Source organism: Durio zibethinus, chromosome 1, assembly GCF_047325235.1.
Source record: "Durio zibethinus cultivar Kanyao isolate XHJ-2024 chromosome 1, ASM4732523v1, whole genome shotgun sequence".
Taxonomy (NCBI): domain Eukaryota; kingdom Viridiplantae; phylum Streptophyta; class Magnoliopsida; order Malvales; family Malvaceae; genus Durio; species Durio zibethinus.
In genome coordinates this window covers 31,244,895-31,305,842 of record NC_143162.1, presented here as the reverse complement: position 1 = coordinate 31,305,842, position 60,948 = coordinate 31,244,895, and the positions used below count along the sequence as shown (strand labels likewise).

Sequence of the window (60,948 nt, the reverse complement as noted above, 5' to 3'; positions counted from 1 at the left end):
TTATGGCAAGACATAAAGAGCAATGTATAGGATTTAGAGAATGATATGATGGTTTTCATTTATTTGGATAATCAATTACAAATGATGGTGTGAAGGAAAAAGAATGTACAAGGGTGGTTATTTTAGGGTAACAGTGCCCCAAGACAAATAATTAGATAACCATGACAATAAATTTTGGATCTTCTTCAAAAACTCAATCAAAACTTGATGCTCCTACACTTCGAAGCTCTTCAGAATTTACCATCGTTGATATGCCAATTTCAATTACCTTTTAGAGTTTTGATCCTTTCTTTAGTTCGAAGTTACCCTTTCAGGTTTTCAACTTGAACCTTTTTTTTTCGTGGTTCAAACACACTTTCGGGTTTTTAATTTGACCTTTTTTTTTTTTTGAAAATCAAGCAAAATACTTCTTCACTACATCAGAGTTGACAAGACCAGAAAGTTTATCTCCATCCATCTCCGATAAGATCAAGGTTCTTCCAGAAAAAGCTATTTTTTACCATATAAGACCCCTTCTAATTTAGAGTCCATTTTCTTCTATCATCATGATGACTTGGAATAATTTTTTTCAGCATCAATTATTCTTCTCAAAACTATCGAGGTCTGACCTTTTTATCATAAACTCTCATTATTCTTCTTTGATATAACTGGTAATGGCATAAGGTCGTCAACCTCTTTTTCTTGATAAAGTTTAATTACTCATAGCATTCTCGAATCCATTCAGCTTCTTCTAATCTCATTTCTCTTAAAACCCTTACAGATGAGATTTTTACTTCTACTGGTAATACAACTTCCATCTTATAAACTAAGGAAAAGGGAGTTACCTCAATAAATATGCATACAAAAGTTTGATACGTATATAAAACGAAAGGTAATTTCTCGTGCCAATCTTTGTATGTTCCAGTCATCTTCTTTAGAATTTTTTTAATATTTTTGTTTGCCACTTCCATGATCATATTTATTTTTGGGTGATATGGGGCTGAATTGTGGTGCTTGATCTTGAACTGAGTACATCTGTAATTATTTGCATTGTCATATATGATTTTTTCTAAAAGCTTATATCTGTAATTATCTCTTTTGATGAATTTACAAACCACTGATCTAGTCACTACTATGAAAGAGGCTGTCTCGACCCATTTGGTGAAGTAGTCAATCATCACAAAAGTGAATCTGTTCTTATTGAAAGCCTTTAGTGTGATAGGGCCAATGACATCTATCCTCCATATAAAAAATGACAAAGGTGGTGCTATGACATGCAAAGCACTGGGTGGAGCATAAATTTTGTCAGCATAAATCTAGCATTTATGGTATTTTTTAGTATAATCGATGCAATCTTTTTCCATTGTCAACCAATAATATCTAGCTTACATAACATGTCTCACCATCATATGTCCATTTGTATGTGCCTCACATATACCATTATGCACTTCTTCAACAATTCTTTTGGCTTCAAATATATTTACACAATGGAGTAAAACTTGATCCTTGCCTCTTCTGTACAAAGTTTTCCCATCTAGAAAGAATCTCATGGCCAATCTTTGTAAGACTGTTATTATTTTCTATTGCTTAGTTTAGATACTGTTAATTTTTTAAGTACTGCATGATATCATAATACTAGAGGTAACCATCCTCCTCTTCTTTCAAGTTGGCATAATGTATTGGCATATCTTTGATATCCAACTCGATAGGCTAGATTTCAGTGGTATCACCGATCCGTAACATTACGACCAAGGTAGCCAAGGCATATACAATTTGATTTTCTTTTCAAGGTAAGTGTTCAAACCAAATTGTTTAAAACCATTTGCACAGCTCTAAAATGTATTTTTGCTAAGGGATGAGTTTGGAATTCCTTGTCTCCCATTCACCTTTTAATTAATAAATGACTAGAGTTGAGTTTTCAAATACTTTTAATATTTCAATCTTTTTGTCTAAAATCGCATGTAGCCCCTTGACACAAGTTTCATACTCCATGACATTATTGGTGCAGTTGAAATTTAATCTTACTGTAACATGATAGTAGTGTTTCATTAAAGATATTAAAACTACTCCAATCCCATGCCCCATGGTATTAGAGGCCCTATCGAAATACATCCACCATGTTTCTTCTTTAACATCATTTTCTTCTGATCTAATATGGCCATTAATTTTTCATTTGAAAAATCAAACTTCATGGGCTCACAATCTTCAACAACTCTTTCTGCTAAGAATTCAGTAATGATACTTCCTTGATGGCTTTTTTACTTACATATGCTATGTCATATTTAGAAAGTAACACTTGCCATCTTATGATTTTTTTTTATAGTGAAGGCTTCTCAAAGATATATTTGATGGGATCCAATTTAGCTATGAGCAAAGTAGTATAGTATAACATGTATTGCCTGAGCCTTTTAGCTATCCAACTCAAAGCACAACATATTTTCTCTAGTGATGAATACTTAGATTTATACTCTGTGAATTTCTTGTTCAAATAATAAATAACTTTTTCTCTTTTACTAGATTCATCTTGTTGGCCCAACACACATCCCATCAACCTTCCTATACCACTAGGTATAGAATTAATGATTTTCCTAAGATATGGGGTGTTAATATTGGAGGGTTAGATATGTACCGCTTGATCTTATCAAAAACTTTCTGACATTGTTCATTTCACTCCCCGAGATTATTCTTTCAAAGGGATTTGAAAATGAGGTCACATTTAAGGGTGAGTTGAGAAATGAACCGGGAAATATAATTCAATCTGTCTAAGAAATTATGAACCTCCTTCAGTGTACTTCATGGAGATAGATTTTGAATGGCTCAGATTTTGTTTGGATCTATTTCTATCCCTCTTTCGCTTACTATAAATCCTAGCAACTTCCCTGACCTAACTTCAAATGTACATTTAGCTTGATTCAACTTGAGTTGAAATTTTTGTAACCTTTCAAATAACTTTTTGAGGTTAATTACATGATCCTCTCCTTTTCAAGACTTGATAATCATGTCGTTCACATACACCTCAATTTTTTTATGCATCATATCATGAAAGAGTATCATCATAGCCTTTTGATAATTTGCCCCAACATCTTTAGCTCGAAAGGCATAACTTTGTAGTAATAGGTCCCTCACATGGTGATAAAAGTAGTCTTTTTCATATTATTCGAAGCTATTTTTATCTGATTGTACCTAAAAAATCCATCCATAAAGAGAATATTGAATGTTGAGCGATATTATCCACCAAAGTATCGATGTGTGATAAAAAAAATTATCCTTAGGGCTAGCTTTGTTTAAATTTCTATAGTCTACACATATATGTACCTTACCATCCTTTTTGGGAATAGGTATGATATTAACCACTCATTCAAGATACTTGGCCACTTGCAAGAAGCCTCCTGTATCAAATTACTTTTTAACTTTCTCTTTAATTTTCAATAGCATCTTCGATTTTATTCTTCTTAGTTTTTGCTGTATCAATTTGCATTATGGCTTCAATGGTAACTTATGCTTCACTATTTCAGTGCTGAGTCCATGCATATATTGGTAAGACCAAGCAAAGACATCCATAAATTTTTGAAGTAAATCTTCTAACCGCTGTCGATTAATAACCGAGAGTGAAGTATCAATCTTGATTTTTTTTTTTAATTTTTGAGATCACCCAAATTGATCGATTCAACCACTTCTTGATGAGACTCAATGGATTTATCTTCTTGTTCAATTAGCCTCATTAATTCGAAGATAAAGTATATTCTTCAGAATCTTTTTCAGTATCAAGTTTATCGATATTAATTAAATTTTTAAAGTTAAACCTTATATCGTTATCATGATTATCTTCACATTCATTTGTAGACCTAAAAGTTAATAGAACAAAAAATATTGGCAAGAGATTTTGATGGTGGAATGAATGGAATGAAAGAAATAAACAACATGCATGCTCCTACTTTTATTGAAATAATGAAAAATAAAAGGCCCAAACATGAGATTTCATCCTAATGTTTTTAGGCATAAGCGATTAGGATATGTGATTACATTAAAGAAAAATTAGAAACAATAGATATTTGGATGATCTTCCAATTCTGTAATTTATATCTCGACGAGCAAGGCTAAACCATGGCTTCCTCATTTTGGCTTTCATCATCCATAATGTGAATGGATAGCATGGCAAAAGCTTCTTCTCACTTTAGTTTCTCTTTTTCATCCTCTTCAACTTTTGAAAACATGTATCTTCTAAGAGTGAAAATCTCATTTAAGTGAGAAACAACCATCAATTCATTTTTTGTCCTACTGCTGAGGCTTGGTACTCCCTTCATCTTATAACCTAATCATGTTCTGCCACTATTATCTTCAAGCTTTGAGAATTTTCTCATCTCTTAAAAGTTTTTGCCCAAATCAAACTCAATACTTCAACCCTTGTTGACCATCTGATTAATCATAATTCAACTGAATTTAAGCCTTTTATCCAATGTATTAACAAGTTTAAAAGATATGTATGAATACTCCAATGATTCTTCTGTCGTTTTTACATATGGGACATTTATTAGTTGGGTTACCAGCAAATCTTTCTCTCCAGCCACTATCACCAATTGCTCTTCTACATTAAACTTAATTTTTTGATGCAATGAAAAAGGAATAATGCCTGCCTTATGGATCTATGTTCTTTCTAATAAGCAGCTGTATGACAAAGAGATATCCATAACTTAAAATTTTATGTTGAAAATGTATGGGCCAATCTATATGGGTAGCTCAACATCTCTCAATATTTTTCACCTAGTCTCATTGAATGTTTGGACTACCATTTAATTGTTCTGGATATACGACATATCAAAAGATAACTTTACCAAAATGGATATGGGTATAACATTAATAGCTGACCTATTATCAATAAAGACCTTAGCTACTATATGGCTTTACATTTAATAGTGATATGCAATACCTTGGTGCTTTTTTTACCTTTTGGTAGAATCATATCATCACTAGAGGAGATATGGTGTGGCACTACTAGATTATCTGCTAAATGATTCACATACTCCACAGAGACATTATGAGCCACATAAGTTTAATTCAATACCTTTAACAAGGTATTATGATACGGTTTAAAGTTTAAGAGAAGTGATAACAGAGAAATTCTGGCTGGCATCTTATTCAATTACTCAACCGCTAAGTACTTACTGTGTTTGACTAGCTTCAGGAACTCACAAGCCTCTTTTTCAAGGATAGGTTTCGATGTATCCTTTTCTGAGATTTCAATTTGCTTCCTCTTCTTTTTTTCTAACTTATTCAAGGTCTCTGGAATGTAACATCTCTTATTTCTAGTTATGCCCCCTACTCTTGTTATATGGGTAGTTTTAGCTTTCGACACATCTTTATACTGTCCTTGAGTTGTTACCTTATATTTATAATTCCAAGACACTACTTTGTTATCTTTATAAGGGAATGGGTGTGAAATCTTAAGGACTACTGATTTAGGAATAAACTTATTCCTAGCTAATGGTGACTTCTCTTTACAGTGTATAGTGATAGGTTTTGGCACCCACCTATCTATCATAGCCACCTCGATGTCTTTTAAGACTTTTGACTCTTCATACAGCTTTATTTGGTAAGAGTCCATCAGTTTTTAAACTTCATCATAAAATTGTTTGTAAACATCAATCGAATGACCAGACATCCCACTATGATATTTATACTTTTGATTTGAGATATGTTTCCCCATATAAACGTATAAAACCACTAGTTATAGCATTCCAACCATATATAAGGCTTCATATAGCTGGTTAAATGACATTTTAAGCTCTTTTACCCTCTTTCATATATTTCTCACTTGTGTCCAAAGCATTGACTATTTGGTTAGGCAAAGGGTTCCCACTGACGTTAGGTGCAAAACTCCTATTAGTATTAAATCTTACCAGCCCTTTCTTAATCAAATTTTGTACCTTATATTTAAAGAGGACATAATTTTTTGTAGAATATCTTATCACTCCAAAATAATAGTCGCAATAGGCATTGAAGTCATATCACTTAGGGTAAAAAGGTTCAAGTGGTTTTACGGGGATAGGAGCTATTAAATGGTTTTTATAGAGCTCTTGATATAACTTCATATAGCTCATGGGTATGGGTTTAAAAGTTGATCTTTCTCTAGTTTGTGATTCTTTAGTATTATTTATTATGTTGACTGGGTAAGCAGGAGATCTTAAAAAAGTTGGATAAGATGGTCAAGTAGTTGGCTAGTATGAAAATATGAAAGTATGGGTTACTGTGTGATGATATATGGGGTAGGTAGGTTGAGAGTAACTTTTGAATTGTTGCCCCTCAAGACTCACATCCTAAGTTTCATTTTCTTTTTTTTTTTTTGAGTGCTCTACTAAAAGACTCACTTCCTTCAAGCTTATCATTTTTTATGTAATTTTTAATTATCTCTCTCAAAATCACCATGTTTGTAAAATCTTAGTTGTATTCCTGATTATCTTCTCATAATAAGGTGACTTTAGAGTGCTCACAAATAGCACAGTAGTTTTTTTTTTATTAAAAAGGGTTGTACTTGGACAGTCACATTCCGTCACCTTTGAGCATATTGCTTGAAAGATTCAAACGCCTTCTTTTCCATGGCTTGTAAGAAAAGATGGTTGGGAGCTATGTCAATGATATGACGATACTGATTGATAAAAGATCTGATCAAATTTTTTCATGTCTTAATGTGAGTCTCATCTAGTTGAATATACCATCTGACCGTAAATCCAGTCAAACTATCTTGAAACTAGTGCATAAGCAGTTTTTCATTACTGACATGTGCCGTCATTTTGTGACAGTGCATGGTGATATATGTGATAAGACACTTAGTACCATTATACTTTTTAAACTCTGATATTTTAAATTTTGGTAGCATCACTACATCTAGTACTAGGTAAAGTCTCACTACATCCATGGATCCATAGAAGTCTATTCCCTCTATAGCCTTTAGTCTTTCTTCAAGTCTATTAATAGCTTGATCAATTTTAAAGTTCCCCAAGGGCATAGCTGCTAGTGGTTTTTTCTTCTTTTTTACTTCATCTGTAATGAAGAGTTGAATAGGCTCAGCTACTTTCTTAGTAAAGATAGGATTGCCATAGCTTTGGACATTCTCATGACCTGGTGCATAGGTCATTCTTAGGTAGTTGTACTTTAAAAGAACCATCTATTGAGACTGAAAAAATGGTGTAGTTTAATTTTATGGTGGGTCGAAGCCTGAAAGATATGCCAAATTAGTAACTTTCTGTGAAGTATCTTTTTCCACTGATTTTCTCTTATTTATCTTTTTTAGGGCCTCTAAAATTTGTTCAGTTTTCCTTCTAATGCTTTTTGGGCTTTTTCAATCTTTTCAAAGCGACTTGTATTATCCTATTCCATCTTTCTAGCTCGAGCCCAAGTGTTGTATTGATGAGAAGCTATTCTTGCACCTTAGTACCATAATTAAAGATTTAATGATAATGCTATGATAATGAATGCATGAGTGAATGTGATACAAATAAATGAAAGCATAAAAAAATATATATATTTACCCTTTCAAAAAGATCCAACAAAAAAAAACTTTCATTTATTTCATAGAAGTCTATTTTACATCAAACCTAATACTATTCCTTTATAAAAATGCCTAACTTGCTCATACTGATCTTTAGCTTCCTTAATGAAGTTCAACAATTTTTGTCCATGCTCTTCTACTAGTGTGATCAAAGCTTTCAAAGTCTCAACCTTTTTTTCCATCTCGCCTGCTTAGATCACAGCCTTACTTATCTAAGCAGTGAGGTGTTTTATGTATCTTTGTCTTTCTAACCCTTCTCTTTTACCATACCACACTTGAAGAGATAATTCTTTGTGCTTTTCTATAAGGATCTTGACATGATTTTTCTGTTCCTTTAGCTTCAATGTCAAAGTCAATATGTGGTCTGACAGTCATTGGTTCTCTTGCTCAACCTCTATGAAAGCATTTTTAATGCGGTCGCACTTCTCTTTCAACTCTTCATTTTTATGAGCTAACTCAGTATTGTTTATTTTTTTAGCTTGTACCTGTATGTGCAACCTCTTATGCTCTTGTTGTAACTCTTTTAGCTCTTTTAAGCTGCCATCCTATTCTCTAACAATTTTTTGGGCCTTACTATATTTTTTGAAAATTTTGTAGGCTTGGACTTATAGTTTCTTTGTTTTGTTTTGCTATTGGTCTTTTTCTTTCTCCAGCTTCAAGACCTCTTGTCTCAGTTTCTCTTTTTCCATTTCATGCTCTAATTTTGAAAGCTATTTATCAGACTTTTGACCTACTGGTAAGTGATGATCCTAAGGCTTAAATGCAATCTTCTGACCTCTTTTATTTCTTCAAACTAAATACCCCTAAGTGACTCAATCAATGAATGGTCTTAAGCTTACTCTATTGCGCTTCTTTCAAGCTTTAATTATGCTGTCAGTCTTTTGAAAGGTTTCAAGCTCCCCATATGAACAGTCAAACTGGCTAAGATTGTAGGTCATAGGAATAAACTGTTTAACTCCATGTTACCTCTTTACCATTAATGGGGCATAATTTGTTATTCCCCATAGACCTAAAAGTGAGACCTCTGTTTCATCTTCATATTTGGTATAGTATAGGTTCTCTGCCCATTCATAGAGATAACCATCTTACCTGACTAGCAATGAGTCTTTGTAGTAGACATTGCCACTTCTTTTAAGTTCTTATATTGGCTAAGTGCTCTGATAGAATTTTTTTAATTGAATTTTGAGTGTGAAAATAAAGTTTGGTAAAGGCACTTTTCTTGCATTCAAAATGGCTCTTCATCCATACATATAATAAGGGTATGTAACCCATGAAACATGTTTTATCCATCTGCCTATAAAAACTCAACGATCTTATAGTTTTCATCAAAATAACTAGTGAAGGGTTATAGTTTTTTTCAATCTGCTCAAATAGATCCACCATTTCTATCTCAATGTGTCCTAAGACCTTAGGGAAAATGACCAACCCATATATGGCTAGAGCAAATGCATTCATTCCCTGGTCATCGTCTGGATGCTCGATAATGAAATCTCGAAAGACCCCATACGGAATACCTTCGTGATCACCTTTCTCTCGAATATATGAATCTATAGTCTCTTTTCCTACCCTTAGCATCTTACTCAACTTCCTGTGACTTCCTAATTTATGTTTTTTCATGTATGTTTTGTCTGGATACAATAGATGCATACCTATCAGAATCGAGTACTCTTCAATTGTTGGTACCAAATCAACCTCATTAAAGATAAAACACTGATAGGAAGGATCTCAAAACTGTATCGTCACCCTAATTAGTGAGTAGTTAACCTCTATTGACAAGAGATATGCTATATGTCCAAACTTCTCACAAAAGGCCTCATACTTTAAAAAGATCATACCACTATATATGTCTGAGAGACTTTTCAAGTTATTTTGTTTGAACAGTAAATGGAATTCTTCTAATAAGCAGGGACATGGCCAGGTGGTAAACAATCTCCTTCTTTTAGCTATCTCTTTTTTTATTCAATCTTCACCTCTATAAGAGAATCACATTTGAACAGCATAGATAAGGCGTAAACCTGACGTTTTGTATAATCCATGAGGTCTTTTGTTGAAATATCTTTAAGGTAAAAGTACTATACAATTTGTGAACATGTTCATGAATGTGTGAAAAAAAAAAAGACAAAAAAATTAGTTAGTCACTTCAGTATCATAAGAACATAACAGTTAGGATAACAGCATGACCTAAAATTTTGGATTATATACAAAGGGTAGGAAATAAGGCTCTATCTATGGCTGGACTTTTAAAGTCAACTATATGTAGTCTGGGTTAATTCTAAAAGGTTCCTAAATTATTCTTTACATCAAGATTTATTACAGACTAGTAAGGTACCCCAATTCTCACCTATCATAAGTTTTAAGTGAAAATGGTTCAATCTGAGTGTGAGTGTTTCACAGACTCATGCAGAGACATGAAATCTCACAAAGGCATAGGTACTTCACTCTCTCGTAAAGGTAAAGCTCAGGTGGAGGGCTTATGTTATGCACATGTAAATGAATGACAAATATAATAAATAGATATTTAGGCAAATATAAATACTGAATAATAGGACAGATAAATAAATAGTAATAAAACAGATATAAATAATGAAAATAAGTAAATTCAAATTTGTTAAACAAGGCCTGGATAATAAGAAATTTTTTACTAGCTGACTCTCTCATAATGTCTCCAGTGGAGTCGTCAAGCTGTCATATGTATAGATCTATGGATCTACCATTAGACTTGGAATGAAAAGGAGTTACCACAAATCTTTTTTGGTTAAATGTGATTGGCTACCTGAAACTGATATGCAAAACAGAGGTTAGGTTCGGAAGTCAATTACGCATAGAGAAGATTGTAGCACTCCAAAACGTCTATCCAAGGGATGGTACCAATTTGATTTGTAATTATCCAAGCCTTGCTCATTTTTAGAATTTACCAAATAATTTGATAATGAGTGATTAATTTTGTTATTAGAAAGAATTTTTCTTTCTTTTTTAAATTCTTTTTTTTTTTTTGAAAATATGTTTCCAAAAAAATATATCGGTGGCATATGTAATTTTTTTTTTTACATTTTTTTATTTTTTTATATTTTTTTAAAATAATAAAATAAAGAAAATGGGTTAAAAATAAAATAAAATCAAAAAATAAAATAAAAATGAAGAAAAAAACCTACGATCGGGTCGGGTTAAGATGCGGGTCAGGGCACGTGTCTTCGGGTCTTCACGTAGATTCTGGCTTACCAAAACAACATCATTCCAGGCAACCATATAAGCCAATTTTCATGCTTTTACTTCAAAATTCCTTTTGCTCTTTCTCTCCAAACCGAGAAGCTCTGCCTTCTCTATAGAAATCTCTATCGAAAACTTCAACCAGAGTAAAAAAATTCATTGATTTTTTGGAAATGTTATCGAAAAATTCAATCGAAAACTAAAAAACCATCGGTTTTTGGGAAGTTGGTTGAAATGTGATCAAAAAATTCAACCGATTGCCGAAAACTTCATAAAAAAATTCATACTTTGCTGAAAAATTCAATCAAACCCAAAAAATCTATAAAAATTTAAAAAAAATCCAAAAAAATTCTCAGATGATTCTAAGCCTTCTTCGAAACTTCTACAACCTTAAATTTACCCTAAAAACTTGAATTCATCTTCAGAATCACAAATTAACTCCAAAACCTTAAGATTAAATCCCAAAACCCCTACTGCCAAAATTTTCTCAGAATTTCTCCAATAATTTTCTCTTTGTTCTTTTTGTGTTTATGTATGTTCTTGCTCCGCAGATTAGGTCCAATTTATAGGCAGCATAGGATCAATTCAGGAAACGAACAGAATCAATCACAGGCTTGATTCTTGGGATTGCATTATGTCCATATGAGATTTTAGGTCCAAAATTTTAGTAGTATTAATTTGATTCTGTGTTGACCTGAAGGATTATGATCCTGATCCCCATTCGCATACAGATTGAGCAAAAAAAAGGAAAAAAAATAATAATAGTAAAAGTATTTACTTGGACCAAAATGGATTATGATAGGCCTACTTGGGCCTGACCAAAATGGGTCCAACTGGGCTTGGACCAAAATAGGATTAATTGGGCCCGAGCTAGAATGGGCCCAATTAGGCCCGAACAAAAATGGGTGTCTACATGTATAATGGCTAGTGTTTCAAACTTTCAACATGCATTTCTTCTTCCAAATCATTCCCAACGGCTAGTTGTTTAATTTCTCTATATATAGGACACTCCAATAAACTAAGAAAATTGATGAATCAAGAAAGCAAAATTAAACAAGTTATATATTCATTCTCTCAAAGAAATCAAGAGTTTTAGAGCTTTAAATCTATATCGTTATATTTATTGTATCCAAATCATTTTTTTTATTCATTCATCATTTTCTTATACTTAAACTTAGCAAACACTTAGCCTTAAAAATATTGTTTTATTATTTATAAAATTATCTTTGATATACAAAGGTGAAAGAGAACAAAATGTGAGGTATCCTCTTAAGAGCTTTACAATAAGATTGAGTAAAATATTGTAAAGGATAAATATTTTTATCTTAAGCTTTATAGAGAAAAAGATAAAGTTATATTTTCAATTTAAAATTAATTGATTGAAGTTTTGGTGTAAATAATAAAAAAAAAAAAAGATGTAAGTATCTTGTGAAGAATAATCAAACTTTTATAAATATTTGTATTTAATTTTTTTCCTATCTTTTTATTTTTATTATTGATTATATATACTTCTAAATATATCATTATCATTTATATTATATTTTGATATTAATTTTAATTTTTTATTTAATTATTTTAAAATTATTATTTAAAAAAAACTTTAAAAAATTTAATTCATCCTTCCTCTTATGTCATTATCTCACTTAAAAAGTTAATAATATATAACCTCATAATAAAATTAAAAAGTTTAAATTTACCGTAAAATTTTCCTTTTCAACGCAAACTTGGTAACACTGCTGCAAAATTTTAAGTTCGTTGAAGCTTCGACTCTAATCTTGTTGATGTGATTCACCAAGATTCTGTCCGCAAAAAATCTGTGGTGAAGATGCAAAGTGATCTAGACAAAAGCCGGCAATGATGCCACATGCCATAGAGTTTTTACCGTGGATCTCATTCTCATTCTGACTTGGCTAGTTGGCTTAAACCGAGTCAATGCGCCCAGTTGTTGGAGATGTGAGCCACACGGTTGCCCAGTGCGTTTATGCTCCCCTTGCTGAAAAGATACAACATGCGACAAAAGGCATCTAGAATATACTGACCACTCATGATTTGACACGTTTTACAACATGCAATTCACCTGGTCTTTTCAAGATTCCTTGGCATATGTCTTAAGCCCTCTTTCCTCCTAGGTCTGGGCTGTGTTTGGAACCATTAATTATTTTTCTGACCCACATGCCCAATAGCTTTCCTGGATTAATCTCTTAAGCATTTAAGCTCAGCCTAAAAATAAGTGTAGGCCAACAGAATTTAGGCCTGTCATTTTGGAATGAGTTTTTTGCCCTACGGGAATGAAGATAAAGTTGGAACTTGAAATTGTTCTCTGTTTTTCCTTCATTTTTTGTGGTCCAAAATTCAAGACAATTTAATAATGGCGCACAACAGTTACGTTCCCCGATAGAGTGCTGAATCCTTAATATCAGTGATCATAATTTAAATTCTGATAACCTCAATACCAAAAGCATAACAGAACCTAGCTAGCTTCTATGTCAAGGAAGATAGTGTGAAGAAGAAGAAGAAGAAGAAGAAGAAGAAGCAAGTTTACTTAGTAATTACCCACTTAATTCGTGCTCTTTGTGGGGCCCGAATATGGCTAAATAGACAATTAGAACAAAGTTCAAAACATATATAGAAGCAAAGCCAGTACCAGAAAGCAAGTTGTGTCATCCATGTTCAACTTCTAAATTATTAAAAAGGAGATCTAGGACCACTAGTTTTGATCCAAAGGCCACAACAAGCTAATGCATTGTTTGAGGATCTCTTTCTAAGTTTCATAGAATTCTCAAATCGCCAAGGGTAAATCCAATTTCAGCTTTCAAACAAAGAAAAATAGTAGTTTGGGTTTGGTCATATTCAGTCAGCTTGACAATTAGTTGTATCATATATAAGTTGAAGAAACCATTTGGAATTGTCAAAGAACTGTTGGGAAATATTCACTTGTTGATCACTTCAAACTATGAAGTTCCAAACTGTAGCTTTAATAAAATGACAGGAAATTTTCAAGTTTGGACCTTCGGCTGTTGCTTTTTCCTCTCCTTGTCTAATTGGCCCTGGAGTTTTTCCCAAACCAAAAAGGCTCGAGGAGATCTGCTCAAGAATGAACGCCTTCAATAGGATTTAGGGGATTGCCCCTCCCCATTCACTACGATACGAAGTTGGCTAGGCCTGATTCGAATATTTATGTAGAAAATATTAGTAAGACCCACCAGGATCCATCCTGTGAGTTTGACTATTAATTTGACATGAATGCTGTAAAACTAAATGCGTATGCCAGTTTGCAACATTGAATGATGAATGTCTTTTACAGTATCAACAGTTCTTTTGAAATTATTGCTATGCTACTGAACTTTCATGTGGTTAAAAAAGTACACAAGTGATAAAGTTTTGGATAAAATAATAAATTTTTTTTTAATTTTATCCTTTTATTTAGATAAAATTTGTTATTGTATTAAAAAAAACTTTTTATATTTTAATTTATATCCAAATAAATTTTTAATCTTTAATTTATATTTAAACAAACCCCTAATCTATATCTAAATAAATTCTTAACTTAAATTAATTTTTTGTTTAAAATAAAATTTTATTTGAAAACAAATCAAAAAATAATAATTTATTTAGATATAAGAAAATATAAAAGTTTATTTAAGAAAAGTGAAATAATTCAAGAGTTTTTTAATATTTTAATCTAAAGTTTTTCTAATATTAATCGTAATTAATTATACTAAGAACGTAAATTCAAAATCTTTTTGTTTATTATAATAAAAACTTAACTTCAAAGAAAAAAGGGGCTTTAACAATATGCAAAGTTACCCTTTTTTTTGTTTGGATAGTTAAAATAAGTGATTAAAAGAAAAGAAATAAATTATGAAAATCCTTCGTTTGTTTAAGCAACGGAAAGAAAATGAATAAGTATGTATATTATAGTATATTATATTATTTCAATTATAACCTCTTAAATTAAATATGTAATTAATTTATTATGTGAATAATGAAATTAATTGTTATAAAATACATTTGAAATTTTGAAATGTTAGAAAAGAAAAAGAATTTCAATTAAAGACATGTATTTTTTTTTTATGAATCCATAAAAATTGTATAATTGAAATTTTTTGAATAAAATATTTAAAAAGAATGAAAAATAAGAAAGTAAATATTTTTAATCTAAGCGATTAAATAAAATATAATTTTTAATTAAATATAATAAATAAACAAATGAAACAAGTGTCTCACTTCATAATTTTCCAAGCGAAACCATGAGTTAAAGGGAGGAATTTAAGTGTTTCTCTCCGACAAAGCCAATGAAGTGATGATGCCCCATTCATATGTTGGCTGAATGGCATGCTTTATTAGTAGCTCAGCACTCATTTACTGTACGACACACCCCACGAGGCCGAAGAGAATAAAAAATAGAGTATACGTGATTTTCAAACCCATATTTCTATTTGCGGGCCAACACTGCCGAATAATTGTGATTTTTTTTACGATTTAATTAATTAAAATTTATTTTTTTAATAAAATTATTTTAAATGTATAATTTATATAATCACTTATTTTAAATTATTAGATATGATATATTTTATTTTAATTTAAAAAATTTAATAATTTATTTACTTCAAAATTTTTTTATAAAAATAAAAATTGTGATTTTTTAATTTTAAATAAAAAAAACTATGTGATCAAAGAGGCAAAAAGTTACAATCTGGCAACATTATAAATCATAAAATATAGCCAATACATGCCCTACCGCCAGCATTTGAATTATTGTTCCAAATTCAAATTCAAATTCAGTACATGTATCTTTTTTCTTATATATATAGACTCGTCAGCTTTTTTATCATCACAATGATCGAATTCAAATTTTTTAAATTAAAATTAATATCAAATTTGTAATTATCATGATGTGTTTTTGAAAATTTTAATTCAAAACTTACAAAATTGTTGATAAATTTAGAAAAATGATGATTGCCCCATTCCCAAGCAAGTTGCAAAGTGAGAGGAGGAATTGAAATTTGGTCATATAAATCTTGATTATTCCTATATATTGTGAATGGTAGGTACTTAGCCAATAATCATGCATCAATCCAAAAGTCATAATCGTGGCACCGTTATTCAATCTTTGACTTTTCATGCATTTTACGCGCATATGTAAACGCGGCAATTATGATATTCAAATGATTGACATTGGACAATCACAGCAATCATAATTGTTAATTTCTACAAATTAATTTTTTTTGTTGAATTAAAATTAAAATTTGAACTCAAAGCCCTTAATTCTACACGGAACTAACAATTCATGATTATATATTAAATTTTGACCCATCATCCTAGCAACAAAATAAAAGGGCATGCATAATAATCAGTTATTATTGTTAAAAAAAAGTTAATTATATTTTTTATACCGAAATTTAGAAACATGTATAAATTATTATTTAAATAAATAAAATATATAATTTTTATTTGAACTTTTAAATAATGGATAATTTACATATTAAACTTTTAAATTATATATTATATTAATAAAACTCTAATTCTGTTAGTCATATCAAATTATATATGCAATTTTTAACAAATATTATTAAATTATATATTTATCACACATATTATCAATAATTTTTTTAAATATAAATTAAATATATATTTTTTAATTTATCTAAATCTTAAAAAAAAGTTTAAGATTGACAAATCATTTTGTCACGTGACATCCACATTAAAGTTTTTATAAAAATTTAACATTTTTATTCAACAAATAATATACGCATAACAAAATTATATTGGTTAAATATCATATAGTCAAATTTAAATAATAATATTAGAATTTGGATTAGAATGATATAATATTTGAAAGTTTAGAATTTAAATTATACATTTTATTTTTTAAGTACCAATTTATACATTTTCTCAAATTTAAGGTATAAAATATGTAATTAACTCTTAAAAAAATCTTATCATATTTATTTGAATCAAACTGTTAAATTTTATTTTTTCGGATGAAAAGGGAATTATTGGATTAATTCCAAATGAAAATTCCTTTTTCATACAAACAATTATACAGAGTTTTAAGCTTAGGTCCACATACATATAACAGCTTGTTAAATGGTTGTAGAAGCAAATTAACCTAACAAGTTCTTCATCCACTATTAATTTCAGGACTAGGCTACAATGTAAGGCAAATGCCGAAGACAACCGGTTCTTGAAATTGTCTCCTATAATCCATTGCTTGCAGCTGAAAAGTTTGAGAGGGACCAAAATTTGGGTGTGGGGGGACCAACAACCACCACTATAACTCTCATGTTTTCATTTCCACTTTGTCCCTTGCTTTTATGTGCCTCGTTTTTGGTTTTATATATGATTATAAACCTATGGGTTTTTTTTTTTTTCAACATTAGGGTACAAAATTATTGTAATTACACTAACCTTTTAAAAATTGTGGTAGACAACACATAAATTTCTCAAAAAACTAATTTAGGATTGATTTTTATGTAGAAGAGAAACCCTAAAACACTAAAACACCTTATTATCCATTTTATCATTAAAAAAAATTTGTTATCCTGAAGAGGAGTAGATATTTTACAGGCAGCAAGACTAACAAATGATTAAAAAAAAATCCAATAATTTAGGGAGAAAAAGGAAGGAGGACTACAAGTTGGAAACTTGATCATCATTTTTTAATACATGCATTATTATTTATATGTGCAAATTTATTTATGAATTGTAAAAATTATATTTATAAATAATAAATAAAATTTATTAAAAAATAATAAAAAAAATACTATGGGAGAGTGGGAGCCGAGGACGAAAAGTTAATTTATGAGGGCCCTCGAGGGGAAAGGGGAATTGGGTCATCCTCCACATGACAAATACACATTGCACCCTTCTCTTTCTGGGCCTTCACCGGTGTCTGTTGTACTCCATGTGACTTCTAGTGCTAAAATGGACAAGCATCTATTTGAATTTTACTGGATTTTTAGTATGATATAATTAAATTCATCTTATTTTCAATTAAATTTAGATGTTAATTTTAATAAAATTTATTCAATATAAATTTTTTATTAAAATTTTTTAATTATAACTATAATAATTTATTATTATTTTCAATCTTATCATTCATTCGAATGAAACTTAATTAATTTCACTTAATCACTCAAATCTTTCTCTATGTTTAGGGTTTTTATTGTTATTTTTTAATAATTATAAAAATCTGTTGACAATGAAAGAAATAGACATTTACTAGCTGATTTTTTTGGGCTATGGGCGGTTAAAAAAAAAAAAAAACCCTAAAGCTATGTAAGAGTAAGGGGTACTAAAAATCTATGGCTTGCTTAATAAACTCTTATTCCCTTTATAAAGAGGCATAAATGAGACCTCAAAGCCATAACTATTTGAGTTTGATGATAATGTTTGAAATCAAGAGAAAAATAACAAAAATTACTATAAAATTATGAATCATAGATGGCAGTACTTAATTTTAACATCTTTAGTCTATATTATTATCACTAAAGATTAAAGAGGGGGTTGTTTTAATTGGTTAGCTCATCTACTTTGAAAGCATTAAAGTTTCAATAATCTTAGCATTGAGCATCAATGACCTCTCTTATTTATGTTCATTATCAAGAATACAATTTTACTAATTAAGGTAATTGCACATCTACATTATAGTTTGAAAGTTGTAACAATCCATATTTATTAGCAGATTTTAGAAGAAAAAAGTTTATCATTATTCCATTAGTAAAGAAGAGTGTTAATTGGAGGACATAGCAATTTCTCTTCTTTTTTATACTTGAATTTCTGAAAAATTAAATATTGTTTATTGAAATTGATTAAAGTAGATAATAATTTCATTAACAAAATTCATTAGATCTGTAGATTTAATTTGATATAAACCGAATTTTAGATAATTTAATTGTAAATATTGTATTATTAAATTATTTTATTTAATTTTAAAATATTAATATAAAATTTTTAATAATAAAATAAAATTAAACAAACTTAAACGAAATCAACTGGATGAGTAATGTTAAAATATCAATCATGTTTAATTCTATTCGACTCGATACTCGATAGGATCCCACAATGAATACCTGTACGCGCACGGGTCACAGAGGCATCATTGGCCCTGTCCTTTACGATTGAGATTTGCAATATAAGTGCATGTACATAAAGATGGGACCATGGGGGTGACAAAGACAACAAGAAAAGGAGATTTGGACATCAAAGCCACCGCCGGCGCCACTCCATTCGACTTTTTTTTTTTTTTTTCTTCATGGCTTTAGAAAGGTATTATTAATAAACAAATTTTACGACTCTTTTCCTTGGTCCTAGATATCCCAATTTCTCTACTTGTTTTTCCTGCCTTGAATCAAAAACGGTAACCAACTGTCACCGTCTTTATCTCATTTTGTCAACCGTATGATCAATTGAATTGGCACGAATCTTAAGAAACCAAAAAACTTAGCCAGTAGGCTGAGGCAGTGACACCATCTCATTGGATTCCTTCCACTGTACCAAAAGGACAAGCAAAGCAACAGTTCAAAAAGCAAAGGCTGAGACTGAGAGACTGAGAGACTGAGAGACAGGGAGACACTCTCACTGAGACAGACAGAGTACTAAAAATTCAGGAAGCAGACAGCGGAAAAAAAGTTTCTTTTTTCTTTCCTGCAACTGTGTTTTTTAAGACACCTATAAACATTTAACGGTGAAACGAATGGAAGCCGCCCATTAATGTTTCTACTATTCCACAGTTAATAATCCACTTCCGTGAGCGGGAATAAAAAGCCAGCTTCATTTCAAAAACTAAATTAAAAAAAAAAAAGACAAATGCAATAAAGTAATTTGAATTTTTTTAAACAGGAAAAAGCTGAAAAAGCTGATTTTTTAATTAAAAAAGAGGGAAAGGTTGGTTTTTGAGTTCGAGGTTTCCAACTCCTTCAGCTCATCATCACAGCTTCACATTCACAAAGCACATGCTGTTATCTGTTTTTATATATTTGTTAAATACATTTGAATAAAAAAGAAAACCCAAGCGAAAAAAAAAAAAAAAAGAAAAGCAAAGAAAAGGCCAAGAAATAGAAGCCTACATTTTCTGAAAACTTGATATAGTAGTGTTTTTTTTAGCTGATTAATTTACCGACATTCCTGAGCTTTTCTTGCAGTGTTCGTTTTAATGTTATTTTCCCTTAAAACTAAGATTTAACTGAACCCAACTTTGCTTTTCCATCTTGTTTAAGGTTTCTTTCTTCACCTCCAGTCAAAAGGTATTTGATCTGGGTCAGCTCAGCTGCTCTGATTCCTTCAAGTTGTTCCTTTTTCTTTATTTTTTTTTTCTTTTATTTGATATCTTGAGTTGGTTGTATATCTGGGTTTTATTTTTTATTGAAATTTGAAAAAGAGGCTTTTGAGCTCTTTAGCTTTCATGTTAACCTCAGGTTTGGATCGTTTTTATTGGGTTTTCTATTTCTGGGTATTTCTCTTCATCTACTGTTACATTGATTGTGATTTATTTTTCTTGGTAGTGGAGTTTTCTTGAAAGATTTGAAAAATGAGATGGGTAGTTCTATTTTTGTGATTCAAGTAGTAGGCTTGTGGTGACATTTGAGATACTATGTATGGTTATTAAATCTTCCATATTCTTCTATTCTTCAGGCAAAGTATTCTGGGAATAATTTTCCTTTCCTTCTGTTACAAAGAATAAAGAAATTTTTTTGGGTATTTAAAAGTGTTATCTGTTCTTGTTGGGATTGGACAGTTAGAGGGTTAGATTTGAAGCAAAGCTGAGAAAATGATAAGCCAAGTAATGTTGTTACTTTTTTTAATGTTTTAGATTGTTGAAAGTTCTGCTTTTTCAGGGGTTTGCTCATATTCTTTTAGAGAAATAGGTTTTGTCCTAGGTTGCCCTTCCTATCTTTTTGTTTAAGAGGATTTTCTGGTGGGTATATGGTGACATCTTGAACAAAGGTTTGCTCTTTCCTTTTGTGCAGATGAATAGTCTCTGTCTGATGAACTGATTGGTGTTGGACTATTGAGTTTGCTATGGAAAAACGGAAATGGTTGTGGAAGAGGAAGTCTTCTGAGAGGAGTCCTGGTGAAACTGAGAGTTCTGGATCCATATCTTCGCATTCAGAGAGATATTCTGATGATCAGGTAGGTGGACAACCTCCTCTATGCTCCTCATTCAAAGTATTGACTTTCAAAAGGCTTGAATGTTTCCCTTTTGTTTTTTGGTTTGGAATTGAATGTTGTTGGTTAAATTTTGTTTTTCTCATGGGTTAATTCCTAGATTCTGATGCCATGCTTCCATTAATTTGAATTCTGGAGATTTTCTGTTTGTATCATTCATATATTTTACCTCTCATCTCCCGTACACTATTGGCAAAAATCCCTTGATAACAATTTTTACTTCTGCTCCTTTTCCTAAAAAAAGGTTCTGATGGGCTCTGAATTATTTTTCATATTTTTCAACATAGTTCTCTTCTGTTTCTCTTGTCAAGTGGATATTTGAGTTATAACGCATTAATGGGGTGATAAAATTCTCTCATCTGATAATTGCGTTAGATGCTTGAAGTTCTTTTGCCTTAAGACTTCTGTTAATCTCAATCAAACTTTTGTGATTTGATTTTAGACCACACCTATTTGCTTTTCATGTTTTTGGCTGTCAAGTTGAATCTTGCCCAGCATTTAAATAGTATGAAAAGAGTAGCTAAGTGGCATAAGGAAATAGCTTGTAGTTTGGTTCGAGTTAAACTTCACAGACTGACTGGGATTGCCATATTTTATACGACAACATGATGTGACCTGGATAGTTGACATAATAATCCTCGGTCAACTATTAAGACAAATCTCCTAGTTTAGCTTTTTTTCCTACTTAGGCGAAAGAAGAATTGTAGTATTGAGCACAGGAAGGCTTATTAGGGGGCTAAAGTTGTCTTTTAAGGTGCTTTCAGTGTGATTTCTAGTGGTGCCTTGAGGATTATAGGATACATGTTAAATGATCTTAATGAATAATTCATTGTTGTAATTGGATTGGGTACCTTAAAATTATTGTTTAACTAAATAGGAGCTTTTAGTCAAAATAGATGGAAGTTAATGTAAAGAAACCTAAATGGTTGTTCCGGCAGGTAATGCTAAAGCTACATGTTGATTGAAAGCATGTTGTGCAGCATGTTAACTAGACAGGTTGAGACAGTTAGTTACCGTCTCTTCTCCTGCTAAAGCTTCCATGTTTCTGTTCTCGGATAGAGTCTGAGCTGCTTTGCTACTCTTCGTGGTCATGCTGCTTTACTAACAAAGACAAATTGTTGTATTCTTAGGAAAGTATATAACTGAATGTCTTCACCTTAGTGAATAAAACATTTATATTTCCACGGACAGATTAAAGCATTGACAAACAAGAATGCTTTTTTGAGGAAGAAAGGCAGTTAAAAGGGTTGGATCCTCATTAACACTATTGGCTGGACATATTTTCTCACTTTGGCAAACATGCACATGCTAATCCACCTCCCCCCCCCCCCCCCCTCCTTTCTCTCTTAAGGATTTATTTTCTTTCTTTTTCTTTTTTTTTTGCTTGCGAGCAATCAAAACCAATTTTTTGTTTTTGGTGGAGTTAAAATTGTGCTTGAGTTTTCTATTAAGTTGGTCATTTTCTAATTATTTGATCCAGAATCCATTTACACTTTTCCATTTGAGATTGATTTTCATATCTTTAATTGTTGAAGCAGGAGGCTTTCAAGGCATCACCTAATAATAACACACAATCACCTGAAGTGTTGTCAAAAGCTTCAGCCAATTCTGAAGATGTTAATGATAGCATTAGGAGCTTGACAGAGAAATTATCGGCTGCTCTAGTTAATGTCAGTGCCAAAGAGGACTTGGTGAAGCAACATGCGAAAGTTGCTGAAGAAGCTATTGCTGGTATCACTTCCATTTTAGGGAATATGTCTAAATGGTTTAATTCTTTTTTCACATTCATCTTTGTTTTCTTAGTTACAATCTACTTACTATGTTCTAGTTAATTTTCTCTATTGAACTTCAGGTTGGGAAAAGGCTGAAAATGAAGTAGTGGTGTTAAAACAAAAACTTGAGGCTGCAGTTCAGCAAAACTCAGCACTAGAAGATCGGGTGAGCCATCTTGATGGAGCTCTTAAGGAATGTGTTAGGCAGCTAAGACAGGCAAGAGAGGAGCAGGAGCAGAAGATCCATGACGCTGTTGCAAAGACTACCCAGGATTGGGAGACTGCCAAATTTGAACTTGAGAGCCAGTTGCTTGAGTTCCAAAATAAGGCTGAATCTGTAAAGTCTGAGCCCCCTCCTCACTTCAGTCCTGACCTTTGGCATAAGATTGAAGCTTTGGAGAAGGAAAATTCAGCCCTCAAGCTTGAGCTCTCATCTCATTTGGAAGAGATGGAAGTCAGAACAATTGAAAGGGACTTAAGCACACAAGCAGCTGAAACTGCTAGCAAACAACACTTAGAGAGCATAAAGAAGATAGCAAAGCTCGAGGCAGAGTGCCGAAGACTCAAAGCCTTAGGTTGTAAATCATCCTTTGTTAATGACCATAAATCCCCAGCTGCCTCAATTTATGTTGAATCCCTTACAGATAGTCAATCGGACAGTGGTGAACAGCTTAATGTGGTGGATATTGATACCCACAAAATGAGTGTCTTGGAGGCAAACAAAGGAGAACCTAGCTGTTCTGACTCATGGGCATCAGCCTTAATTGCTGAACTTGATCAATTCAAAAATGAAAAGGTTATCAACAGAAATCTTCCTGGTTCTTCTATTGAGATTGATCTAATGGATGATTTTCTTGAGATGGAGCGACTTGCTGCATTGCCTGAAACCAAGAGCAAGAATCAATGTCTTGAATCGAAAGCTACTGCCAAACAATCAAATGATGGTGATAGTTTATTGAAGGCCGAGCTTGAAGCCATGATTCATCAAAAGGTGGAACTTGAAGAGAAGTTGGAAAAGATAGAAGTTGAGAAGGCTGAACTAGAAATTGCTCTTGCCATAAGTCAAGAAAGTCTTGAAGCATCAGAACTACAGTTGAGGGACACAGAAATAAAATTGGAGGAGCTGCAAAGGGAGCTTTGCATGGCAAATGATGCAAAGCAAAATCTTGAGTCTCAACTCAGTAGCATGGAAACAGATGCAGAGACAATGTCAGCAAAGATTGACTCATTAGAAGCGGAAATCGAAAAGGAAAGGACCTTGTCAGAGCAAGTTTCAGTTAATGCAAATGAATCAAAGCAACTTCTTGAGTCTCAACTCATTAGCATCGAAGCAGTGGCCCAGACGATGTCTGCAAAGATTGATTCATTAGAAACAGAAATTGAAAAGGAAAGGTTATTTTCATCACAAATTTCAGTCAAGTGTCAAGAATTGGAAAAAGAACTGTCGAGAAAGCAACAGGAAGCCGAGCTCCAGCAAACTGCTAAGTCAAACGTTGAATTGAAGATAAAACAGGTAACTCTTCGGTCATCATGCATTTACACAATCTTAACGCATCTCTATTTCCCCATTAATTATTGATTAATGGAGAGTTTTAGAATTATGGTATATTCCATCTTTCTAATAGTCATGAGACCCTATGGCAGGAGGATTTAGCTGTAGCTGCTGGAAAACTTGCAGAGTGTCAAAAAACGATAGCATCTTTAGGGCAGCAACTGAAATCTCTTGCAACACTCGAAGACTTTTTAATTGACACCACGGGCATACCTGAGTTCTCTAGAGGAGGACCATTGATTCCTAAAGCTGGTGGAGAACCTTGGAAATTACATTCTAATGAAACATATTCACCCAAAAGAGATACAGAGTCTCCAAGAGTTAGTGCTAACCGTTCTGGTCCTTCAGTAAATAAGAACGATGGAAACACACCACCTTCTTCATCCTCATCTTCATCAATTGTGTCATCGAATCATGCCAGCTCAGAGAAGAATCGAAATGGATTTGCAAAATTTTTCACTCGGAGTAAGAATGGGATACAACTAGAAATTTAAGAGACTTTAGATCAGTTGTAAAACAAAGAAATTGTTTGTCATTTGAAATACACTGATTAAATGCTGTTTAATCACCATTAATTAGTTCAGTATTAGGTTGTCTCATTATACATGAATGGTTGTCTGGACCCTGGATATAGAAGTTTCAAAGTGAAATATTAAATTTCTAATGCTTGGGGGTTATGCATTCTGTATCTTTTTATGACAAGAAAACTGCAGCATGTGTTTGGCCTTTTCCTTCACTCTTTTCTGTTACTTGACAGTTGCATTTCCTGTTTCCTGTTAGATTTTGATCATGTTAGCTTTAAAAGAATCAAAATAGGCCTGTAGGAAAAAGGAAAAACAGTAATTTCTTCAAGTTATTTAGTTGTGGTTGATCATTCAATCCATTTTAACGAAGGAGGTTGTGGTTGGTTTCTCAGCAAAAACAGGAAAAGAATAATGGGATGGAGTGTGGAGTATGGAACATTGTTGGTTTTGCTGCAATGTTGTCTATAAAGGCTTGTAAATGAAGTTGCTGTCTAACCTGCAGGTTACAGCTAATTTGATATGGATTCTAAGTTCTCGAAGCAGGAGATTGTAATATTCTATGGTCATTGTTCTTGGAATAAGTAATCAAAGATCCTTCAAAAAGGAATAAAGTAATCCAAGAGTACATGTTTCTTTAATCTTTCTTATTAATTCAAGTGTAAATATACTCTCTTTTCTATGTGACGTCGGATTAAGCAGTTGACCAAATAAACTGAGAAGGATAGAAGGACGGCTACAAGGGAGACAAAAAAAGCTTTATTTTGGGGTGAGAGAGGCTCGAACTCTCGACCTCAGGATTACTCAGAAGCTATGAGACCTACGCGCTAGCCAACTGCGCCATCACCCCACGTTGTTCCATGAAACTCACTATTTCCTACATGAGTTATATTTGGAGATGAGACACTAAATTTAAAGTATGAAAAAAAATAATGAAATAACCATGGGTAAAAAGATTTTTTTTTTTATAAGGTAATGAAGTCCCCTTTGACATACAGCAAAGAGTGAAAACTTTTAGCTTTATAGATTTTTTTTTGGAAGGAAAAATACCTTGCTTGGACCTAGGCTAAGCCTATAAATTAGAAATATATAACCTTGTAGTTCCAAAAAAGAAAATAATACTAGGCCTAAATTCTATCTTAATTCTGCAGGTGGAGCCAAAGTCATTGTTTTCCCATCTTCTTCGGCTGTTAGTAAATTTTGTTTTATTTAAATTATAAACATTATATCAAGTGGTCTTGCATTATATAAGAAAATTAGAGATATTACATTCATTCTACAGTTTACTTACACCAAGGTTCCATGGTGTAGTGGTTAGCACTCTGGACTTTGAATCCAGCGACCTGGGTTCGACTCCCGGTGGGACCTTCTAAAATTTATTACTCTATTTGGTTCCCTCTCTTTTCTTCTAAATCCCAGTTTTCCGTTCTTTTGTTCATCATAAGATTTCTTCAAGCTTCAATCAAAGTGTTACCCTTCTCTTTTCTTTCTTTCTTTTCTTTTCTTTTTTTTTTTTTTTGAGTGATCATTTTCCTTTTTCTCTGCTGCAAGAATCAGGCATTTCAAACTTTCAATGAAACACTTCATCTTTCTCCCCCCATAATGCATTTAATGACTAATAATCTCACCTAAAATTAAAGGGATAAAAATTACTGTAACTTGAAAAGTAGTTTGCAAATACAAGCCAAAGACAACTGAAATAAGTATGTAGAGAACAGCCTGATAAAAACATCTGTAACTAGATTTTTAGTCTTTCAAACATATTCAGATATACGAACGTGGAAAACAATCTTTCAGAAAAAAAAAAAAAGTGGAAAACAAATCATATTTTCCCTTGTACATAATTTACAGAGATATATGCATCAGGTTAACAACAATTTACCACATTCCAAACTGGAAATGTCGGAAATGTCTTCCTGTGCGAAATCAATGAAAAAAAAAGTTGAGTTTAAGATTTAGCAAAGTCTTTCTGTCAGTCATTCACCTCGTCACTGATAATGCTGCAGGGGTTTTTTCTCTTTCTTGAAAGCATTGAAGAGGTCGATGCCAAGAAAAGCATTAAGCAAATTCATTCCGGCCATTCCAAACAGGGCAAGTGGCCATTCAACACCATTTTCAAACTTGGGAGCATCTTTGATTAGCTTTACTGTTATCAGAATGTGAGATATAAGCCTTGCGAAAACAAACATGATCCAATTAAGAATCCATTCTACCTTCACAATTCTACTCTTAGCATCACGAATACCAGCCATCCGTCTCACTTTCCTTACATGTAGAAAGACAGAATGCAGCTGAAACATCAAAACAAGAATACCCTTTAGCGTTCTGCAACAGCATCAACATGCTTGCTAGCATTGCTTAAAAAAACTTCAAAATTTTCCAAATATTGGGGTTTAGTTTTACTATTAAGTATTGAATCATTTACAAATTTTTGTTAAAACTTAAAACCATTAGGTATGCAGGATCCAGAACTCAATGCAATATATTGTCACACCACTTCCTCTATGAAAGAATAGAAAAAAAGGTTGCTTACAGTTCTCATATATCATGAACATCAGATATCATAATGAAACACACCACATCTCAGTTATCCAAAAATAATAATAATAAAAGACAAAAAAGGATTCCTCAGCTGCAACCACTAGCATCAAGGGCCACTTATGCTTGCATTAAACTAGATCTGAGAAGCCCAATTAAGCCGCCCTACCTAGATATATCCTCCAATAAGGTGCACATATCATCAATGAATGTCTGTCTACCAAACTATGCTTTGCATTTTAACTGTTTGTCCAATCCAATTACTCAATCTGTAGCGTAGAGTTTTAAACTTAAGGAAATTACTTAAGCTGCAAGTAGCTAGATTCTGCTATATTAGGTTAATGGCTTCATGATTCAATGCACCTTGAGACAAGTCCATCTTAGTCACTACCATAGCACACATAGAGCCACGTATAAGTTAAAACTGTAATTATTTACCTTGAACTAAAAACACTTAATACTAAAATTATGTTTGATTTTCATCCTTAAGATCTCAAGCTGGCATAATCTATGTTTCTATACAAGGAAACCTGTAGTAATGCTTACCAATTAAGCCATTATTCTTATAAAGTTTTAGCAGAAAAGAAATTGAAACATACCTCACAACTAAGAGTGAGAATAAGGTAGTTGATGGTGATATGTCGATACAATGCAAGAGTAAAGCAAATAAGGAGTATCAGGTGATGCATTAGAATGGCAGGGATAAAACCAGTATATAGTCGGTAATGCAGCATATCCCACTGATCATATGCAAAGTAACCACATGAGAAGCACAGAGCCTGGTATGCCCAAGGCCAAGTTCCCTCAACAAGTTGTGTATGATCAAACATCATCTTGAAACCAGTTCTGAACCACTGATTAACCAAAATGAAAACGACTGCAGAGAAAGTAGAAATAAATCAAATCTTATAAAGCTAAGAACAAAAGTAGCTCAACCAAAGAAAAAACTCTTCAGAAACAAAAGGAATACCACAATGTATGAGCATTGGGTACATTTTTACCAACACATAACCAGTATTTTGAACCCTCTTATCAGGGGTGCACTATAATGATTGAATAATAAAGAGTTGATTCGTACATCTACCCCACAAAGAAAGATGCATAGCCATTGCCAGAGACTCTTAAATAAAAAACCCAACTTCGTTCTGAAATCTTCAGTTTGTGCAATTTAACTCTTAAATATAAAACCCAACTGCAGTGCTTTGAAACAAATATAGGCCCTTAATTCCAAAATATCCAACTTCCTATACCTTTTACATACCAAATTCTAAATGCAAAGTAAACACGGATCATATGATGGCTGCAAAATAACTAACCAAACTCAACACTGCAATTATTTACACCTTTTAAATTCCCAAGAAAAACATTAGCAAGCACAGGCCTAGGTTTTTTAATTTAATGGCATACTCAAAATTTATACATTATATATATAACCTATGCTCACAGGAAGCTAAAGCTCTGCTACAATTAATGAAAGCATAGAAAATAAAAATGAAAGCACCAACAGATAGGCAAACGACCCTTCAACAGGCAGAAAAGCTGAGCTCAGCTACCAAAAAAAAAAAAAAAAAACATAAAATTAAAACATGGAAAGAGAAAAGAAACAAATACCCAGGTCAGCATAAGTAAAGCAAAAGCCAAAAACGAAGAGAAAGAGAGGGAACGGTGGGGACCTGAAGTTGAAGTTATTGAGGAGTGAAGGAGAGAGACAGAGGTATTAACAAAGAGAGGGTCACGAGAGACACAAACTCTAATAACCCAATTGGCTATTTGGTAAAAGCAAGCACCAGCAACGATGAAAAGGAGCTCTCTCCGCTTGTTGAACACGATTTCGAAGGAAACAGAAACCAACCATAGAAGGAGAGTTGCTGAAAAGAAAGTCGCAGCCTTGTCGCTGCTCCGAGGCATTGCTATGGCTCTTTGAACGTAGGGTGAATAGTACTAAACAGTGAAGAGAGAGAGACAGAGAGAGAGAGAGAGAGAGAGAGAGAGATAGAAGGAAAGAGAGACAGTTGCCTCTTTCAAGGGTGAAAGGCCGATACCTTTAACATTTGTTCGAGTCAAAGAGATCAGATTGCTTTTCTCACCCGCAAACTTTACTCGGCATGCTTTGCCCACTTGTCTTTGGCTTTGCTTTGCAGGTTGTACCGTCGCAGATGTATTCAGAATTCCCTTTATTTTCTTTTTTAAAATTTAGTTATATAGTTATTTTTTTTTATAATATAGTAGTATAATTTTTTATAGAAATATATAGAATAAATTATGTATTTTTTTTAGAAAAATAATTTATAAATTATAATATAATATACCTCTGACCGGATTATAAAAAATTATAATATAGTAAATTACGATTAAAAATTTAATTTCGAGAAATAATGGCTTTGATGGTATGTGATTGAGTTATTTCCAATTGTATAATTTTAAATCCTTTAAATGTGAATTTGAAGTTGTATAGTTCTTACATCAATTCGTGTAAATTGTCAACTTGAAATAGAATTAGTATTTTAGTTTCTTCCTATAATTGGAAGTTGGAACCAAATTTTTGACAAAATGGAACTTGACCACCTCTAACTTTGGCATTTAGATTTTTGATAAGGGAAAAATCAAAGTTCCAATTTCTACAAAAATAGAGATTCACGTTATCTAATTTTTTCCAAGTTTGGGGTTTGATTTGATTGGATTGGATGGCATAAGATTTTTCAGCCCCACAAACCAACCAAATTTAAAACTGAAAATGAAACATGTAAAGATGAGAGAACAAGACAAAAATTTCATGGTAAATCCTCCTTCTTCTTCCGAATCTCTCATTAAAATTTAAACCCATAAATTTCCTTCCTCGCTTCTTCAACAACCCTCTGTTTTATTTAATTATTATTATTGATCACATTTGTTGCAATTGGGATCAACAACAGCTGGCCCCGCCTTTTACCGTCAACTTAAAATTTCGACTTTGACCTCTCTCAAGCAAAAAAAAAAAAAAAAAAGACAGAATAAAACTAGGAAAGAGAAAAGCTGGACACGTGGTTAGCTGCATAGTGACTTTTCTACATGAGCATCGTTTAAAGAACGATAAGTGTATTTAAGAAAGAGGTTAAGGTGTGAGTTGTTTATTTTTGATATAAAATTATAATTTATTATTTTTAATTATTGATTTAGATCAAAATTTTTAAAATGATATTGGGATTATTGTCATTTTATTTGTGATTGAACTTCAAGAGTTTTTCAATAAAAATTTTATTCTATTGGTCCAACATGATTAAATTTAAATCTGGTAATTTTAAAAAGAAGAGTATCATCTGAAACTTCAACTGTTAGATCTGTTACGAAGATTTGAGGAAATATTATCTCATCTGAGTCATCAGTATTATCTACTTTAATTGAGTCATATGATTTGATAATGTTCTTGTGAGATTCAATCTCAAAGATAAAAAGAAAAATATCTGTAAAAAAGAATTAAGGGAGATTATTTTGTGTCATTTAATGAAATATTTCTAAAAAGATTTGTGTGAGAAAAATTATAAGTTGTACAGATTTTTGATCTGGTAGTGATGAGAGAAGGCAAATTCATAAAAAAATTATTCTTTATTTTTATTCACAAAAATAAATTATTTTAAATATATTTTTAAAATTTTTATCTTTTATCTTAATTTACAAAAGTATAATAATACAATAATATATTTTTATTTCTTTTTCGATTTTTAGTTGTACCAAATAATAAATAAAAATTATTATTATTATTTTTTGACCTTTCTTATCAAGCATACTATAAATATATATATATATATATATATAATTTTCATGTTTTAATTTCTTTTTTCCTCTAATTTTTTGTTTCTTTATTTTTCTATCTACTCAGACAAACAAATCCCAAGTGTCTAACAATTTATTAACGCGTTACTTGACTGTTGGCTAATGCAACATAAGATGCGTATTATGAATATGGAATAACTGAAGTTGATTAACATTGTATTCTCCACATAATTGTAGCATTTATTTTTCTCAAATTCCCTAATTAATGAGTAAGCTAAAGTTTGTCCCACGCTAAACTAGCTAAGAAGAAAAAAAGAATCATATTTTGATTATTCTTTTCTTCCACCTTTCTTTTCTTGAAAATTTTTGTAATTTAGAACTCATATTTATTTTATGGAGGCTGGTTGAAACTGTCAAGGGCAAGGAGGAAATGACAAAGAGATAAAAAATTTACACGTAAAACTCTAAAAATTATCTAATTTTAAAAAAAATTATTTGATCTTTTTAAAATTGAATTGATTCAATTTGATTTGATGAAAAAAATCAATAATCAACTTATTCAATTTAAAATCGAAATAATTTAAATTTGAAATAACTTGATTATAAAATAATTAAATTTTAAAAATCTAACTCAAAATAATTTAAAGTTAAATTAATTTGATTCTAAAATTTAAAAAAATCTAAATTTAAATAGCATAATATTATACTCAAAAGACCCAATTTTTATTCTTAAAGATTGGGTATATTCCTTTTAAAAGAAAATAGGAATATTCCTAAATTTATTCCGCCAACTTATAATTTTAGCCAAGAGTATTTGTGGTGTCCCTATTGTTTTTCCTATTCAAAGCAATTTAAAGGATTGTCATTGCGCATTAAAACATTATAAAAAAAAAATTGGGATTCGAATTTATTAAAAAGTAAAATGGAAGAAGCTTTTTGAAGTAGAAAACGAGGGGACAAAAAAAAAACCACAACAGATAGCGAGATCGAGAAAGCTATCTAGAGCATCCGAGTTGGCAAGAAGCAGATATATGAAAGGCCCACAAAAACAAAGATACTCTTCTCTCGCAGACCCTCAAAGCATGTGGAAAGCCAACATGCCACGTGTATGACATTCGTGTCCACATTTTCCACGTGGCATGCCACAGGAGGCTTGCCAAGATCGCGCGCAACACCAACCTCTTATCCAACAAAATCCCTTTGGTTTTGCTTGTACTTCTGTCCCTCTCTTTCTTTCTTTCTCTTTCCTCCTCTGCCCCAAACGGCTATTGAACAAGTTTTTTTTTTTGAAACGCCATGGCCGTCATAGCTAGTGTTGGTGCTTTGTCTTTGCCAATCTCTTTGTGCAGATCATGCAATATTAGTTCTAAAAAGGTACTGCTTTTTTGCTTTTTTTTTATGGGCTTAGTTTATCTGAGTAGTTGTTGAATTTTGAAGAAAATTTAGTGTTTATAGTGGTTGACTTGTCATTTTTTTTTTTAATATTTTGTCGCTGTGAAGCCAGAAAGATTTTTTTTTAATCTATTTTAAGCTCAAATTATCTGCGTCAATTCTAAATTTTATTGAAGTTCAATGATCCTCAAGTATATTGCATTGTTTATAGGTTTAATATAGTCACTTGCCTTCACTAGTGAAAAATAAACTTAGGCGTAATAAATGTATAATACTTCTGCTAAGCCAAATGAGTTTACTGATTTGTTAATCTTTAGTTAACTTTGATGTTGGTTTCAACCTTGGAAATCATCGTTTTGTTTGTCCTGCTTAGTGCTTACTAAAAAATCTAAAGTCAGTTGATCTGTGGCTTAAATTTCGAGATTGGTGCAGTTTCAGGGCGTTAGAGGGGGCTTTGGTGTGTTTGCTGTGTTTGGGGAAGAAAGTAGCTTGGAGGATAAGAAGAGCCCGTGGGGCACTCTCTTTGATGTAGAGGATCCAAGGTCTAAAGTCCCACAATGTAAAGGAAAGTTTTTAGATGTCTATCAGGCCTTGGAAGTGGCTAGATATGATATTCAGTACTGTGATTGGCGGGCCCGGCAAGATTTGCTCACAATCATGCTTCTTCATGAAAAGGTCTTCTTCGATCTCAACTTGATATTCTTCTTTCTATGAACTCAGAAGTTGTGCTATGCTTATACGTGTTGTACTATTTACTACTTGACGCATGTTTTGAACTTCTCATTTTGGTTGTTTGTTTAGTTATTTTTGACAAGAAAATCTGCTATTTGTGAAATATTTACTGTTTACCTAATATATATATTTTTTCAATTTAATCTTTTGGGAAGCTTTTGGTGCTTCATTATGGTAGTTCTCACTTTGTTGGAAATGGTTGTAGGTAGTGGAAGTGTTGAATCCTCTAGCTCGTGAATACAAGTCTATTGGCACCATGAAGAAGGAGCTTGCTGAATTGCAAGGAGAACTAGCACAAGCTCACAAACAGGTGGGCAAAATTAGCAGTTAATTAAACTGTGATTGAATTAATTTCTAATAGGACAGTATGCATCAACAAAAATTAAAAAAATTCCAATGATTCTGGGCTATTCAACTGATTAGTTTGCATTCAAAAAAATAATCAGAGTCAGACGCAAATTAATTACCATAAGTATGTTTATAATAATCATACAAAAAAAGAATAATCACAGGAGGTTCCACTCTGGTCGTAGCCTGTTTTGATTCTGATCCATGAGAAATAACAGGTACATATATCTGAAGCAAGGGTTGCTGCTGCTTTGGATAAACTAGCTTACATGGAGGAATTGGTTAACGATAAGCTGTTAGAGGATAGTATCACAACAGAATCCAACCTAGCATCCCCTTCTTCTAGTATATCAATACAATCATTAGATACTGTGAAGAGGAAGTTGCCCCGGAAGAGCTTGGATGTGTCTGGTCCAGTTCAACCATATCACCTCCGCTTGAAGAATTTCTGGTATCCTGTTGCTTTCTCCACTGATCTGAAGGATGACACTATGGTAAGCTATAGTTCAGAACTATAATATTGTTTATCATCTATGCAATCAGTTATGTAATGACAACATATTGACATATATCCTCATTCTGCATAAGGTTGATAGGCACCATTGTTTCCTTCTTTTATTTTTGGTTTCTTATGGCAATTAGCTTATCTATGTCCACTATGAGATTGTGTTCTTTGATGGGTTTACGTGGAAATCTTGTAGTTTTCATTGCCCAACCAGTTAACAGATATCCTTTTACTAATGTCTTGTTACTTCTCATTCCAGATTCCAATTGATTGCTTTGAGGAGCCATGGGTTCTTTTTCGTGGAAAATATGGGAATCCAGGATGTGTCCAGAACACCTGTGCACATAGGGCATGTCCTCTTCACCTTGGTTCAGTGAATGAGGGTCGTATCCAATGTCCCTACCATGGTTAGTAAGAGTTTAGGAAGTTTATAAGCGCCTATTATCATATTTTCTGAAAAAACGAGATGTATATCAATGAATGGTTTACATGCTATATATGTTAGGACTGATATCGAGTCCTTAAATGTGTTTAACCAACAGTTTTTATAAATTTTTCTACCTCTTCAAACATTTTTTTTATATATATCAGGATGGGAATACACAACAGATGGAAAATGTGAAAAAATGCCATCTACGCGATTACTTAATGTGAAGATAAGGTCATTGCCATGTCTGGAGCAAGAGGGAATGATCTGGGTTTGGCCTGGTGATGACCCACCAACAGCAACCCCTCCTTCCTTAGAACCTCCTTCTGGATTTGAGATTCATGCTGAGGTATGCTGTAAATGTTTTTTAAGGCTGTTGCAATTGCAAGAATCATGTGAACTTTGCTTAAGTGACTTGATGAAAAAATTAGACAACATTATAACTGAAGTAAAAGTCCCACTGTCTCACCTTAATTTTTTGGTATGCTGATAAATGACAGATTGTCATGGAACTTCCGGTTGAACATGGGCTACTTTTGGATAATCTTTTGGATCTCGCTCATGCTCCTTTCACTCACACTTCCACATTCGCCAAGGGATGGACTGTTCCTAGGTTTGTTTCTGCATTTAGATTGGCAAATGTGTTTTTATTGCTTTTGTATTTTGGTGTTGAAGCAGAATAGTTTTCGTTTAAGTTTTTGCACTTAACCATTTTCAGTGCAACAGATGAGCAAATGAAAGACTGGGCTTACAGACATCTTATTTAAATGGTTGGAAAAGTTAGAATTATATGCAAGTCTTAATAAACAAAAACGTTCAAAAGGATTGTTGTCATCGTGCTCTGCCTTCGCCCCTTAATTATGAATTGTATTTGATCATTTCTTCTTTTCATATACACTACAACAAAACCTACCTTGCTTTCTGGTCAGATGAAAGTCTGAGTCTTGTGGCTTTCTAACAATAACTTGTCTAAATATGTTGCTAGTCAGTAGCATAGAAGGACCAGAGGCTAGCAATGCATGCTGTGTATCTATTTTGAATACATAATCTTACTGTGTGTAATCTGAACATTTCAGTCTGGTGAAGTTTTTGACCCCAGCATCTGGTCTCCAAGGATACTGGGACCCTTATCCCATTGATATGGAATTTCGACCACCTTGTATGGTGCTATCGACCATCGGGATATCAAAGCCTGGGAAACTGGAAGGACAGAGTTCCAAGGAATGTGCGACACACCTTCACCAACTTCATGTATGCTTACCTTCATCACGAAAGAAGACAAGACTATTATACAGAATGTCACTAGATTTTGCTCCCGTATTGAAGCGCATTCCTTTTATGCATTATTTATGGAGGCATTTTGCAGAACAGGTAAAATAATATCTTCTTTTTCCATTCTTTGGGTAGTGGATTGGTGGTTTTAGGGATAGTTAAACGCACATTAGTCACTTTTTGAAAACCTCCTTGAAATCATCCTTGGCTGTCTGTCCGAATGACTTGCTGAAAAGATTGGTAATATTTGATAGCTATGATCAACATCTTGTGATAGTGCGTATGACTTTTCTGAAGAAGCTAACTTCAAATTTCCCATGTAGCACGTTTAAATTATGGTTTTTGTTACCAAATGCTTACAAGAAGTATGCAATATGTCATCTTCAATCTCTGCTTTTGCAAAATTAATTTCCTTTTCTGTTTATCTATAATATGGTTTTTCAAGACTTTAGGTATTGAAACCATGCTGGTGGCTATTATTTTAGCAGTCTTTCCTCTGAACTTTTAGTGTTTGAATAGCAGAAGTGTATGATATCTATCAATCTTGCTTGTCACTAATATTTCTGGTCCTACTTTTAATGCTATATATACAGGTGTTGAACGAGGATCTGCGACTTGTTATTGGCCAGCAAGAACGTATGATTAATGGGGCTAATGTCTGGAATTGGCCAGTAGCCTATGATAAGCTAGGAGTGAGGTACAGATTATGGAGAGATGCTGTTGAACGAGGAGCTAAACAATTACCCTTCAGCAAACCAATGTAAATTTTATCTCTGGCAACCTATTTAACAACCCTTCTCACATTATCTGGACCATCTCTTGCACTCTCAAACATGCTTAGTACCACAATCAAGGATACTTTAAAGGTTTGGCATTGGCACATTGAGGACAACCAAGGAGATTCAGCGGATAACGACCAAGGTTTGGCATTGGTAGGAGTTGTTTTCTACCCAAAAGCCCTAGTAAAATATAGAACTGTACACTGCTTTTATAGTTTTTGTGTACAGTCCAAATCCAATCCCCATTTTTTTCTCCTTTGATAACCCCGGACCAGAGAAACGATCAGAATTTTTTTTTGTTGCCTTAGAACTTGGAAGCCAAAGTTAGTCTCTTGTCCTGCGGCAGCAAAGATCCTTGTACTATAATGACTGATGTTTAAAGAAATCTTGAACGGATCACTATTTTACTTCCCCAAGGTTCAAAATATTCAATCACTTTTTCATCAACCAGTTGGCTTAATTCCATTTCTATAACCATAAAGATACCAGCTGAAAACACTGAAGATAAACTGATATTTCTAGCAGAATCCTCAACAAATATCAACTCCAGAAATTGTTTATTTATTGATAACAGTCAAAGCATATATAATTCGAATTGCCTTTTTGTTGAAATTGCCACTTTTAATTGTTGATCGAATCAGAAAGGATTCCTTTTCTTATGTCTTTTTCTCAAACCAATCATTAATATGTTGATCCATTTCAATTTTCTGTAACATTTTCTAACCTACGAAATGTAAAGCGTCTGAAATGATAGTAGATGATGAATCAATATTGCGAGGTGGAAAAGTCAAATTCTTAGGAAAGAAAAGCTTGCAGTAGTTACAATACTTGATATTGAGGCTCTTTTTCAGGTCATCTCGAAATGGGAACAAAGAGAAGTTTCAACACTTTCTCGTACACAGACGAGAGCAGCATTGGCATTGTAATTGGTACTATTCAGATAAAAGATACACTGATAGAATTGTCTTCTTTTTATACTCTTCTTCTTGATCACCAGAAATAAATCTTCTTCCTGGGAAAAAAACAGACTAGAGGTATCAATCTCCATTAACAAAATGGGGTATTTGCTCATCCTCTATAGTTAACCTCCCAACTACATCCAAAATGGGGTATGTCTAGTGAACACACACAACATTCTCAATTAAGTTGGCACTCCATTATATTACTAATTATAATATCAATATTTTATCAGATACGTAGAAAAAAACCCGGTACGAATAGTCTATTTATCTAATGCTTATGATCACCTTAAAACATTGATTCTTGGAGTTTCAAATGTAAACCCAGATCTCATTGATTTAATTCAGAAAAGATCAAAAAGTGTAACTCACTGAAACAGGGTTTTATGAATCATGTTACACGATAACGATTGAAACAAGAAATATATATTTAACAAAAATTTGCCATATCACTTTATATTAGGCTATCATGTAACTTATCATCATAGTTACGATTTACACACTAATAAACTAAATAAATTACATTCTCCCTCAAAGACATTAATCAACAATATACTAAAAGAACTCAATTACGATTGGAAGATCAGATCAGAAGTGAATCAGCTGGGCATCTGATATCGGCACAGTGGACACAAATGAGACCACTTAACGATGCAATCATCATGGTAAACAGGTCCACAAGGCATCGAGCCAACCTTGTTACCATCAAAGAATTCATCAAAACAAATCGTACATTCATTCTTTGAACTCAAACCTTCAAGTAATCTCCTCTTTTTGAAGGGTAGGCAACCTTCATCACCCAATTTAAACCTTTTCAAAGCTTGAATAGATGAACTATTAGCAGGCTTGAAATTCAATGAACTCAATGACTCATTAATTGCCTGATCAATTTCAGTATCAGTCAGTTCCTGATCAACCTTATTATCTGTCACCAGATTAACCTCATTATCAGTCACCACCTGATAAACCTCATCATCAGTGAACTTCTGATCAACCTCATTATCAGTAAATCAACCTCATCAGTCACCTTGACAACCACTTTCACTATCAACTTTATTATTTTACGTCCAAGGTTAACTAGGTCATTACAAAATATCAGGAACAATGACAGTTTGAATGAACTGTAGAGATGCACCTGTGCTAGCAAACATGGAAAGTAAGATGTCTGGATTGTACTCTTCGTATAAAAGCATGTCACGACAATATCTGAGGGATTGATTTAAAGTTCCTAAGATTGTTTCCAAATTAAGAGATGAAATATAACAAAACCCGAATTCTATGTTGAATAGATCATATGGGATATATGCTGTTCTAAATGATTATCTATTTCTCGCCCAATCTCGATGTTGTCAATGTAAGCCATAGCCATATGTGGTAGTTCTTTGTCTGGGTTTCGGTTGTGTTCCAATCAGAATTAAAGTTTGTTTGTAAGTGAAAACAAGTATTTTTTTATCAAGTTGAAGGGTTTATAAGAATTTGATATGATGAAATCACCAAATCTACTAAGCCTGTTTGTGGAAAAGATGAAAAAATAACTTGATGTTCAAGTTGGTTCCTTTTATTTAACCCATTTTCTTCGTTGTTTCTTTTCCTTCCTTCCCTGCAACTCTCTATCAATTAGGATTTAGGCTTATATAGATATGACAAAATTTACTACATTGTGTTATATTACATAGATATGACAAAATTGCTCAAGATACAATACAACACATCCTATCATAAGTTGTATCAATATGGCTATGCTATAGCAATGGATCATGCTGAGAACTACTCTTATCATACTATCAAGTAGGGTCATGATTTTTTGAATCATGAACTGACACAACATGATTCATAATGGATTACAAGCTTATACTTGATATGGTCTAGCATGGCAAAATCCGATGGGTTACAAACTAACATATGATATGCTAGCACGATGCATATTTTGTTTTTTTTTTTTTTTTCTTCATTTGATTTCCACACTTCATATCTTAAAATTTTTTAATTGACTAATAAGTAATAAGTGATGATTCCATAATTTTTTTTCATATAATATATCATTTGATATATATATTTAAATTGTGAGAGCAAATTATTTGATCAAATAATAATCTATGAAATGTGTGTTCTATTCAAAGATTGGTTAGATGATGAATATAATTCACAAAAAGAAAATATATCTTTGGAATAAAATGAAGAAGATGTATCTTTAAAAGAAAACGATTATTTATGGTAATTGTTCTTTGTACTTGTAAAATTTATTGTTTTTGAGGTAATTAATGTTTGTAAACTTTATTTATTTATAATATAAAAGTTTTCTTTTGATTGTGGATATAAACATTTTAAGTCAGATCAAGTAAATAAATTTTTTAACATTTTGCATATAAATATGTAAAAATTGATAAAAAAAAATTACATATATAAAAAAAATTGAGTCAAATTTGATCCAATCTACTAAGTGTCAGCCCATAAATCATACTGAGCTTAAAATTTTAAAATACGAATCATATTTGACACTATTAATATTATAGACAGATTAAACTGGCATTACCGACAAAGATCGAGCCCAATATTAAGCCTTGCTGAATCAGTACAGCCGTCAAGCCCATGTTGCCATCTTTTACGTCAGTGTGTTTTCAATAGTTTGTAAACAATGATTCTATGGTATATTCAACAATCATTACTCACTAAATCATGAAAGGTCAATCTTAGTTAATTATTCTTACTGCATTACTCAAGATTAATTTCTAATCAATTCTAATATATAAATAAATCTATAAAAGTATAAGTAGTTTATAAATAAATTACTCATGATTAATTTATCAATCAATTCTAATTTTAATGTTTTTATGATCAATTTATTTAAATTTTTTTATATTCTGCTAACTGTTGAATTTAAATAAAATGATAAGAACACAAAAGTCAAAAGAAATGTTATTATACTGATTTTAATCTTTTCATATTACATTAATTAATGTTTTCACTTAAGTTAATTAAAAGAGTAAGGACACCAAAGCACATTATTAGCTCAACAAGAAAACACATGGTTTGGTAGGGGCAGAACCTGAACTCAGACTCAACATGCTAATCACCAAAACGGCAACGCAAAGCCTCTAAAATAGCAGCAGATGATTAATCAATCTTGGAAGCTGAAAAAGACAAATTCTGATATAAGAAAAGCTTACCGTTGTTACAATGCATGAAACTGAGAGACTACCTTTCAGGCCATCTCCTAATGGAAATAAAGAAAAGTTTCAACATTTTCTCTTACTTGACATGTAATACCCGTAAAAAATAAAAATTAAGTATTTTATAAGTGAAGGGAGTTTCTAATAAAAAGTTAGAAAGGTAAATAACTTATCAGTAAATAATTCAACTTTTAATAGGATTAATTTTTATTACTATTTTTGGTAATACCTAATCCAAAAAAAATAAAGGTTTATTTCTCATTTCTTTCTTAGATAGATAAGTTGAAGGATTTTAAATGAAAGGTAAGAATAAAATTTACAAGGAGAATTATCTTTCAAAGGTGAGTAAATGATTTTCTATAATTTTAGGGAAATAATATTGATTGTTGAGTTTTAAGATTTAACTTGTAATAGAGAAACCCTAAAATTTTAAGAAATCCATTATCCCTCTTCAAGGTTGGTTTGGACAAATCATTTAGACTCTAATCATGACCTAATAATGTGTTAAGAAAGTTTAGTAATATGATTTTATTACTGTAAAAATAAGAAATAAAAATTTGATGGGGTTAGAAAGAAAAATTTAATATTTAGCATGAATCGGTGTTTGCAGTGATAGATTAAGATAATATTCTATATTAAGAGATAAAATATTGCTTTGATTATTATATACCATTGGAAAACTTGCTGAATTTACTTTCCAATGAAATAAATGGAAGTCAATTCCGAATTTTCTATGAAAAGTAATATGATTTTTGCTTAAGGATATGCAGGTTGCTTAGTAGTAGTAGCTTAGAGGAATTACGAAATTCCTCTTAATTTTTATACAAGGAATTATAGATTAAACCATATATGTTTGGAAAGCTTATTGAGTTTACTTTTGAACGAAATAAGCGAAATTGAATTTGGAGTTTCTTATGTATAAATGTGTAATTTTTATTAAAAGGTATACATGTTATATGACAGCAACATATAATATGGATTGCAAAAATTATTATAATTAATCCAAGAGGAATCATGAGATGGGTCATATATGATTAGAAAGCTTATTGTGTCCAGTTTCTAATGCATTAAAAAGCTTATGGCAGTGATTGTAGCTAATGATAAACTAATAATTTATGATGATTTGTGATGATTTCAAAGATTGATCCATGATTTATATATGAAGATTATTTACGATGATTTTTAATGATTGATCTATGATTTGGTTTGATTACGATATTTGAATGGTAGTATATTTTTCAATGATTTATAAATTGACATGTTTTGATATTAATTTATGAATTTACGAAATATTTGACAGAATGATGATTTTTGAAACGTTTTCACATTATGATTTGACGAATGTTTTGAATGATCTATATGATATATATGAAAATAATGCTTGATCCGGTAAGATGTGTGAGCCTATACTTGCTGAGTTGTGGTTTGCTCATTCTCCTCTTACTTTTTCTTTACCAATGAGTAAATAATAAGTTTACTTAGTTATGTAAGAAGCTAGAACATCAAATTGGAAAGATTACTCAGATATTGGAGACATTGTTGGCTAATAAGCTTTTATAAAGTAGTTTAGTATTTTTATTAGTTTGTATTTGGGAATATGAAGATTTCTTATTAATTAAATTAAAGTTACAGATTTTTTTAAATAGATTATTTTATTAAAGAATTTTAGAATGATTGAGAAAGAATGCTTCATATTACTTTGAGATTTTACTTCAAGGTAATATGGTCATATTATATCTCGATCTCGAGACATGATATAAAGTGATATCATATTTGAAGAATTTTGAAGAGATAGATTATGATTTTTAGATTATAATAAAATTTTCTTTAAAAGCCTAAGTTATGATTTTTAGAGATTTTATAAGAGTTTAGGTTATTATCTTTTATGTGGGATGCTTTAGAGAGTATAATATGATTTGAGGATTTTCTAAGAACTTATATTATGATTTTTAAAATGTTAAATTATGATAATTAGATTAAAGGTGATTTTTTAATATCATAACTTATGATCCTTGGGTTGAAACAAATATTCTACAAGAATGGTTATAATCCAGATATTATGTGTAGATTTTTAAAAACTTGATGATGGTCTCTAAATTATATGATGATTTTTGAAGAGCTTAAGTTTGATCTATAAACTATAATAGTAAGTGTAAGTAAATTATTCAATGAGTTTTAGAGTAGTTAAAGTTTCAATAAATTTTGAGGAATTGATGATTCAATGAATTTTTGGAGTAATTATTTTTGTTAATAATTACATATTACTTTTGGATTTTGTAGTTAAGAGAAAGTCCAATTAGTTTGATATAACGTAATGTTATAAGTTGGAGAGATTTTAGATGTGACTTCTAACGAGACATATATTATGAGTTAAAGGATTATTCAATAATACAAATTGATCATTGGAGACCTTATGGGTTTCAGACAAGACCTTCGACTTAATGAGGTTTTGAAGTTATTTGATAAGTGTTAAGTAAATCCTTAATCATAGATTAAGATTGAAATATGAGTGTACATTTTTTGAATAAAAAGTATAGAATATTAAAGTTAGAATGAAATGATATTTTGAAATTTTGATGTAATTATTTATAGCTTATAATGTTTGAGAATTTTTCTTGGACTTAACCCAAAATATTATAATTGTGGTAAATAGTTTTATATATGTAAAGAAGGTTATTCACTTGCTTTGGTTCTACATTTTAATTGAGAAAATGTCTAAGGTTTGGTCATGTGAGTTGGAAGTTTGTATAGTTAATTTTAAGTTATCTCATTATATTTCTATTTGGAGTGTAAAGAATTCTCTCAATAGTCAAAGTGATTATTTGTGGTTATAGTTTGTAGCACATTATTGGATTCTTTGGAATTATATACTTATGGACAATATTGACTATTGTGGTATATGGCGTATGTACTTAGTAGATAATTAAATTTGTGGATAAAAATTAAAGTTGTAGTTATCTAGATGATTTAGTAAAAAAGTTGATTTTGAAGGAGTAATTGATTTATAGAAAAATATATATGTTTTGGTTAAGAATGATTGTTTGAAATCTTACAAATGCAAAAGATTGTTTGAAATCTTATAAGTAATGATTTTGCTTACTTGGTGATGCTGAGTATGTATTTGATTTTAGAGAAATTTGAGAAAATTTTTGAAATAATGTGATGTATTTAGTTATTGTTCATAACTATACTTTCGGCACAAATTCAAGTATTTAGAGTTTTTATTATTTAAATTTTATAAAAGAATTTTACTTATGGATTATGATGCATAGGTTTTGACTTTGACTTGGAGATGATAGCAGTATATTTGGTAAAAGGAAAATTTGAGGCATTATAATGTTTATGAGGATTATGAAGAATCAATAATTATATGATAATTTGTCTATTAAATTAGAAAGAATAATATTCAAAATTGGAGACAACTTGGATAACTAGAGATTTATGTTTGAATTTACATAATGTAAATTTATGGATATGATTTATTCTATTGATTTCATATGTATTCTAATGGTTAATTGATAGAAAATTTCATATTGTCGATGAAGAAGAAAAGAAAATTAAAGTACTATGTATTTTTTTGTGACTAAAAGATTTGTTGATACTATTCTTCAATTTTAAAATTGTATATGGTTATGAATATTTGGCATAAAGCAAATTACATAAAATTTTGTGGACATACGTTTTTCTTGTCATGAAATAATGTTATAAAAGTTAATTTGTTATTTCAAAGTTTTACTACAAGAAAATATCAGAGTATGCAGTGTAAGCTTGATTTGGTTTAAGTTATAAATTTTAGGGCTATTATAAGTCAAGAAAGTGATGGATCTTTAATAAATAAAGATTAATGGATTTTGGCTACCAATATTTTGGGTAAGAATATTTTGTATTCCTTATAGTTTTGGAGATTTTATATATTGTAGACATTCTTCTAAGCAATGCTTAAGTCATGACTTGTAGAGAAACTTTTTCTAACAATAGTCATATGACAAACATTCAATGATTCATTTTGAGGTTTTGTATGGAAGATCTAAATCTTAAACTTTTGGATAAGAAAAAGAAGAAAATTTTATTTCTTGAATTTATGGATCAAATGGTTGATAAACTTTAGTTCATTAAGAAATGGTTTGCAGTCAGAGTTTAAGCTTCACGAAGATGGCACAATACGCTTTGGGAACATGTTGTGCATACCAAATGATTTTGAGCTGAAATGAAAGATCTTGGAGGAAGCACATGGGTCTTAATTCATTATACATCCTAGAGATATTGAGATGTATAAGGATTTGAAAGAAAGTTTTTGGTGGAATAACATGAAATGTGAAATAGCTTAGTTTGTGTCCTAATGTCTAGTGTGTCGGTAAGTTAATGTTGAACACCAAAACCATCAGGGTTGTTGCAACCTTTGGAGATACCAAAATGGAAGTGGGAGCATGTCTCTATGGATTTCATGATGGGATTGTGTAGGTCATCAAAATGGAATAATGCAGTATGGGTAGTTCTTGATAGACTTACTAAATCAACTACTTTTCTAACTATTAAGTTGACTACTCCACTTGATAAACTAGCACAATTGTATATGGATGAAATTATCCGATTGCATGGAGTTCCGATAAATATTGTGTGAGATAGAGATTCTAGATTTATCTTTAAATTTTGAGCAAGCTTGCAGCTAGCCATGGGAATAAATTTAAAATTGAGTATAGCCTTTCACCATTCAAATGGATGAGCAAATGGAAAGAATAAGTTAGATTATGGAAGATATGCTTTAAGCATATGTGATTGATCTAAAAAGTAGTTGGGACAATTACTTACCTTTAGTAGAGTTTGCTTATAATAACAGTTATCAATTTAGCATTGGAATGGCTTTTTTTGAAGCCTTGTACGGTAAAAAATGTAGATCACCTTTATATTGGAATGATGTTGGGGAGAAAAAAATTTCTGGGCTTGAAAATGGTGTAATTAATTATGGAAAAGATTAGGGTGATTAAGGAAAGACTTAAAGCAGCACAAGATCGTTAAAAGAGTTAGGTAAATAAGAAGAGAAGGGAGTTAGAGTTTCAATAAAAGGACTAGTTCTTTTTAAAAGTGTCACCTATAAACGGTGTTATGCGGTTTGAAAAGCAAAGAAAGTTAAGCCCACGTTATAGAAGATCATTTAAAAGTCTCGATAAAGTGGGAGAAGTTGCATATATGATAGCCTTGTCACCTCAGCTATCTGGTGTGCATAATGTGTTTCATATGTCCATGTTGAGAAAATGTCTTTAACCTGAGCTATGTGGTAAAGTATGAACATTTAAAAGTTCAAGAGAATTTAACATACTTAGAATATTCTATCCAAATAGTTGATCGAAAAAAGTAGGTTTTGAGGCATAAAACTATTTTTTTTGTAAAAGTTCAATAGAGTAATCACATACCAAAAAAAGCAACTTGGGAAATGGAAGATGATATAAATAAACGACATTCACAATTATTTGAAGATAAAGGTAAATCAAGTTTCGATGATGAAACTTTTTATAAGTTAGGGTAATACCCATAAAAAAAAGAATATTTTAACTATTTTACAAGTAAAGGGAGTTTCTAATTAAAAGTTAGAAAAGTAAAAGACTAATCAGTAAATAACCTAACTTTTAATAGGGTTAACTTATACTATTACTTTCCATTGACAACAAATTGAAAGAAAATAAAAACTTATTTCTCTTTTCTTTCTTATATAGAACAGACAAGTCAAAGGATTTCAAGAGAAATGTAAGAACAAAATCTATAAGGAGAGTTGTCATTCAGAGATGAGTAAATAGTTTTCTTCAATTTTGGAGAAATAATATTGGTTGTTAAGCCTTGAGGTTTAACTTATAATAAAGAAACCCTAAAATTTTAAGAAATCCATTATCCCTCTTCAAAATTGGTTTGAGCAAATTATTTAGACTCTAATCAGGGTCTAATAAAGTATTGAGAAAGTTTAGTTATATGATTTTATTGTTGTAAAAATAGGAAACATAAATTTGATGGGGTTAGAAAGGAAAATTTCTATTTTGTATGAACCTGGTGTTTACAGTGGCTGATTAAGATAATATTCTATATTAAGGGATAAAATATTGCTATGATTATTATATACCGTTGGAAAGCTTGCTGAATTTACTTTCCAATGAAATAAATGGAAGTCAATTCTGAATTTTTTTATGAAGAGTAGTTTAATTTTTAATTTTTACTTAATGATAAGCAAGCTGCCTGGTAGTAGCAGCTGAGAGGAATTACGAAATTTCTCTTAATTTTTATGCAAGGAATTTTAGATTAATCCATATATGTTTGGAAAGCTTATTGAGTTTACTTTGCAACAAAACAAGTGGAATTGAATTTGGAGTTTCCTATGAATAAATGTGTAATTTTTATTAGAAAGTATGCATGTTGTTTGACAGCAGCATATGACATGGATTGCAAAAATTATTATAATTAATGTTCAAAGAATCACAAGATGAGCCATATATGGTTAGAAAGCTTATCAATTCTAGTTTTTAACACATTAAAAAGATCTTAATTCCAAATTGGATATCTTGAGATCTGGTTGTTTTAGTGAAAGGAGCTCAGGCTATCAATATTAATTAATTGAGTTAACTCATGTTTAACTTAATTGTTTTTGGTATAATTGGTCTCAAAGTGGGTTGATTAATTTATGTTATGTTGAAATTATCTTAAATAGGTCGTTAATTATTTTGGAGGAAAAACTAATGTTGAAATTATCTTGAATAAGCCATTAATTATTTTGGAAGAAAAACTAAGTGATAGAATCGAAATGAGGTAAGTAGAATTTCACATACTTTGCTTATTTTTGAAGCTATGTATATATGTATGTTTCTAAATGAGTAAATATTTTATTTTATTATTTTTTATATAATTAGGACCAAGCGTATGATTATTTTATGTTTTTGCTATGTAAATGATGGATCATGCTTATGAATGAAATGAGAAAATGATTGATGTTTAAGGAACGATTTTATAATAGCTACGTTTTTATATTCCTAGGAAGTGAGATCATCGATACCAAAACTAGTTCTACGGTCTTGGCTAATGGGCTATAGTAGTTAGCATAGCCATGATCATATGGCCCTGCTAACAAGTTATAGTAGTTAGCATTTAGCCCTGGCTAACGGGTTATAATAGTTAGCAATGATTATGAAGATGAAATTGTCAATATAGCCAATATCACAGGTTATAGTAGTGATCGTAGCTAATGATGAATTAATGATTTATGATGATTTGTAATGATTTCAAATATTGATCCAAGATTTGTATATAAAGATAATTTACGATGATTTTTAATTATTGATCCATGATTTGGTTTGATTATGATATTTGAATGGTAACATATTTTACAACGATTTATGAATTGATATGTTTTGACATTGATTTATGAATTTATGAAATGTTTGATAGAACGATGATCTTTGAAATGTTTTGACATTATGATTTGATGAATGTTTTGAATAATCTATATGATATATATAAAACTATACTTGATCTAGTAAGGTGTGTAAGTTTATACTTATTGGGCTATGATTTACTTATTCCCCTTTTATTTTTTCTTCAAAAATGAGTAAGTGATAAGTTTGCTTAGTTATGTGAGAAGCTAGAGGATTAGATTGGAAAGATTACTCCGACATTGAAGATATGGTTTGCTAGTAAGCTCTTATGGAGTGGTTTAGTATTTTTATTAGTTTACATTTGGGAATATGAAGATTTCTTATTAGTTGAATTAAAGTTACGAATTTTTTTAAACAAATTATTTTATTGAAGAATTTAAAATGATTAAAAAAGAAAGTTTCATATTATTTTGGGATTTTATTTTCAAGTAATATGACAATGTTATGTCTCAGTCTTGGAGTGTGACATGACAATATCAGCATGAGCATGTTAGAATTTTCTCTTTTTGATACTTTGCTTATTCATCATATGGAACAAAACCTTCTGCACGAATCAGGGAAAGAAAAAGAAAGATTGGAGGGATCAATCTCCATGAACAATCCCCTTAATGAAGCAAATATAATATTTTGATCCCCGTTGATGTCACAGAATGCATATGCCGATCATAAACTTTCCATCAATTACTTTCCAATTTCAGCATATCAAAGAGCAATAAGAACTTTGGCTGCCAAAATTGTGGTACAATTCAATACCAAAAACATTAGTATGGAAAAATTAAGCTAAATGGTTAAGCAATAAAGAACTGGATTTACCACTACTAGAAATGCAGAAAAACCTCGGCATATGAGAAAATATAGCCTACAAGAACTAGTAAACTTCACTTTCTTTACCCAAATGCTGCTTTTTTGCTGATTAAAAGGCTTCAAAATAGAGCGACAACACATAAGCCCCCAACAGCACTCAAAATGAAGTATGTCTGTTCAATACACAAAGAACATTCTTGTTTAGCCTCCAATCCATTTATATTACTAATTACAGTATTACTTCATCAGATGGAAAACCAGTAGGAATAATCTACTTGTCTAATGTCATGATCAGCAGATGTCCATTCATTAGTAGCATAGGCTATGGAGTAGACTTCCTGCGGTTGATTTCATGTCTCCAAAGCAGATGTTTATGCATTTGTGCTCAAGGTGTGGAGGCAGGAGATAGAGCAAATTGGCTCAAGCAATCTATATATCTATGTTCATGATTGAAATGTAGGCATAAATGCTTGCAATTAAAATCTTGAAACCTTTTCAAACATTTCATACAATATTCCATCAAGTTCAAGCATTTTATAAACCTCGCATTCTCAAAACGATCAATGGATGATTTGGTCTCAGACACACCTTTGATCTAACTAACTAGCGCATTTGTCCATTTTTCAGTAAATCCGTTTCAGATCATCATTGTTTACCAATGTGTTACTTATCAAATAAGAATTTTCTTTGAATCATCCATTTCTGATGTTTCAAACACTACCAACTTTTAATTAACTTGGAACAAGGTCAAAAGGCTTTAATATTAAAAAAATCAATCTATTTTGGAATCAAAATAAAATTATAAAACTATGGAAAGAACAAGATGGATCACTATATATATCTCTATCCTTTTGTATCGTTCAGATTCCATGGTCCAATCTATCAGCTTATTATCATCTCATTGTAGCAATTGGAAGACAAAACCAAATTAAACCATGCATCCTTATTCCAAGTGCAGCAGCAGAATGACCGAGCAAATAGAAATCACCTTAAAACATTGATTCCTGGAGTTTCACATGTAGACCCATATCTCATTGATTTAATTAGGACAAGACCAAAAAGTGTAACTCACTGAAACAGAGCACTATATTTGGGGTAAGCAGAACTACACATAAGAAATTCACCCATCATTGGAGTAAATATTCATGCTTGCATTATTGATTTCTCTAATTACTGTGATACAATAATGAAAGATGGAGACAAGAAATATATATTTAACAAAAATTTGCCATATCACTTTATATTAGGCTATCATCATGTAACTCCTCATCTTATCATCATACTTACAATTTAGACATTAATAAGAAAAAATTAATTACATTCTCCCTAAGGACATTAATCAACTGAACTCAATTACGACTGAGAGATCAGATCAAAATCGAATCAACTGGGGAGGTCAGATCAAAATCGAATGAACTGGGCATCTGGTATCAGCAGAGTGGGCACAAGTGACTGGTCTCCAACCATTTAATGATGCAATCATCATGATAAACATGTCCACAAGGCATCGAAGCAACCTTGTCATCATCAGAGAACTCATGGAAACAGATCATACATTCATTCTTTGAACTCAAACCATCGAGTAATCTCCTCTTCTTGAAGGGTAGGTGACCTTCATCACCCAATTTAAACCTTTTCAAAGCTTGAATAGATGAATTACTAGCAGGCTTGAAATTCAATGTACTCAGTGACTCATCAATGGCCTGATCAACATCATCATCAATCAACTCCTGATCAACCTCATCATCAGTCACCATCTGATCAAATTCATCATCAGTCTACTCCTGATCAACTTCATCATCAGTCAACTCATGATCAACTTCATCATCAGTCAACTCCTGATCAATCTCATCATTAGTCATGACATCAATCTCATCATAAGTGATCACCTCCTGATCAATCTCACTATCAGTAACCTCTTGATCAACCTCATTATCAGTCACCTTGACAACCACTTCCAGTATCAATTTTATTATTGTACGTCCAAGATTTACAGGGTCACTATCAATCTGTCGCGCGAAAGACAAGATATCAGGAACAATGACAGTTTGAATAAACTGTAAAGATGAACCCGTGCTTGCAAACAGGGAAAGTACCATGTTTGGACCATAGTCTTCAGATAAAAGCATGTCACGTCGATACATGAGGGATTGATTAAAAGTTTCTAAGGTTGTTTCTAAGTTAAGAGATGAAACGTAATGAAACCTTAATTCCAGGTTGAAAAGATCGCATGGGATATAAGAACAATGTTGTTCTAAACGATTATCGATTTCTTGGCCAATCTCGATGGTGTCAATGGAAGCCATGGCAACGTGTTGGAATTATTTTTCTGGGTTTCGGTTGTGCTTGATCAGAATCGGGTAAACAAGTATTATTCTTGACGAAGTTTCGAGGGTTTTATAAGGATTTTGGTATGATGAAAATCACCGATTCTACTCTTATAAGCATGTTTGTATCAAAAATGAAAATATAACCAGATGCCAATTTAGGTTCCTTTTATTTAACCCCTTTTCTTGGTTGCTTCCTTTCCTTTCCTAAATAGGATTTAGGATTATATATGTGATTATAGGGTGTATGAATTTACTACATCATATACGCATACAATATGTTTTGGAATTCCTTCATGGGTTTTTGTCGTTTTATGAGAATTGGAGTTTGTTGAGTTGGCAAGTGAAAAATCAGGTCTTAATTTGAGTTGAAGTTGGAGGCTTTTAAGGATTCTGATGAGGTTTGGGAGCCTGAAATCACCCACTCTTTTATGCTTGATTGTAACAAATTGAGATGAAATACTGACTGTTTTTATTTGTTTAATCCGTTTTCTTGTTTTGTTTTGGGGTCACCTTCCTTCCTTCCTTCCCTTCTTTTATTTACCAAACTGAAGGTTTGCAAATGTAACTCTCCACCAAGGAGTATTCCACTCACAGTACAGGGTGCGAAAATTTGCTGTATTACATGTTTCCAACAACAATTATTACTCAATGTCACTCATATATAGTTTTTATTATTAATAATTAATGTTATGATTCAATATAATTATTCAATCAATTAGAATTTATACACTACTCTATAAATTATAAATAAATAAAACAACCCCATAATATCATGTTTAATTTCAATTTTTAATTCAATAAACAAATTATGTTACTTATAAGTAAATTGAACAATTTTATAGTTCATTTTTTAATGCAAAAAAATCATAAATCATTTTTTTCCCTATGTCTCATGTACAAACATTGTAAAAAATAAAATTGAAGTTTGTTTGTAAGTAAAAACAAGTATTTTTGATCAAGTTCAAAGGTTTGTTAGGATTTTGATATGATGAAATCACGGACTCTACTATTATAAACTTGTTTGTAGTAAAGATGAAAAAATAACTTGATGTTCAAGTCGGTTCTTTTTATTTAGCTCATTTTCTTCGTTATTTCTTTTCCTTCCTTCACTGTAACTCTCCATCTATTAAGATTTAGGCTTATATTTATCACAAATTTTAAAAATTTATAACATTATGTTATATTAGACAAAAATATTTTAAATCGTGAAAATATAAAAAGTCATCATCAATTTTTTTTAAATGTGATTGATCATCTAAAAATTTATCTTTTTAGTAAAACGATAAAAACCAATTTAAAATTTATCAAAAATATAATTTTGATTTGCGAAAATGAAGTTGAGTTTGAGAGTTGGTTATGTATGGAGAATGATTAATTCCTTCACAACTCCTATAAAATTGGTACCAATTATACGTTATTTGTAATCCTGGATAACAATGTTATTTTTATGTATATAAAATTTAATTAAAATTTTCTTTGTTTTTAAGAAATGAAATTAATTTAAAAAAAATTCTTTATTTAAGAATATCATTAAATTTTCAAATTAAAGAAATATTTTCAAAGTCCCTGATATAAGGGTAAAATTCAAAGATAATCTTTCAATTTTAGATTTATCATAACATTCCCTAAAAAATAATAAAATAACACTCTTTTGTAAATGATAATTATTGATGATTTTTCAATATCTAGGTAGAGTATAAATAATTATATTTCATGGATGCTATTTTTATTTTAATTATTTAAAACTAATAATTTTTAAGAAAACTTTTTATGCAGTAAAAAATGAAAAAAATATAATTAATATTAAACATAAACAAATATATATATATATATATATATATAAATTATGAATGTACACATAATTTTAAAAAATGAGTTATATACAGATAATGATAAATATGAATTTAAGAATCGAATTTTTAAACGTAAAGAGATCACTTAGACTCTCTAAAATTTAAGTAAAATTTAGGTGTAATTTTTTATATTTAAAATCCTGTCATATTATTTTTATATTTGTTATTTTAACGAAACAAAGTTATTTTTAGTTACAAAAATATAAAAATTCATAATGAAATAAAAATTTTCAAATACCTTAATATTTAGGCAACATTCAAAAGTAAATTATTTCATAAAAAATTTTCATTCAAATATTTAGAAATTTAGAACGAGTTTAAGATTTTTGATAGATTTGGGTTTAAATTTTAAAAATTTACAAATCTCTCTAAAAATATCTAATATTTAGATAAATTTTCCGATCAAATTCATTTTTATAATTCTTCTAAAAAATAAATTTTTATATTTTTACATATTTTATATATATTTCATCTTTTTTAAAAATCATTATTATTGTTATGAATAAATTTAAAATATATGAAAAATAAAATATATCAATCATAAATTAAAATATAAAAAATTAGATTAAATCGAGTATGGAAATCCATTGAGCAAGGAAACTAAAATTTATAAAATTAAAGTTGCTATTAAAATTAAACCACGTAAAGCGTGCATGGTTGTGGACAATTTTAAAGATGCATGAAAATAGATTTTATCAAGAACAAACAAACTCTAGCCACATGTTTTAAAATTTTATTTATCATATACATAGAATAAGATATAAAATTCCAAAAAAAAACCTTCCCAGATTCCTTTTTTCCAACTCACCTTACTTATGTCATATTTTCCATAACCTTTTAGGCTAAACAACATGAAGTTAAAAGAAACACCCAGTGCAACAATCCCTACAATCGGAGGTCCCACGCCATTGCCTTTAATGCTATCATGTGGTCTTTATCAAATATTAAAAGGTTGGAATAATGATAAGAAGAACAAGGTTCTTTCTACACGGCAATCTCCATGGACCAACGATTCTAGCCATGGCTTCTCAAGCCATGAAGTTCCTAATCCATGAGCTTTCATTCTCTTTATTCCCAAGAAGTTATCGAATTTATTTATTTCTATTTTCTTGTAATGAGGGCTACCTTGCAGATGATAATGTCAAAAGCATAAATGGCAAACCATGGAATCTCATCAAAAGACAATCAAATATTCTCATGAAAGACATTTTTTTCTTCTAACTTACAGGACTTTCGGTTCCAAAAGAAAACCAATAATCAGTAGTCCCAACTCCTTTTGTTCTATAAACCAATTTCCTCAAATATACTAGGTGAATCTTTAAATGTTTGTTCACATACTTCACCCTTAAAGAAATCAACAAACATGAAAAGGGAAACTTTGGGTTTTTATCCACAGATTATGCAGAAAACTGAACGGCACACGTGAAAATAATAGAGCTGAAAACCTCTTTAAACAAGTATGGAAGCAATCACGAATGGGTTTTGTTTCTTTCAAAACTGCACCACCAAGGTCTGAACTAGACCAAAAATGCATAAAAAAAAATTGAGTTTTGATGCTTTAAACCTTTTAAACTTTTAAAACCTTCTCATGCTTTCAAATGGTTTTTGATCTTCAAAGAGAAAAAAGAAGGCTTTTTTTTCATTGTATACAACTTACTCTTTCAAAACTGCACCACCAAGTTTGCACCTTTTTGTTTCTAAAAACACCACCAGCAAACACTAACTAAAAGAACCAATAATCATGGTCCATAAATGAAGATTGAATGCTCCTGGTTCATCAATGTAACGAAAAAAAAAAAGCAAAAAAAAAAGTTCATATTTTCACACTTTATACTCTACGTGGAAAGCTTGTTTACCCCATAGGGAATGCTAAAAACCTACAATGAAAACATGATAATGGTTTCTCGCATGTAAATAAACCATGAAAAGCAATAAGAAATTTACCTATTGTCTGCTTTCCCCAAGAGTCAACAGGTTTCTCCTTTTTTGCTCAAACCTTCCCGCCGTTTTCGTTGTTTTTCAAGTGACTAACAGACCTCCTTCTTCTTTTTTCTTTTTAATTTTGTTCCTCTTTTTCTTTTTTTTTTTAAACTCCAACCCTGCCGCCCCCATATAGCCGTCCCTTTGTTTGTCTTTTTGCCTCTCCACTACTTTGAAACTGACGCCACCAGCCACCAGCCACGAATTTAGTTTGTTTTTTTTCGTATGTTACAGGTGTTGTTCCGCCTCCCCTTTCGTGGCAAGTCAGCTCAATCATCACGTGAATGAAGATGGGCTCTCCAATGCCCAGCCATCATGGGTTTTCCTTTCCAAATAATGGGTCACACTATGAACTCTACTTGGGTTTCATTTGGGGCTTCGTTAAAAACTTATAAAAAGCGCACTAAGTGCTGCTCATTGGGTTTTAAAATGGACTTTTGTGGCCTACGTAGTGACTCCCTAAAATGGGCCAAATATAGCCAAGTGCAAAAACGAGTCCGAATTAACAATATTAAATTGTTCCTTAGATATTTTCAATATATACGTATATATTGTGAGAGCAAATTATTTGATGAAATAATAATCAATGAAATGTGTAATCTATTCAAAGATTGGTTAGATGATGAATATAATTCACGATATATATGTATATATATATATATATATAGCTTTGGAATAAAATGATTATTTATGATAATTCTTTTATAAAAGAAAATGATTATTTATGGTAATTGTTCTTTGTACTTGTAAAATTTATTGTTTTTGAGGTAATAAATGTTTGTAAACTTTATTTATTTATAGCATAAACGTTCTCTTTTTATCGTAGATGTAAGCATTTTAAGTCGAATTGTGTAAATAATATTTTTAACATTTTGCATATAAATATATAAGAAAAAATTAACAATTGAAAAAAAAAGTTACAAATAGAAAAAGAGATCAAGCCAAGTTAGATCCAACCTATTAAGTGTCATCCCACAAACTATATTAAATTTAAAATTTAAATATATGAATCATACTTGACACGATTAATATTATAGATAGATTAAACTTATCATGTCTTGGAAACAAGACGTAACATGATTATATTACCTTAAAGTAAAATCTTAAAGTAATACAAAATCTTCTTTTTTATTCATTCTAAACTTTTTCAATAAATTGATGATAAACTTTATTAATCAAAAAACAAACTAACAAAAATACAAAATCGTTTCATAAGATCTTACTAGCTAATAATATCACCAATGCCCAAATAATCTTTTCAATTTAATTTTTTAGTTTCTCACAAGACTAACCAAACTCATCATTAACTCATTGAGAAAAAAAATAGAGAATGAGTAAACTATAACTTAGTAAGTATAGTCTCACACACCTTACTGGATTAAGTATCATTTTTATACATACATATAAATCATTCAAAATATTCATCAAATCATAATGTCAAAACATTTCAAAAATTATCATTATATCAAATATTTCGTAGATCATGAATCAATATCAAAACATGTCAATTCATAAATCATTGTAAAATATGATGCAATTCAAATATCGTAATCAAATCATGGATCAACATTAAAAAATCATTATAAATCATCATTATCATTCATTTATCGTTAGCTATACTCACTACTATAACCCATGACATTAGTCGTATCGATAATTTCATCTTCATGATAATTACTAACTATTATAACCTATTTGCCAAGTCCTTACACTAACTACTATATACAAACTACTATAACCTATTAGCCAGAGTTGTAGAACTAATTCTGGTGTTGATGATCCTACTTCACAGGGAAATAAAAACGTAGCTATCATAAAATCATTATTTAAGCATAAATCTTTTTTCTTATTTGATTCATAAGTATGATCCATCATTTATATAGCTCAAAACCAAAATAATTATATGTTTGATCCTAATTTCATATATCAAAAATAAAAAAATAAAAAAATAATTTATTTAGAAACATTTATATATAGGTTTAAAAATAAATAAAGTGTGTGAGATTCTACTTACATTTTTTTCGATTTCACCACTTAGTTTTTCCCTTAAAACAATTAATAACCTATTCAAGATCATTTCAACATATAAAAAATTAATCAATCTTTTTTGAGATCATTTATATTAAAACAACTAAGTTACACAAGGGTTAACTCAACCAACTAATTCTCATAGCTTGTGTTACTTTTACTAAAATGATCATATTTCAAGATATACAACTTAGAATTAAAATCTTTTTAATGCGTTAGAAACTATACTTGATAAGGCTTGTAACCATATATGGCCCATCTTGTAATTCCTTGTACATTGATTGTAATAATTTTTGTAATCTACATCATATGATGTTGCTAGATAACATGTATACCTTCTAATAAAAAGTACATATTTATTCATAGGATACTCCAAATTCAATTACGCTTCTTTCGCTAGAAAGTAGACTCAATAACCATTTCAAATATGTATGGATCAATTCTTAATTCTTTGTATAAAATTTAAGACAATTTTTGTAATTCAACTATGATATTGCCGTCATATAGCCTATATATCCTTATGTAAAAATTAGACAACTCTTCATAAAAAACTCGAATTCAACTTCTGTTTATTTTATTAGAAAGTAAAATCAACATGCTTTTTAACAATATATAATAATCATAGCAATATCTAGTTTCTTTATATAGAATATTATTTTAATCCACTATTGTAAATAATAGCATCTTATCATAAAATAGAATTTCTCCTTTAACTTTTAAAAATCTAAATCCCTACTTTCAGCGTTTAAAATCCACTCAATAATTATCATTAAATCATAATAACATGAAGTAAATAAAATTCAATAATTTACCCAAATCGATCATGAATATTAATGAAAGATTTTATAATTTTTTTGATTTTTCTCTTATAACTTCAATTCCAAATAACAGCAATTAACATAGTATTTTTCTTAAATAAAAAGAGAAAATACACCCATATTTAGGGGATTACTCCAATTATAGCCTCTAATTTCAAATATCTAACTTGATTTTTCATGCTTCCTAACCTTAAGCAAGATGAAGAAGAAGAGCTTTGCATTTCCTTTTTGTTTTAAGATAATTAGGTTTTCTATCCTAAAATGCATCTACCACTTTTTTTTTTTAGTAATTAATCTCTTAATAAACTAATAGGCTTTGCTAATATTCCAATCTAATTATCATTTGCGCTAGGGTATTACATTCTCTCCTTTTTATAAAAAAGTTTCATTCTCAAAACTTGATTTATATCCATATCTTATTCCTTAATTTTTGAAATGACTTTTTTTGTCGTATGATTATTTCATTAAACTTTTACAAAGGTAACAATTCCATCTCAAAACTTGTTCTTTCTAATCAACCATTTGAATAAGATAGTTCTAAAATGTTAAAACTTATATCATCCTTAATTTCTAAATACTTATATCCAACCACATAGGTTGGATTAAAAATATATTCTCTTAACATAAATTTGTAACACATTATGTACACTAGATATTTAAGGTGGCAAGATTCTTTATATTAAACTTTTTTCATTTTGCCAAGAATTTCAAATGTTCTTACATAATGCAAACTTAACCTTTCTTGCTTCATAATCTTTGTAACACTTTTAATGATGACATATTTGAGTACAAATGATTAACCACTTGAAACTACAAATCTTAACTTTGAATTTTGGCATAATTCTTTTGCTTAATTTAAACCATTGCTTAATAAACCAAAATTTATCAATCATTTGTTCCATAAAGTCAACAAATAAAAGCTTTTCTTCCTTGTCGTTATCTTAATAAATTTGAGACTTAGATCTATTTCTATACAAAACTTAAAAAAAACTCATTAATGTTAGTCTTATGATTATGGTTAAAAAAAATTCTCTTCAAATCCCAATGTACGCACTACTTAGAAGAACGTCTACCAACAATAAAGCCTCCAAAAATAGAAAGAATACAAAATATTCTTGTCCAAAATCAATTAGTGTTTATTTATTAAAGATTCATCACTTTCTTAACTAACAAAAATTTAGAATTTAAATCAAATCAGGCTTCCACTGTACACTCTCATATTTCTTTCTAATAAAATTCTAATAAATTAACTTTAATAAAATTGTTTTATAACAAGAAAAATATTTGTCCACAAAATTTCATGTAATTTGCTTCACATAGGATATTCATAACTATAACAACCTTAAAGTTGAATAATAATATTAACAAATCCTTTAGTCACCAAAAATATATCACATTCTACTTTAATTTCCTTTTTTTCTTCGTCGACAATATGAAATTTTTTATAAGTTAACCATTATAAGATTGTGATAAAGGCAACCAATGCAATAGTTCATTTCCGTAGGTTTTACACTTCATGGATTTAATCATGAATCTCCATAATCTTTGGTTACTTAATTTGTCTCCAATTTCAAATATTATTCTTTCAAATTTCATAGACCAATTATCATATAAAAATTAATTCTCCAAAATTCTCATGAATATCATAATGTCTCGGATTATCTTTTTGACCAAATATATTACTATCAACTCTAGGTCAAAGTCAAACCTTTGCATCACAACTCGTAGATAAAACTCTTTTATAGAATTTAAACAATAAGAATTCCAAATACTTAAATTCGTCCCAAAAACATAGTTATGAAGAACAGCGAAATGCATCACATTATTCATAATTTTTTTAATTTTTTCTTAAAAATCAAATCCTAATTCAATATCACCAACTATACAAAATCAGGATTAGTTATAAAGACTTAGTCATAATATAAACAATCTTTTGCACTTGTAAGATTTCAAAAAAAAAATTATTCTTAGCCTAAACATATATGCATATATTTTTTTGTAAATCAATTACTCCTTTCAAAACCAACTTCTTTACTAAATCTTCTAAATAATTACAATTTTAATTTTTATCCATAAATTTAATTCTCTGCTAAGTATATATAGCTTGTACCACAATAGTCAATATTCTCCACAAGTGTATAATTTCAAAGAATCCAATATTGTGCTAAAAACTATAACCACAAATAATCACTTTGACAATTGAGAAAATTCTTTACACTTCAAATAGAAATATAATGATCATAGTTCAAATTAACTATACAACTTCCAACTTGCATCATCAAACCTTAAATACTTTTTCAATAAAAATGTAAAACCAAATCAAGGGAATATCCTTATTTACGTATATAAAATTATTTACCGTAATTATAATATTTTGAACTAAATCCTTCAAAATAAATTCTCAAAAAGTATAACTCATAAATAATTAGTTTAAAGTTTCAAAATATCATTTCATTCCAACTCCAATATTCTATACTTTTAATTCCAACAATGTACACTTCTATTTCAATCTTAATTATGATTATTAACACTTATTAAATAACTTCAAAACCTCATTAAGTCAAAGGTTCTTTTCTCTAACCCATAGGATCTCTAATGATTAAATTATTCTCTTTGATAATCTTTTAACTCATAAAATATGTTTCATTATAAGTCGCATAAAAAATCTCTTTACCTTATAAAATCATATTATATCAAAGTAATTAAAATTTCTCTTAACTATAAAATCCAAAAACAATATGTAAATATTAACCAAAATAATTACACCCAAAATTCATTGAATCATTGATTTCTTAAAATTTATTGAAAGTTTAACTACTTCAAAATTCATTGAATCATTTACTTATACTCATCACTATAATCTATGGATCAAACTTAAATTCTTAGGAAATCATCATAATATCTAAAGGCCACCATCTAAGTTCTTAAAAATCTTCATATAGTATATAGATCATAACTATGCTCGTATAATATCTTTTTCAATCATATGATCATAAATTATGTTCTTAGACCATCATTGTTAATCTGATTATCATAATTTAACATTTTAGAAAATCTTCAAAAATTATAACATAAGTTTTTAGAAAATCTCTAAAATAATAATA

General features: G+C 30.7%; 3 protein-coding genes and 2 non-coding genes across 9 annotated transcripts; 3 read left to right on the top strand and 2 right to left on the bottom strand.

Annotated features, from left to right (window-relative positions):
- The first annotated feature begins 19,582 nt into the window (after window positions 1–19,582).
- On the top strand, window positions 19,583–24,890 carry LOC111311232 (filament-like plant protein). 3 transcript variants are annotated; one of them, XM_022910605.2, is made up of 5 exons: window positions 19,583–19,980; window positions 20,704–20,866; window positions 22,441–22,633; window positions 22,755–24,187; window positions 24,319–24,890. In XM_022910605.2, exons 2-5 carry the CDS (start codon window positions 20,756–20,758, stop codon window positions 24,718–24,720), a joined length of 2,139 nt encoding a protein of 712 aa, XP_022766340.1. In that variant the 5' UTR covers window positions 19,583–19,980; window positions 20,704–20,755; the 3' UTR covers window positions 24,721–24,890. The 3 variants fall into 3 exon arrangements, with proteins under 3 accessions (XP_022766340.1, XP_089621009.1, XP_089621012.1); XM_089764886.1 differs by having other exon boundaries at window positions 19,740–19,980; window positions 22,438–22,633; XM_089764883.1 differs by having other exon boundaries at window positions 19,632–20,866; window positions 22,438–22,633.
- Window positions 24,891–25,512: 622 nt separating this feature from the next.
- On the bottom strand, window positions 25,513–25,597 carry TRNAM-CAU (transfer RNA methionine (anticodon CAU)). The gene is given in 2 exon segments: window positions 25,513–25,548; window positions 25,560–25,597. It is a non-coding gene; the product is annotated as a tRNA-Met (tRNA).
- Window positions 25,598–26,043: 446 nt separating this feature from the next.
- TRNAQ-UUG (transfer RNA glutamine (anticodon UUG)) lies at window positions 26,044–26,115 on the top strand. The gene has a single exon. It is a non-coding gene; the product is annotated as a tRNA-Gln (tRNA).
- Window positions 26,116–26,467: 352 nt separating this feature from the next.
- Window positions 26,468–29,313, bottom strand: LOC111312297 (uncharacterized). Of its 2 annotated transcripts, XM_089764881.1 has the most exons (4): window positions 28,959–29,313; window positions 27,885–28,162; window positions 26,961–27,038; window positions 26,468–26,893 (listed from the first exon to the last, which is right to left on the bottom strand). In XM_089764881.1, the coding sequence occupies exons 1-4, from the start codon at window positions 29,191–29,193 to the stop codon at window positions 26,891–26,893; spliced, it is 594 nt and encodes a 197-aa protein (XP_089621007.1). In that variant the 5' UTR covers window positions 29,194–29,313; the 3' UTR covers window positions 26,468–26,890. The 2 variants fall into 2 exon arrangements, with proteins under 2 accessions (XP_089621007.1, XP_022768180.1); XM_022912445.2 differs by having other exon boundaries at window positions 26,468–27,038; window positions 28,959–29,309.
- A 2,942-nt stretch (window positions 29,314–32,255) lies between these two features.
- On the top strand, window positions 32,256–36,906 carry LOC111312296 (chlorophyllide a oxygenase, chloroplastic-like). 2 transcript variants are annotated; one of them, XR_016344119.1, is made up of 10 exons: window positions 32,256–32,409; window positions 32,860–33,102; window positions 33,365–33,469; window positions 33,726–34,001; window positions 34,272–34,419; window positions 34,604–34,788; window positions 34,940–35,052; window positions 35,516–35,810; window positions 36,305–36,577; window positions 36,633–36,906. XR_016344119.1 is itself a non-coding variant. In XM_022912444.2 (9 exons), the coding sequence occupies exons 1-9, from the start codon at window positions 32,332–32,334 to the stop codon at window positions 36,473–36,475; spliced, it is 1,614 nt and encodes a 537-aa protein (XP_022768179.1). In that variant the 5' UTR covers window positions 32,256–32,331; the 3' UTR covers window positions 36,476–36,906. The 2 variants fall into 2 exon arrangements, 1 of the variants encoding a protein (XP_022768179.1); XM_022912444.2 differs by having other exon boundaries at window positions 36,305–36,906.
- The last annotated feature ends 24,042 nt before the right edge of the window (window positions 36,907–60,948 follow it).

Bases quoted from the DNA above. Each gene is read 5' to 3' on its own strand.
- LOC111311232 (XM_089764883.1), top strand. From the start codon at position 20,756: ATGGAAAAACGGAAATGGTTGTGGAAGAGGAAGTCTTCTGAGAGGAGT. The intron at 20,867-22,437 runs GTAGGTGGACAA...TAATTGTTGAAG, and splicing joins AGAGATATTCTGATGATCAG to CAGGAGGCTTTCAAGGCATC. The intron at 22,634-22,754 runs GTATCACTTCCA...ATTGAACTTCAG, and splicing joins TGCTGAAGAAGCTATTGCTG to GTTGGGAAAAGGCTGAAAAT.
- LOC111312297 (XM_022912445.2), bottom strand. From the start codon at position 29,193: ATGCCTCGGAGCAGCGACAAGGCTGCGACTTTCTTTTCAGCAACTCTC. The intron at 28,163-28,958 runs GTCCCCACCGTT...CTTTCTCTGCAG, and splicing joins CTCAATAACTTCAACTTCAG to TCGTTTTCATTTTGGTTAAT. The intron at 27,039-27,884 runs GTATGTTTCAAT...TTGATGTTTCAG, and splicing joins TTCTCACTCTTAGTTGTGAG to CTGCATTCTGTCTTTCTACA.
- LOC111312296 (XM_022912444.2), top strand. From the start codon at position 32,332: ATGGCCGTCATAGCTAGTGTTGGTGCTTTGTCTTTGCCAATCTCTTTG. The intron at 34,002-34,271 runs GTAAGCTATAGT...TTCTCATTCCAG, and splicing joins ATCTGAAGGATGACACTATG to ATTCCAATTGATTGCTTTGA. The intron at 35,053-35,515 runs GTTTGTTTCTGC...TGAACATTTCAG, and splicing joins AAGGGATGGACTGTTCCTAG to TCTGGTGAAGTTTTTGACCC.